Raw genomic sequence first — 72,089 nt, 5'->3', positions numbered from 1 at the left:
CGTTCCCTCTCATGAAGATGTTGGGGCTCATGTCAGCATCTGCGTGAGCAGTCCCTTGGGCTCTATGGCACCTCTGTCCTCTAGTCGGAGGTCCTCTCCAAATGGGATGGCAGCCCTGCCAGGCTAAAGTCCCTGTCTTGGCGAACTCTGTATTCCCACAGATTCTAGATTGGGCAGAGTCAAATCTTTCCCACTTATTTGCGATCCACATTCGAGGCTCCCTCAATACGATAGCGGATCGGCTGAGCCACGGTGGATTTGTCTTTACATCCGGAGATATTTAACCACTTCAGCCCCGCTAGGTGAAACCCCCTTCATGACCAGGCCACTTTTTACACTTACCACCCAAATGAATTTTACCTCCTTTTCTTCTCACTAATGGAGCTTTCATTTGGTGGTATTTTATTGCTGCTGACATTTTTACTTTTTTTGTTATTAATCAAAATGTAACGATTTTTTTGCAAAAAAATGACATTTTTCACTTTCAGCTGTGAAATTTTGCAAAAAAAACGACATCCATATATAAATTTTTCGCTAAATTTATAGTTCTACATGTCTTTGATAAAAAAAAAATGTTTGGGCAAAAAAAAAAAATGGTTTGGGTAAAAGTTATAGCATTTACAAACTATGGTACAAAAATGTGAATTTCCGCTTTTTGAAACGGCTCTGATTTTCTGAGCACCTGTCATGTTTCCTGAGGTTCTACAATGCCCAAACAGTAGAAAAACCCCACAAATGACCCCATTTCGGAAAGTAGACACCCTAAGGTATTCGCTGATGGGCATAGTGAGTTCATAGAACTTTTTATTTTTTTGTCACAAGTTAGCGGAAAATGATGATGATTTTTTTTTTTTTTCTTACAAAGTCTCATATTCCACTAACTTGCGACAAAAAATAAAAAATTCTAGGAACTCACCATGCCCCTCACAGAATACCTTGGGGTGTCTTCTTTCCAAAATGGGGTCACTTGTGGGGTAGTTATACTGCCCTGGCAATTTAGGGGCCCAAATGTGTGAGAAGAACTTTGCAATCAAAATGTGTAAGAAATGACCGGTGAAATCCGAAAGGTGCACTTTGGAATATGTGCCCCTTTGCCCACCTTGGCAGCAAAAAAGTGTCACACATCTGGTATCGCCGTACTCGGGAGAAGTTGGGGAATGTGTTTTGGGGTGTCATTTTACATATACCCATGCTGGGTGAGAGAAATATCTTGGCAAAAGACAACTTTTCCCATTTTTTTTATACAAAGTTGGCATTTGACCAAGATATTTTTCTCACCCAGCATGGGTATATGTAAAATGACACCCCAAAACACATTGCCCAACTTCTCCTGAGTACGGCGATACCAGATGTGTCACACTTTTTTGCTGCCAAGGTGGGCAAAGGGGCACATATTCCAAAGTGCACCTTTCGGATTTTGCAGGGCATTTTTTACACATTTTGATTGCAAAGTTCTTCTCACACATTTGGGCCCCTAAATTGCCAGGGCAGTATAACTACGCCACAAGTGACCCCATTTTGGAAAGAAGACACCCTAAGGTATTCCGTGAGGGGCACTGCGAGTTCCTAGAATTTTTTATTTTTTGTCACCAGTTAGCGGAAAATGATGATTTTTTTTTTTTTCTCTTTTTTCCTTACAAAGTCTCATATTCCACTAACTTGCGACAAAAAATTCTAGGAACTCGCCATGCCCCTCACGGAATACCATGGGGTGTCTTCTTTCCAAAATGGGGTCACTTTTGGCGTAGTTATACTGCCCTGGCAATTTAGGGGCCCAAATGTGTGAGAAGTACTTTGCAATCAAAATCTGTAAAAAATGACCGGTGAAATCCGAAAGGTGCACTTTGGAATATGTGCCCCTTTGCCCACCTTGGCATCAAAAAAGTGTCACACATCTGGTATCGCCGTACTCAGGAGAAGTTGGGGAATGTGTTTTGGGCTGTCATTTTACATATACCCATGCTGGGTGAGAGAAATATCTTGGCAAAAGACAACTTTTCCAATTTTTTTATACAAAGTTGGCATTTGACCAAGATATTTTTCTCACCCAGCATGGGTATATGTAAAATGACACCCCAAAACACATTGCCCAACTTCTCCTGAGTACGGCGATACCAGATGTGTCACACTTTTTTGCTGCCAAGGTGGGCAAAGGGGCACATATTCCAAAGTGCACCTTTCGGATTTTGCAGGGCATTTTTTACACATTTTGATTGCAAAGTTCTTCTCACACATTTGGGCCCCTAAATTGCCAGGGCAGTATAACTATGCCACAAGTGACCCCATTTTGGAAAGAAGACACCCCAAGGTATTCCGTGAGGGGCATGGCGAGTTCCTAGAATTTTTTATTTTTTGTCGCAAGTTAGTGGAATATGAGACTTTGTAAGGAAAAGAAAAAAAAAAGAAAAATCATCATTTTCCGCTAAATTGTGACAAAAAATAAAAAATTCTAGGAACTCGCCGTGCCCCCCACGGAATACCTTGGGGTGTCTTCTTTCCAAAATGGGGTCACTTGTGGCGTAGTTATACTGCCCTGGCAATTTAGGGGCCCAAATGTGTAAGAAGTACCTTGAAATCAAAATGTGTAAAAAATGGCCTGCGAAATCTGAAAGGTGCCCCTTTGCCCACCTTGGCTGCAAAAAAGTGTGACACATCTGGTATCGCCGTACTCAGGAGAAGTTGGGGAATGTGTTTTGGGGGGTCATTTTACATATACCCATGCTGGGTGAGAGAAATATCTTGGCAAAAGACAACTTTTCCCATTTTTTTTATACAAAGTTGGCATTTGACCAAGATATTTCTCTCACCCAGCATGGGTATATGTAAAATGACACCCCAAAACACATTGCCCAACTTCTCCTGAGTACGGCGATACCAGATGTGTGACACTTTTTTGCAGCCTAGATGCGCAAAGGGGCCCAAATTCCTTTTAGGAGGGCATTTTTAGACATTTGGATCCCAGACTTCTTCTCACACTTTCGGGCCCCTAAAAAGCCAGGGCAGTATAAATACCCCACATGTGACCCCACTTTGGAAAGAAGACACCCCGAGGTATTCAATGAGGGGCCTGGCGAGTTCCTAGAATTTTTTTTTTTTTGCATAAGTTAGCGGATATTGATTTTTTTTGTTTTTTTTCTCACAAAGTCTCACTTTCCGCTAACTTAGGACAAAAATTTCAATCTTTCATGGACTCAATATGCCCCTCACGGAATACCTTGGGGTGTCTTCTTTCCGAAATGGGGTCACATGTGGGGTATTTATACTGCCCTGGCTTTTTAGGGGCCCTAAAGCGTGAGAATATAAATGTCTAAAAATGTTTACGCATTTGGATTCCGTGAGGGGTATGGTGCGTCCATGTGAGATTTTATTTTTTGACACAAGTTAGTGGAATATGAGACTTTGTAAGAAAAAACAAACAAAAAATTTCCGCTAACTTGTGCCAAAAAAAAAGGCTGAATGGAGCCTTACCAGGGGGGGAGTGATCAATGACAGGGGGGTGATCACCCATATAGACTCCCTGATCACCCCCCTGTCATTGATCACCCCCCCTGTAAGGCTCCATTCAGACATCCGCATGATTTTTTACGGATCCATGGATACATGGATCGGATCCACAGAACGCATGCGGACGTCTGAATGGAGCCTTACAGGGGGGTTATCAATGACAGGGGGTGATCAGGGTAATCACCCCCCTGTCACTGATCACCCCCCCTGTAAGGCTCCATTCAGACGTCCGCATGATTTTTACGGATCCATGGATCGGATCCACAGAACGCATGCAGACGTCTGAATGGAGCCTTACAGGGGGGTTATCAATGACAGGGGGTGATCAGGGTAATCAGGGTGATCACCCCCCTGTCACTGATCACCCCCCCTGTAAGGCTCCATTCAGACATCCGCATGATTTTTTACGGATCCATGGATACATGGATCGGATCCACAGAACGCATGCGGACGTCTGAATGGAGCCTTACAGGGGGGTTATCAATGACAGGGGGTGATCAGGATAATCACCCCCCTGTCACTGATCACCCCCCCTGTAAGGCTCCATTCAGACATCCGCATGATTTTTACGGATCCATGGATACATGGATCGGATCCACAGAACGCATGCGGACGTCTGAATGGAGCCTTACAGGGGGGTTATCAATGACAGGGGGTGATCAGGATAATCACCCCCCTGTCACTGATCACCCCCCCTGTAAGGCTCCATTCAGACATCCGCATGATTTTTACGGATCCATGGATACATAGATCGGATCCGTAAAAATCATGCGGACGTCTGAATGGAGCCTGACAGGAGGGTGATCAATGACAGGGGGTGATCAGGGAGTGTATATGGGTGATCACCCCCCTGTAAGGCTCCATTCAGACGTCCGCATGATTTTTACGGATCCATGGATAGGATCCGTAAAAATCATGCGGACGTCTGAACGGAGCCTGACAGGGGGGTGATCAATGACAGGGCGGTGATCAATGACAGGGGGGTGATCAGGGAGTTTATATGGGGTGATCAGGGGTTTATAAGGGGTTAATAAGTGACGGGGGGGGGGGGGGGGGGTGTAGTGTGGTGTTTGGTGGGACTGTACTGACCTACCTGAGTCCTCTGGTGGTCGATCCTAACAAAAAGGGACCACCAGAGGACCAGGTAGGAGGTATATTAGACGCTGTTATGAAAACAGCGTCTAATATACCTGTTAGGGGTTAAAAAATTCGGATCTCCAGCCTGCCAGCGAGCGATCGCCGCTGGCAGGCTGGAGATCCACTCGCTTACCTTCTGTTCCTGTGAGCGCGCGCGCCTGTGTGCGCGCGTTCACAGGAAATCTCGCGTCTCGCGAGATGACGCGCCGATGCGTCCAGGAGGAATAAATCAACCACCTCCCGGACGCATCGGCGCGTTAGGCGGTCGGGAGGTGGTTAAGCAGATAGTCCTCAAGTGGAGGATCTCATGGCAACAAGGTTCAACACCAAGTTGGAGAGGTTTTGCTCCCTTTACAGGGAGGAAAACCCCCTGGCAATAGATGCTCTGTCAATATCCAGGAGGTTCACGCTAGCTTATAATCTTCCCTCTGTTTTCCATGATTCCGAAGGTATTGATGAAAATCAGTCATGATCAGGCCTTGGTGATAGCCATCATACCATTTTGGCCGAAAAGATCCTGGTTTACCCAGAACAGTCGAGGAGGATATTGGAGAATCCCCAATATCTGTGTACTTTTAGTGCATACATATGCAAATTACCCTGAGATGAGTCAGAGCTTGAAAATATGACTCTTCTCTGGTCACACAAGTAAGATGTTTTTTTTAACACAATAAACGCACACAGAGCTATGGGGACTGGGTATTACGGATGTGCTAGCGGCTATCTAGCAGCCCATGTCCTCAGCTCTATACACAAAATCCCGGTGACAGATTCCCTTTAAATTTAGTTATTATGCTTGGGCTCATTAAACATTCCGCTGGTCTGGTGGGGGGTATGTTAACCCCATCTGTGCTGCTGTTAGGACTAAGGGAAAACAAATTATCGTTAGAAATTAACAAGCTTTACCTTTACAATAAATTAGCAAAGATTTAGAACATTCTGTTTTCAATTTGTCATTATGCGTTACTGCAGAATGTTAGGGGAAATTTTTTATTTTAGCACGAGGCCACAATATAACATAAGTTCTTGTAGCAGCCTTCAGAAAATATAAACACAATATGTAGACAAATCTTTCAAGTTTATTAAAAAAATGGCAGGTATAAATACACTTAAATAAATGCAGACTCTGCATCTGTAAATCCAGGACGTACCTCACAGATACTAAAACACCCATTAACATCTGCCACATGATGCAGCAAACCAACAGCATTTATGTACTAATTACAACAGTAAGTACAAGTCTAAAAACAATTTAGATCAATGTGTCATAAAAGGGTTGAAATAAAAAAAAAAATAATTGCAGAAACATCACTCCTGTCCATGTGTCATGCCTGGTATTACAGCTCAACCACACTCAGTTACAAATGGATTTTCTGGGAGTTACATCATCAGAAACTGTTTGGTTGGGGTCCATATGCCACCAGCTCCGCCAATTTGCTGTTTGAAAAGTCCACAGGCCCTCCAATGAGTGCCACAACCTCTTCCTAGGCCAGTGATGTCAAGTTCATTGGTCACATGTCCTACGTGCAGCTCATTCCTATGCAACTGAATGGCCTGAGCTGCAATACCAAGCACAGGCACTATCCAATACACAGTGCTTGTTAAGCTGTGGCAGCCACAGTAGTCACTGGAGCCTCTTCAAACAACCGATTGGCAGGGAGTGTTGAAGATAGATCATCAATTTCGTACTCCCAGAAAAGCCAGGCAAAGGGTATGAACAGGTAATGTTTCTTTTGTTGGTTTTATTAATACTATGCAACATCTAAGTGTCACTGTGATAATGAATTCAGAGCAGACTAACATGTGACATGTATACAGTAAAAAACAATCAATTTTGCAGTATTGCTTTAGCAGCTAATACATGAGATTGTTAACATTGTTATTTGTTACACATAAAAGTATAATGTTGCATTGTTCTTACAACTGTACAATAAATATTCAATTAAACTAAAATTGCCTTTAAGAAGATTCACACAAATTACATTAAATATTTTAAAACATAAAACAGGATTTAAATCCCGGCATGTAAGACTTTCCCCATTAAAACCTTGTCCTTGAATGCATGCTCTATGTCACGTTCCTCTATCTTTAAAGACACCTGAAAATGCAAAAGCGGAAATTTTTTTAACAATTCAACCAAGTCAACATACAAACAAAAAAACACACAGCACAGAAATGAACACACAGGAACCACTTTCGGAAACACTCACCTTTGAGAGACGGGCTTCCTTTGCTTTTTTGAGACCCAAAATCCCTCTAGTCTCCAGTAGCTGGCACAGGGACAGACATTCTGACTGGCCAACCATCGCCATCTGCTGTTTTCGGCATACCTTACTGTAAGTCTCATAAAGCTGCAAGATCAAGATAGAGTCCAGATAAAGTGCAAAGTAGGAGTAGTAAAAGCATTATAATTATTATAGGCACTATATAACTGCATTGGGTGGTCTAAGATGTACTCACCTTTCCCATGGTGACCTCCTTGATTTTGCTATGTTGTGTGAGCAGCAGAAGGGAACACACTACAAGTTTCTGCTGCAGAGGAAAGGTCTCATCTTCTCCACTGCCTGCGGACATTTTGTCACCATACACATCAGAGATAACCCGGGAAATGTGTGGCAAGCTAACTTTTTTGGGCACTGGTGTAGACACTGCTTCTTTAGCTGGTGAAGCACCTAAGAAAAGACGATGTTACAAGTGTGGAAATAAATGCAATTCAATAAAGTTTTCAAGATCTACAGAAGACAAAGCGATACAATATCTTTGGAGCAGTTTATCCCAGATTCCAGCTTTTTAGCCACATTCATGCAGGTGACAAGTGTAGCACAGAAGAACAAGCAGAGGAAGAGGGCAGGATCCTGTCCAGTTACTATGCTACACACTCTACTTACATTCAGATCTTGGCTTCAGGACAGTCTGGCTCCTGACATCTGACTCCACCATTTCTACAGCTCGCCTGCAGGTGAGAAACACACTTATTAGATGTAAACACATTACAACTAATGCATTTAGGGGTCATTTATCAAACTGGTGTAAAGTGGACCATAGCAACCAATCAGGTTCCACCTTTTATTTTCCAAAGGAGCTGTCAAAAATGAAAGGTGGAATCTGATTGTTTGCTATGGGCAACTAACGCAGTTCTACTTTACACCAGTTTAATAAATGACTCCATTCATTTTTTGTATCTAATCACACAGCAAAAACACCATGTGTATCCATAATAAGAGAGGAAGCATATATTACCTGCAGATGTCCAAAGCTTTCCGAGCATCTCCAGAAACCGAAGACACTTTCCTGGCACAAAACTGAATGGCAGCATTATCCAGAACTGGCTGTGCAGAGCCCTGAAGCAGCATAAAAGGAGAATATTCAGGGTAATGACCATAACATAATATGGGCATTAAAAATGGCCCCCTTGAATTGTACAATGGTCTGAGGCATACTGCTCATAATTAAGTGAAACAGGTTTTTCATGGATCTGTTCTATATAAGTTTTTTTTTACCGTATGTGATCCTTTTTGTGGATTGGAAACAAATGGTAACTTATTAAAATCACCAAACACGAGCAATATGGGCTGGGCATAGCATCAACGTTATGGATCAGCAAGTTACGGATGTGTTCCGTGTGCGTTCTGCGTTTTGTGGACCCATTGACTTGAATAGGGCCTCAGACCGTGATTTGAAGACAATAGGACAGTCACTATTATGTGAAACAGAATTGGAATGCACACGGAGTACCTTCCGTTGTTTTTGCGGATCCAGTCAAGTGAATGGTTCCGCATATGGTCTAAAATAAATAGATATACACACACACACACACACACAAACATGGAACGGAAGTGGAAAGAAAGTACGTTTGTGTGCATGAGCCCTAACTGTGATGAAGATCCAGTTTCACCTAAATTATCGCAACTCTTTCAAGGAATCAAATAAATTAGATTTTTGCCAAAAGGCTTACCCTGGTTGAGGGTTACACAGAGCACTGTAACATAAAATAGTGCTGGAACTGTAGCATAACAATAGAATATATCATTATATTCAGAGAGACATAAGTGCCAAAGAAATGGGGAGTCTTGGTGGAATCACACAAGAACATCCATATAGGCACAGAAAGCAACACAAATTTCTTACCTGTGCAAGTCTGTCTTGTAGGATTGTGGCTATCTGGTCTTTGGTATAAGGAGAGAAATTCAGTAATTGTGGCTTGCACTTGGGCCGGGCCTGAAGTCTGGGCAAGATTCGGTCAGTCAAGTCCAAGGCATTTGCAATCCCTGGAAAGACCATACAAATTATCACACTTTAGAGTTTAAAGAGGGCAGTGCTTACAAACCATATACAACATGAAGACTAAAACCTTAAGACTCTACTTACCAATAAGCACAACTCTAGAGTTAGTCAGCCATGGCCACTCAAACACTGTGTATAATACATCATGTCCTTTGCTGTCCAGCTGATCCATCTCATCCAACACTAGAAGGCTGAAAAAGAGAGAAATTGGTAAGAAACCCATCTTGCAACACAGGTGCACTCAACAAAATAGCCTTTCTGTAACCTAAACCAAACACCCCAAAGGCATTTTTCCCCCTCAAGGCTGGGATCGCTTTAAAATGCAACAAATCCACACCTGTTTAAGTTGCCTCTGATCCCCATTTACTTCTGCACAGCAGTCATGTGCCTTCTGCTGTGGTCATTCACCGAAACAGTATGTGATCATTACCCCATAGTAAATGTAGCTTTGCAGGGACTTTAAAGGGAACCTGCCATCTGGATTTTGGGTATAGAGCTGAGGACATGGGTTGCTAGATGGCCGCTAGCACATCCGCAATACCCAGTCCTCATAGCTCTGTGTGCTTTTATTGTGTATAAAAAGCGATTTGATACACATGAAAATTACCTGAGATGAGTCAGAGCTTGAAAATACATACATGAAGACCCTGCAACAGTAGCTGGATATACGTACATCATTGGACCTTTGGAAGTGACCAGCTTTTCTAGTTGCCTGAGCACATCTTTCCCAGGAAGAGAAGACTTTCCACTCCCTGAGATCTCTTCAGCAATGGCAGGGTAGATAGCCTGGGAGCTGCGTAAGGACATGCAATTGATATAAACAGTCTTGCCGTTGCCAAGAACTTCCTGAAATACAAGTCATGAAAATAAAATATACATTACGGTACTATCCCCACTCATTCACAATTTCTCTTCTAACTGGACCCAAGTTTATATCTTCATAAATTAACTACAAATCCTCACATCTAAAACATTCTATGAAAATGCCAAAATGTGCTTGCCCAAACCTTGCTCTCCTGCAGCAGCTTGCTCAAGCAGGCAGTTTTGCCAGTTCCTGGAGCACCAGAGATGTAGAGACTGCCGGGCTTCTGCGAAGACACATGGGCCTTCAAGAAGGAAAGTATGGTCGATGTCTCCTTCTCCCGTGCCAGGAGACGTTCAGGCACAGCAGTGTTAAGGGCACACTTGACCTGCTGATAACATGAGGCTGTAAGTAGAAGAAAATAAAAAGCATTAATATCTCCATGATGTTTTCCAGCAACACAACCATAAATTCAGAACGGTCATGCAGTGTGAACAAACGAGAAAGGGGCTCGTACTGACTGGATGCTCTACTAATTAATACCAGGAGGCAGAGGGCAACATCTTTATGTATGCATGAGCTCTGGATAATCAAAGCAGTTCTGCAGGGACTAGTAGAGCACCATTGCCAAATGTTCGGGAGTAAGAGCAAAGGCAACGCCAACTGCTACTGATCTGAAATCGTAACTCACATTGGCTGAATGGGGTGATGTATTTATACCAGCACTAAACGGTTCTCACCTTCTTGTTTGAACAGACGGGTACCCACACTCTTCCTTTCATGCGGCCCACGGTGGGATGAGCTGGTTGGGGTTTCTTGACCTCTTTTCTGAGGGGATAACACAATAGAATCTTCTCGCTTCTTGACAGGGGACAAAGGAGTAGCAGCAGCTTGGTTCTCATCAAAAATAAGACGCCTCCCTTTGGCTGGACTAAGTGGACTATTGACATTACACTTTTGTTTAGGTGGGGAACATCGTAGAGACTCTGGGATGTTACACTGATTATCGTCACCTAATGAGGAGAAAATATGTAAGATGCTTGCCTGGAAAGAAACAAATTCCACCAGTGGTCCAAAACCTAAAGCTCTGCAGCCGATATAAAGCTAAAATGTTTCCCGACTGGCCATGCTGGAAGCCAAATGTTGTGGACCACTGACCCCCAGTATCAGCAGGTTCAAAGATTCTTACCAAGCCTCTTCCGTGGGCTAAGTGGCAACTCCTTGGACACAGGTGGCACCTCAGCTATAATCTCCGATTTGGAACGAACTCGCAGTCCGGCTTTGGATTGATTTTTGGCCGTTTTTGTTTTGGGGAACTGAATGGAGCTTTGAGACTTTGACCGTGTGCTTGGCATGGCTAAAAAATAAATAGATATATAAAAAAAAATTGTTTACAGTCAGTGATTATTGGGGTTAGACCAATTGAAATTCACGCAACATTGAGAGACTAATAGAAAGGGAAACCCCAGACCTATTTTAAGGAAAAGTCATAAAAAGATGTGATGTTAAAAAGAAAAACATTCTGTAAATGCTGGAAAATTTGGTTCGACAGCTGGAAAGCCGCATGTCGCCAACATACATTGTCATCAACAACGATGGCCTGTATTTAACAGCGCGATCCCCAGGCCGCACTAATGTAATGAGCCCAGTCCTCGACAGGGAGCAGTTCTAACATAATGAACGAGACAGCCGGGGCTGAAAGCAGGCAGCAAGGCTTAACCCTTCCAGCATCACAATGTAAATTTGGTTTGTAATCTAAAAGTAAAAGTTCCAAATTAAGATGTCTTAAGGGTACTTTCACACCAGCGGCAGGACAGATCCGACAGGCTGTTCACCCGGTCGGATCCGTCCTGCCACTCCGTCCCCATTGACTATAATGGGGACAGGGGCAGAGCTCCAGAGCAGCACGGCGAAAGGCCGCCGGACTAAAAGTACTGCATGTCTGACTTTTTAGTCTGGCAGCCTCTCACCGCGAACTGCGGCGGAGCGCCACCCCCATTATAGTCAGTCAATCTCTGTGATCTACATTTGTCGGGCCGCACATGGCCGGTGCTAGGATAGAAATGCCTATTCTTGTCCGTGATTGTGGACAACAGTAGGACATGCTCTTTTTTTGCGGGGCTGTGGAATGGAACAACAGATGCGGACGGTACACAGTGTGCTGACCGCATCTTTTACGGCCCCGTTGAAATGAATGGGTCTACAACCGTTCTGCAAAATTGTGAAACAGATACGGACCTGTTCACACAGTCGTGTGAATGAGCCCTAAGCCAATGGTTAGATTTATTTAAAGGGAGTCTTTCACCTAAACTGACCATTATAGAACACTAACACCATGATCTGCATTATAGTCCCCATATTGGAAGGCTACTTACTGCATAGCTGTTCGTCACTTATTTTCGCAAAAAAAAAATAAAACGCACTTATTCAATACGTTAATCAGGTTCTGAAGGTGCCCAGGGGCGGCGTTCATGCAGCCGGTGGCCTCGTCACTTTTCATATGAAACCACCCCTCTGGCCCGACCTAGGTTCCTCAGAAATCCAGCGCCATTCACAAGATTCACCATGCCTGCGCTCTTCATTCCCCATTATGGGCAGAGGCACAAGGCCAAAGTTCTATGGTCGGGCTGGTACATGCACATTAAACACTCTTATGCCTCTGCCCATAATGGGGAACAAAGTGTGCAGGCGTGGCGAATCTTGTGAACGGCGCTGGATTTCTGTCAGTTTAGGTGAAAGACTCCCTTTAAAAAAAACAGACATATACCAATGTCTGCCCACACTTCACCGATAGACTGACACATTTTTAAAAATATATATGGCACCACAATATACATTTTCCCCAGAAGGCCTGTATAAGAAATACAGCGGCAGGCTGCGCTATACCACATTGTCCTGCAATGGGGATCTCAAAAGGACATCTTGAGGCCTATATGGGGGCTCAGTGGTGAGCACTAGGGTCCTGGATGGTGGTTGTATGGGCTTCGCCCAGTATTCTCCTACACTGATAGGGAATCTAGATTGTAAGCTCGGTTGGCGACAGGGGAATATGCTGGCACTATATAAATAAAATATGCCTATGCAAACCGCAGTGTGAATGCAGATGTACACAGGCCCCATGTGTCTGGCTGGTGTGGGAGAAAAGTCTATTTGCTGAGGATCAGCTGATCACTATCAGGAAGAGGGGGAAGGGCAGAGAGGCCATCACTAGCACAGCCATGCTAAGCATATGGGACCTGCACAGTATATACAGCTAAGTGTGTTGTTGTAAAGGTATGCGGCACATTTTGTACATGCATTGGGGTCATTGATCATGCACGGTATTCATTTACACCCCCTGTATATAAACTACATTCCAATGTAATACACATTCACAAAGATAATGTATTAAATAGACTGCTGTCCAAAGGCCTAAATACACGGTAAATACATAGGATACAAAAGGCTGCTGTGCTCTATAACACAATAATGTAAAACACAGGACAGCACCGGGTTCTTCTACTACTTACTGTAAAGAAGGAGACACGAGAGTCCACACAGAGCGCCGGCTGCAGACTGAGCCCAGCGCGCCAAACTCAAGCTACTAGTTGCAGCGCGCGCTCAGAATCTGGCGCCAAGTTCTCTGATTGGCCAAACCTCTGCTCTGGTCAGAGCGTGATTGGATGTTTGAGAGCGACTTGCGTTTGCTGTTCTCCTGGCGGACCGAAGCGAGTGACGTCGACACCCCGCCTACCCCCAAACCAATGACATGGCGCCGATAAGCGAGGCTGATGACGCCTTCTACCAATAAAAGTCCTTTGCTCAAATGTCGCATCAGCAGAGAGCGACCATTATTTGGTGTCGGGGGTAGAATGAACCGAGTCTCTGTTTAGACGAGCAGCTCTTGATCTGTAAACGCCATTGCTGTAATGTGTGCACAACCGGCGGCCATTACTCGGAAGGAAATAGAAGGTTGATGTTTAGACCGTTCACTGTCCCACATCCAAGCGTTTGGGTAAAGGTGACGTGTCCACTTGGTGCCCACATCCTACAGTGTGCTCGTCTTTATCCACCTTCCCTGGAGTACTGTGCAAGCACCCATCTGGTGCCTATGGGGCATTTAGGCTACGTCTACACAACGACATTTGTTGCGCGACAATTTTCATAATGGCAGTCTATGGTGTCGCACTGCAACATACTGCGACACAACAGTCGCAGAAAATCCATTCGAGATTGTTCAGCGACTGTTGCGTCGTAGTCGCATGTTGCAGTGCGACACCATAGACTGCCATTATAAAAATTGGTGCGCAACAAATGTCGTTGTGTAGACGTAGCCTAACACATCCCTGAACCACTGCGGGGAGCCCCCCACCGGGTCCAGTATGGGCACCCTACTGTGGATCCATATGGCTCAGATCCCTATGTCCATTATATGCATCCTCTGGCCCCATTTAGATACAACTGTATGGACACCATACAGTTTGTGAGCACAAAAAACATGGGTTTCCAGCTCGATCCCTTGATAACCTCAGCATATTATTTTCACTTCTAGTAGGGCCTCATCTCCAAGAACAACAATAGACCCCAGACTTCTGCCCATCAGGGGGCAGTCTAATGTGTAGGGCTCATGCCCAGACTCACATTACAGCCCTTGGACCGCCTAATGCAGGATCACGTTCCGGAGTCGGCAGCGCTGCGCACAGTCACGAGATTTCCTGTGAACAGGCGCGCGCGTTCACAGGATCGGAAGGTAAGCGAGTGGATCTCCAGCCTGCCAGCGGCGATCGTTCGCTGGCAGGCTGGAGATGCGATTTTTTTTTTAACCCTTAACAGGCATATTAGACGCTGTTTTGATAACAGCATCTAATATACCTGCTACCTGGTCCTCTGGTGGTCCCTTTTGTTTGGATCGACCACCAGAGGACACAGGCAGCTGTGTAAAGTAGCACCAAACACCACTACACCCCCCCAGTCACGAGATTTCCTGTGAACAGGCGCGCGCGTTCACAGGATCGGAAGGTAAGCGAGTGGATCTCCAGCCTGCCAGCGGCGATCGTTCGCTGGCAGGCTGGAGATGCGATTTTTTTTTTAACCCTTAACAGGTATATTAGACGCTGTTTTGATAACAGCATCTAATATACCTGCTACCTGGTCCTCTGGTGGTCCCTTTTGTTTGGATCGACCACCAGAGGACACAGGCAGCTGTGTAAAGTAGCACCAAACACCACTACACCCCCCCCCTCCCGTCACTTATGAACCCCTGATCACCCCCCTGTAAGGCTCCATTCAGACGTCCATATGATTTTTACGGATACATGGATCGGATCCGCAAAACACATACAGACGTCTGAATGGAGCCTTACAGGGGGGGGGGGGGGTGATCAATGACAGGGGGGTGATCACCCCATATAGACTCCCTGATTACCCCCCTGTAAGGCTCAATTCAGACGTCCGTATGTGTTTTGCGGATCCGATCCATGTATACGTAAAAATCATACGGACGTCTGAATGGAGCCTTACTGATCAATGACGGGGTGATCAGGGAGTCTATGTGGGGTGATCACCCCCTTGTCATTGATCACCCCCCTGTAAGGCTCCATTCAGACGTCCGTATGTGTTTTGCGGATCCGATCCATGTATCCGTGGATCCATAAAAATCATACGGACGTCTGAATGGAGCCTTACAGGGGGGTAATCAATGACAGGGGGTGATCAGGGAGTCTATATGGGTGATCACCCCCCTGTAAGGCTCCATTCAGACATTTTTTTGGCCCAAGTTAGCAGAAATATATTTTTTTTTCTTTCTTACAAAGTCTCATATTCCACTAACTTGTGTCAAAAAATAAAATCTCACATGAACTCACCATACCCCTCACAGAATCCAAATGCGTAACATTTTTTAGACATTTATATGCCAGACTTCTTCTCACGCTTTAGGGCCCCTAAAATGCCAGGGCAGTATAAATACCCCACATGTGACCCCATTTCGGAAAGAAGACACCCCAAGGTATTCCGTGAGGGGCATATTGAGTCCATGAAAGATTGAAATTTTTGTCCCAAGTTAGCGGAAAGGGAGACTTTGTGAGAAAATACAAAAAAAAATCAATTTCCGCTAACTTGTGCCCAAAAAAATTATTTCTATGAACTCGCCATGCCCCTCATTGAATACCTTGGGGTGTCTTCTTTCCAAAATGGGGTCACATGTGGGGTATTTATACTGCCCTGGCATTTTAGGGGCCCGAAAGCGTGAGAAGAAGTCTGGGATCCAAATGTCAAAAAATGCCCTCCTAAAAGGAATTTGGGCCCCTTTGCCCACCTAGGCTGCAAAAAAGTGTCACACATGTGGTATCGCCGTACTCAGGAGAAGTTGGGCAATGTGTTTTGGGGTGTCATTTTACATATACCCATGCTGGGTGAGATAAATATCTTGGTCAAATGACAACTTTGTATAAAAAAATGGCAAAAGTTGTCTTTTGCCAAGATATTTCTCTGACCCAGCATGGGTATATGTAAAATGACACCCCAAAACACATTCCCCAACTTCTCCTGAGTACGGCAATACCAGATGTGTGACACTTTTTTGCAGCCTAGGTGGGCAAAGGGGCACACATTCCAAAGAGGACCTTTCGGATTTCACCGGTCATTTTTTACAGATTTTGATTTCAAACTACTTTGCACGCATTTGGGCCCCTAAAATGCCAGGGCAGTATAACTACCCCACAAGTGACCCCATTTTGGAAAGAAGACACCCCAAGGTATTTCGTGATGGGCATAGTGAGTTCATGGAAGTTTTTATTTTTTGTCACAAGTTAGTGGAATATGAGACTTTGTAATAAAAAAAAATACCAAATCATCATTTTCCGCTAACTTGTGACAAAAAATAAAAAGTTCTTTGAACTCACTATGCCCATCAGTGAATACCTTAGGGTGTCTACTGTCCGAAATTAGGGCATTTGTGGGGTGTTTGTACTGTTTGGGCATTGTAGAACCTCAGGAAACATGACAGGTGCTCAGAAAGTCAGAGCTGCTTCAAAAAGCGGAAATTCACATTTTTGTACCATAGTTTGTAAACGCTATAACTTTTACCCAAACCATTTTATTTATTTTTTTTATCAAAGACATGTAGAACAATAAATTTAGCGAAAAATGTATATATGGATGTCGTTTTTTTTGCAAAATTTTACAACTGAAATGAAAAATGTCATTTTTTTGGCAAAAAAATTGTTAAATTTCGATAACAATAACAAAAAAAGTAAAAATGTCAGCAGCAATGAAATACCACCAAATGAAAGCTCTATTAGTGAGAAGAAAAGGAGGTAAAATTCATTTGGGTGGTAAGTTGCATGACCGAGCAATAAACGGTGAAAGTAGTGTAGTGCAGAAGTGTAAAAAGTGGCCTGGTCATTAAGGGGGTTTCAGCTAGGGGAGCTGAGGTGGTTAAAGGGAACTTGTCATCAGCTTTATGCTGCCCATACTAAGCAGAATAAAGTAGAGACAAGTGAGTTGAGTTCAGAGTCTGTCATTTAAAAGTTAAAAGTAAGTGGTTGCCGAGAACCAACATCACAATCATTGCAGACTGGGCCTGGAAAAGAGTCCCGGCCACCTGAGAAGAGTCCTGGTTATTCATAGATTCCTGCTCTCCTGCCTACCTGCTAATGACTGACAGTCTTCTACCTAGGAATAACCATAATAGTAGATTTGACTCTTTTCAAGGCCTGGGCTGCAATGATTATGATGCTGGTTCTCAGCAGCCACTGACTTTTATCTCATGAGTGACACACTGCTGACATCAGCATTTCTGTCACTATTTTATGCTGCCCTCAGTGAGGTCAGCATAACGTTGATGACAGGTTCCCTTTAAATGGGGTGTCTGAGATTTTGCTATTGATAAAGAAGAAAATCCACAGCACTCCTCAGTTCTGGTGAACAAGCTGGTTACTTTATTGGTAACAGCAGCATAGGGATCCCTATGCTGCTGTTACCAATAAAGTAACCAGCTTGTTCACCAGAACTGAGGAGTGCTGTGGATTTTCTTCTTTATCTGTATACCTATGGGACCCTCAGCCAGGATCCTTATCCGCGAGCACCAACCTATCTAGGTTTCTATTGGCAACTGTCCCTATATTGGGACCTGGAGTGCTGCTTAACCCTCTTTTTTACTTGAGATTTTGCTATTGACAAACTATCCTCAGATTAGGTCATCAATATCAGAGTGGCGGGGTCCGATTCTCAGCACCCCTGATGGTCAGCGCATTCTCACCAGTTTTCTCCTGAGCTGGTGCCTGGAGCCTAGCTGCAATCGTGTCTCCCAGGCGCTTCACACAGAGCAGATTTCCCAGTCCCAAAAGCAGGAACAGCATGGATATCCTCAGCAGGGGTGGACTAGGAACTTAACCACCTCAGCTCCCCTAGCTTAAACACCCTTAATGACCAGACCACTTTTTACAATTCTGCACTCCACTACTTTCACCGTTTATTGCTCGGTCATGCAACTTACCACCCAAATGAATTTGACCTCCTTTTCTTCTCACTAATAGAGCTGTCATTTGGTGGTATTTCATTGCTGCTGACATTTTTACTTTTTTGTTATTAATCAACATTTGTGCAAAAAAAATGACATTTTTCACTTTCAGTTGTAAAATTTTTAAAAAAAAATCGAATATCTATATATAAATTTTTCTCTAAATTTATTGTTCTACATGTCTTTGATAAAAAAATAAAAAAATAAAAAATGGTGAGAGCACCCTTAGGAGCTGGGAAATAATAGCCCAATCTAAATGGGAGGCTCATTTATTCAGACATGGAAATAAATCTGGTAAACTACTAGCCTCCTTGGCAAAAGGGCATAGGCCAGTGACAAATATCACCACTCTCAGAGACAACTCAGGAATTCTATGTTCGGAACCCAAAGGGATTAACACCATATTGAAGGACTTTTATGAAACTTTATATAAGAGCCCAGGTCAATCAAATGGTAATCCGAGTGATTGGCTGAATAGAATTAATCTCCCCATGCTCTCTGATCTGGACAGAGACTCACTTAATGCCTGCATATCTATAGAAGAAGTCACCACTGCTATTAAAAACTTATCCTTGGGTAAGGCTCCCGGACCAGATGGGTACACTGGGGAATGCTTCAAAATTCTATCACTAGACATAGCCCCAATACTATCTCAGGTTTATACGGGATACTTACAGGGGTCCGTCATACCTTTACATACGAACACTGCTCACATAAAGGTATTACCGAAACCAGGAAAAGACCCTCTCTCAGCATCGTCTTACCGACCGATATCACTGATTAATGTAGACTTAAAATTAGTCTCCAAAATCTTGGCTGACCGATTGGCACGTATTATGCCTTCGCTGATTTCTCCAGCTCAGGTGGGTTTCGTACAGGGGAGAGCGGCAGTAACTAACCTGCGTAAGGTATTAACGGTGTTAGATGAAGTAAAAATGCGTCCCCTAGCGCACCCCTCGGCGGCTATTGTATCAATAGACGCAGAAAAAGCATTTGACAATGTGAGCTGGGGGTGGCTGGGGGCCGTGTTAGACCACATGGGGTTCCGTGGCTCATTTCGCAATTATATATCAGCGCTATATACGGACCCACAAGCTAGAATATACATGCCAGGCTTTCTTTCTTCACCATTTAAGCTACATAAAGGGACTAGGCAGGGCTGTCCGCTCTCCCCTTTACTGTTTAACCTTGCTATTGAACCCCTGTCGCGTAAAATCAGTAAGTGCCAAAATATAGAAGGTATCAAGATAGGTAACACATCCATTAAACATTCGCTTTTTGCAGACGATCTATTGATCTTCCTAGAAAAACCGGAAAGGGACTTGGTCAGAGTATTTGAGGTGTTGGAGGATTTTGGAGTAGTATCAGGTTATAAAGTGAATGCCACTAAATCGGAAATCCTCTTCTTAGGAAATAAACATTGCAAGAGAAGTCCCCAACAGCTTGGTGTACCCATTCAAGTAGCCCCAATTTCCATTAAATCATATCGGCAAACAGCCGGAGTCTTTATACCACCTAAACTATCCACCACTCTTTAAAAAAGATACTCTCAGACATTGAAAGGTGGATGAATCTCCCCCTGTCCCTGGGAGGACGGTGTCAACTTTTAAAAATGATTGCCATTCCAAAACTTTTATACCCTATGCAGACTGTTCCTCTCCTTCTTAAACATAAGGACATTAAATTACTGAAAAGAGCTTTTACCAGCTTTCTATGGGTGGGGAGGAGACCCAGAATAGCGCTATCAAAATTGCAGGTGCCTAAGTTGAAAGGAGGTATGGCGTTCCCGAATTTGCGGCTATATAACCTGGCGAGCCTCATGCGCCACTGCATCGACTGGTTGTTTGATACCAATTTTTACACTAACAGATCACTAGAATCCCAACTTGTAAAACCTTGGTGTTTGAAGGCTCTTTTACACACCAAGTATGCGGCCCAACCTTCATTGATAAGAACAAGTCTAGTAATTAGAGATACTATTGCAACGTGGAAAGAGATCCGTAAAATTTTCAAACGGCCCTTTTCCCTTTCTAAGCTTATGCCTGGGTCACCCAGAGTTTCCAGCGGGTATTCAGCTCAAACACTTCAATGCCTGGAGAACAGCAGGCATTACAAAGACATCTGACTTGTGGCATCCACAAGATCAGCGTTTTTATACATACTTTGAATTAAAAGAGAAGTTTCTCTTAAGAAGTCCACAGCATGTTTTTGCTTTTCTCCAGGTCAAAAGCTTTCTGTACACTAGGATTCAGGACCCTAAATCAGTGTTAGTCACGAGCGGTTTTGACAGTCTATTAGGACAGGGATCAGTTAAAAAAATCACTATCTGAATTGTATCAGGGAATCTGTGAAACCAGACATAAACCCCTTGTGGATACTCTCTTTTCACCCTGGAAGAAAGACTTCCCAGAAGTAGATGTACAACAGATAATACAAAAGGGCTGGGAGAAGGTTAGAAAGATAATTTTCAATGAAGGTTGGAGGGAAACGTAGTTTCGTCTATTACATAAGGCAATTTACGGTTTTCGCTTCTCTCCTCAATCTCAAAGACAAGATAGATTGACAAGCTGCCCAAAATGTCACCTACAAGGTTCAAATATGCTCCACGGGATTTGGTCATGCCCAAATTCGACTAATTTCTGGCACCTGGTGAGACAACAAATTAAAAGACATCTGAATGTCGCCATCCCTGGTACTCCCGAGTGCATCCTGTTTCATGCTCCTCCAGAACACAAGCACATACAACCATTAGTCCATATCATTATTCTGGCGGCTAAACGGTGTTTGTTAAATAACTGGCTTAGACCTCAGGTACCCTCAATGAATGAGGTTCTAGAACATGTCCAAAAATGTTTTGATATGGAGAGGATAGAAGCGAATTCCATTAGGGGCAAGGGTATTGAAAAATGTTTCAAACGATGGGAAGATTTTATGATAATAGTATATTCAGATCTGGAGTTGAAAAGCTTGATGGCACCATTTCTGTCCTCAGAATGGTATCTGAAACGAAAAATTGCTGGGACATTAGGGAGACTATTGTCTGATTAATGTACACATTGTATCATGATCCGGTACGCTGGAGGAAAAAGTTCGGGATGGGGGGGAGGTAGAGAGGGAAGGGAGGGATGAGGGGTTACCCTTGGTATGGGGTCTGTTGACTAGCTTCAAAGATCAGAACTTTGATCAAGCAGCCGTTAAATATTGGGAATAGAATGATGGCTAGGGTTTAGCTTTATTCATGGCCAAATTTGTGCAGTATGTGACAGATATATTGTATCTTTATGTCAAACCTTGTCAATTTTTCATGATTCTGTGACATGCTTCTGGATTGAAAATTGATAAAAGTTAATAAAGATTATATTTAAATAAAAAAAAATGGTTTGGGTAAAAGTTATAGTGTTTACAAACTATGGTACAAAAATGTGAATTTCCGCTTTTTGAAGCAGCTCTCACTTTCTGAGCACCTGTCATGTTTCCTGAGGTTCTACAATGCCCAGACAGTAGAAAAACCTCACAAATAACCCCATTTCAGAAAGTAGACACCCTAAGGTATTCGCTGATGGGCATAGTGAGTTCATAGAACTTTTTCTTTTTTGTCACAAGTTAGCAGAAAATGATGAATTTTTTTTTTTCTCCTTACAAAGTCTCATATTCCACTAAGGCTACTTTCACACTAGCGTTCAGAGCGGGTCCGTCTGATGTCTGCACAGACGGATCCGCTCCTATAAAGCAGACGTTTGGATCCGTTCAGAACGGATCCGTCTGCATTATAGTTTAAAAAAAATTCTAAGTGTGAAAGTAGCCTGAACGGATCCGTCCAGACTTTACATTGAAAGTCAATGGGGGACGGATCCGTGTGAAGATTGAGCCATATTGTGTCATCTTCAAACGGATCCCTCCCCGTTGACTTACATTGTAAGTCTGGACGGATCCGCTTGCCTCCGCACGGCCAGGCGGACACCCGAATGCTGCAAGCAGCATTCAGGTGTCAGCTTGCTGAGCGGAGGCTGAATGCTGCCAGACTGATGCATTCTGAGCGGATCCGCGTCCACTCAGAATGCATTAGGGCTGGACGGATGCGTTCGGGGCCGCTTGTGAGCCCCTTCAAACGGAGCTCACAAGTGGACACCCGAACGCTAGTGTGAAAGTAGCCTAACTTGTGACAAAAAATAAAAACTTCCATGAACTCACTCTGCCCATCATGAAATACCTTGGGGTGTCTTCTTTCCAAAATGGGGTCACTTGTGGGGTAGTTATACTGCCCTGGCATTTTAGGGGCCCAAATGCGTGCAAAGTAGTTTGAAATCAAAAGCTGTAAAAAATGCCCTGTGAAATCCGAAAGGTGCTCTTTGGAATGTGGGCCCATTTGCCCACCTAGGCTGCAAAAAAGTGTCACACATGTGGTATCGCCATACTCAGAAGAAGTAGGGCAATGTGTTTTGGGGTGTCATTTTACATATACCCATACTGGATGAGAGAAATATCTCAGCAAAAGACAACTTTTCCAATTTTTTATGCAAAGTTGGCATTTGACCAAGATATTTATCTCACCCAACATGGGTATATGTAAAATGACACCCCAAAACACATTGCCCAACTTCTCCTGAGTACGGCAATATCACATGTGACACTTTTTTGCAGCCTAGATGCGCAAAGGGGCTCAAATTCCTTTTAGGAGGGCATTTTTAGACATTTGGATCCCAGACTTCTCACGCTTTCGGGCCCTTAAAATGCCAGGGCAGTATAAATACCCCACATGTGACCCAATTTTGTAAAGAAGACACCCCAGGTATTCAATGAGGGGCATGGCGAGTTCATAGAAATAATTTTTTTGGGCACAAGTTAGCGGAAATTGATTTTTTTTTCTCACAAAGTCTCCCTTTCCGCTAACTTGGGACAAAAATTTCAATCTTTCATGGACTCAATATGCCCCTCACGGAATACCTTGGGGTGTCTTCTTTCCAAAATCGGGTCACATGTGGGGTATTTATACTGCCCTGGCATTTTAGGGGCCCTAAAGCGTGAGAAGAAGTCTGGAATATAAAGGTCTAAAACATTTTACGCATTTGGATTCCGTGAGGGGTATGGCGAGTTCATGTGAGATTTTATTTTTTTGACACAAGTTAGTGGAATATGAGACTTTGTAAGAAAAAAACTCAATTTCCGCTAACTTGTGTAAAAAAAATGTCTAAATGGAGCCTTACAGGGGGGTGATCAGGGAGTGTATATGGGGTGATCACCCCCCTGTCATTGATCACCCCCCTGTAAGGCTCCATTCAGACGTCCGTATGTGTTTTGCGGATCTGATCCATGGATGCGTGGATCCGTAAAACACATATGGACGTCTGAATGGAGCCCTACAGGGGGGTGATCAGGGAGTGTATATGGGGTGATCACCCCCCTGTAAGGCTCCATTCAGACGTCCGTATGTGTTTTATGGATCCACGGGGTGATCAATGACAGGGGGTGATCAGGGAGTCTATATGGGGTGATCGGGGGGGGGGGTGTAGTGTGGTGTGGTGCTACTTTACTGAGCTGCCTGTGTCCTCTGGTGGTCGATCCAAGCAAAAGGGACCACCAGAGGACCAGTTAGCAGGTATATTAGACGCTGTTATCAAAACAGCGTCGATCGCCGCTGGCAGGCTGTAGATCAGCTCGCTTACCTGCAGTTCCTGTAAGTCTCGTGAGATGACGCATATTTGCGTGACTCTGCCTGGGACAGCCGCCTCCGGACCGCGATCCTGCGTGAGGCGGTTAAAGGCTATGTACACCTTCTGAGGCAATTTTTGTTTACGATTGTATTATACTCAGTTTTGGCTAAAAGTCATATTTTCAATTAGCCTGTCATAGCATGTCCACTCTGTACAGTAAAAAGGATTCCATATTTTTAATAAAGACAAGCTGAAAAAATGATTAGCACAAAATAAGTACAATGCAATCATAAAAAAAAGATTTGCCCCCAAAAGTGTACATAGCCTTTAAAGTAGCCCTGGGAATAAAAGAAAACCTAAAGTGGCCCCAATTTGTAGTCAGAAACAAGCTGACGGAAGTCCAGGCCCACAATACCATATTGCGGCACATTAGAACACCCAAGCAGAGCCAGACACTACAGTGCATCACAAAATACCTCCCCAAACACTGCTCCTCTGTGGTGGCCAGCTGCCTCATTCTGCCCTCCTACTCCGGTTGTCTGATCATTTGTCTTGTCCCTCGTATGAATTTTAGAAGTTAATTGTGACTGAATTATTAGTGCAAGGTGATTGAGGTGGCTGGTAAGTGGAGAAAGGCATTTTTCTATCCACAATTTTTTATATTTGTGTGTACTATTGGTTTATGCAAATTTTCGTGAAATGACAGTGACCATTAGTGCAAGTTCACCCATCATGCACTTGGTCCAGAATTTTAGTTGTGCAAAGCCCAGCACAATTTTGATAAAACACTCGCAGCATAAATAAAAAAAAAGTTCATGTTTTTTTCCGCAGATTTCCTCTGCCATGCAAAGAGTGACATCCATGACTCAATTTACCGCAAAATACACAATGAACTTGGCATGTAACATTTATTATAGAGGATTATTCGGTGTGAACTGAGGGTTAAACGGGTTGTCAACTTTTTACTATTAATGACCCATCCTCAGGATAGGTCATCAATATCAGATCAGCAGGGGTCCACCCTTGTCAATCAGCTGTTTGAAGAGAAGAATCTGTCATACAAGCGTATGGAGTCCCCATTCACTTCTATGGGACGGCTAGTATTCACTTGACCAGACAGAGCAGTCCCATAGAAGTGAATGGGGACTCCATACTTTTAATTACACTTGCTCACCACTGCGGCAAGCAGAGAAGGCAGCGCTCATGAGCGCTGGCTTCTCTTCCAACAGCTGATCAGCAGGGGTTGTCAGAGCCCTACTGATCTGATATTAATGACCTATACCCTGAGGATAGGTCATCAATGGTAAAAAGCGGACAACCCCTTTAAGGGGGCCCAATGGGAATTTTAGATGAACAGCCTTTAATTTGGGAGCAGCACTGCAATCACCAGCTGTCAACGACACCGCCACTAGAGCTACTGCAGAACATCTGCAGGGGGTGGCAGAAGCCGGACCTCCTCCAATCGGATATTGATGACCTATCCTAAGGAGAGATTATCAATAAAAATGTTAAATGTTAATTTAACGTTTTCTACATCTGAATGTTCTCCAAATACATCAGTGCAGCTTCTTAAAGTGTCATTGAGTTTTCACAAAACTTTTGATGCGTCATAGAGACCAGTAATGGCGAACACTGCGAACTGGCCAACGAACACATGCGGGCTGCCATCTTGACTCACAAGTCTGGCAATACACAGGTAAGCCCTTACCTGTGCCTGTGCCTCGAGCCGGTCTGAAATCAAAAGCGGTCACCGGGAGCAGGTAGTTCCGAGAACAGCCGCCGGGGGCCTTCATCGGGCTGTTCTCGGAACTGCCTGCTCCCAGTGACCACATTTGATTTCAGACCGGTTCGTGGCACAGGCACAGGTAAGGGCTTACCTGTGCATCGCCGGACTTGTGAGTCAAGATGGCAGCCCACATGTGTTCGTTGGCGAACACTGCGAACTGGCCATCACTGATAGAGACATATCAAAGGTTTTGATTGATGTGGGTCCAAGTGCCAAGTCTGATCCATAGAATCAGGAGAGAGAAGCGCCCACATAGTACATGCTGTCTCCTCGGTGAAGGAGACTGAATTGAAACAAGCCATAGACTTTCCACTGAGCCCATCTTAATATCAAACGGTTTGTGAAAACTCAGTAACCCTTTAAGGCTACTTTCACACTAGCGGTTTTTGCGGCTCCGTCTTGGATCTGCAAAAACGCATCTGTTACAATAATACAACTGCATGCATCCAGCATGAATGTATCCGATTGTATTATGTCTTCTATAGCCATGACGGATCCGTCAAGAACACCATTGAAAGTCAATAGGGGACAGATCCGTTTTCTATTGTGTCAGAGAAAATGGATACGTCCCCATAGACTTACATTGTGTGCCAGGATGGATCCATCTTGCTCCGCACCACATCGCAGACAGAAAAATGCTGCTTGCAGCGTTATTCTGTTCGCGATGGGAGCGCAACTAAACGGAACAGAATGCATTTTGCAGCAGTTTTGTTCAGTTCAGTTTTGTCCCCAAATGGGGACAAAACTGAAACGTTTTCTTCCGCTATTGAGATCCTAGGACGGAACTCTAATACCGGAAAGGGAAACAGCTAGTATAAAAGTAGCCTAAGTAGTAGATGCAATATAAAAAACTAATTATAGAGTTGAAAAATCCAAAATGTAAAAACATCAATTCTGGTAAAAACATGTGTACTACACATCCATATTGTAACCTTTTTCAATACCAGTTGTGAAGGCCTTCAGCCACTTCCGATAACTGTTGTCCAAGCGCCCATTGAGCTGTCAACCATTTTTCCTAACCCTCCCAATAGGAATGAACACTGGGCTCATTCAAACAATGGGGAGAGGAGAGTCAAGACGCTATCAGACACCTCTGGTTTATGTCCCCTTAGAAAAATCGGTGGTTTAGACTACTTTAATGGTCCAGGCTTAGTGAAGGCACGTTACTGAGACAGGTAAGGCTGGGTTCACATCTGCATTGCGAACTCCGGCACTCTGTTCTGGTTACTGTATTGGGCATATATGCCAGCTTTTGGGCAGACAAAAAGCAGCATTTATGTGTCAGACCAAAAGCCGGCATATATGCTGGAAAGCAGACGGATCCCATTATAGTGAATGCCGATGCACGGTGGTATCTGGTTATGCCATATACATAGAACTCCAGCTGTCTGTTCCGCCGCCTGAATTCACTGTAAAAATACCATATTTCAATTAATCAGACATTGTCTACAGCAGGCATGCTCAACCTGCGACCCTCCAGCTGTAGCAAAACTACAACTCCCATCATTCCTGGACAGCCTACAGCTATCAGCCTACAAAAGGGCATGGTGGGAGTTGTAGTTTTACAACAGCTGGAGGGCCGCAGGTTGAGCATCCCTGGTCTACAGGATAAGTGGTGTACTAGACGCAGATCATAGAATACATCACTCCTGAGTATCGGTTCACCCTAAGCTACATGGATCACATAATGGTAGCCCCAGAGAGTAGTTAAAGCACTAAAACACTTTTTATATAAACAGATATGGTGCCATACCAGGACATAGGAGTGTATGTATTAAAAAATAAATAAAAAATAAAAAAATACAGTTATGACCATAAGTAATCATCAATGGAGGACCTAGAACCAAACCATGGGAATCATGTCATACGTTTCCAGCAGGTTCCTACGAGTTTCCCCCAATACTATTGGTTCATTGGGGGCCAATTCTTTATGAAAATACCAAATCGTTTGCATAAGTATTAAATTGTCCTGTTACAGTGCTGTCAATGTCCATATGAAGCAGAGGAAGACAAGTGATAGTTCATATTCTCTTTAGGATTAAGCCTCATTCACAGTGTCAGTGTTTGGTCAGTGAATGTGAGCCAAAACCAGCTCTAAACAGAACAGGAGCAGATCTTTCCATAATACCTTATGTCTGCGGAGGCTCCGTTCCTGGTTTTGGCTCACAATCACTGATATGTCAATGAGACTTTAAACTTCGGTCCAATATGCTTCCTATGTAGTGTTATATATTGAGGACAATAGCACTACAGTCATCCAATAATCATCGGGCTGTTTTATAGAAGGTTCTCCACAGATAAAGAATAGTGTTGAGCGAACGCTTCATCCAAAGCTTTGGAATAATACTGTAGAGATCTGTCTCCGTACAGTATTAGAATGTATGGGCTCCGATGAGCCGAAGTAAGTTATTCGTAAAGTCGCGCGTGACTTCGTTGGCTAACCTCAGTAGTTGATTTAACTTCGCTCAACACTAAATCAAGAAGAATACATACGGTAAATGCACAAATTGTAGTTCCTAAAAATGGATGTAATCTCATTAGAGCAAACCAGCTCAATACAGATAACATGGAGTCAGCTAGACACATGACACCAGAGAAAAGGCATTCATGTCCCACACCCGGTAAATGTGTGGGACGGAATCCTTGGTAAGTAAAAGCATGTGGTGGGAGGATACAGAGTTTGGTCACCTTTTTGGTGCTTCTAACTGCTATGGTGCCTTTATGTAATCCATGTTCTAAAGGGTGAACCCATACACATGAATGATGATGTGTGCTATGATCCAGTACACCTCTTATAGCCCTATAGGCAATAGCTCTGATCAGGCTTAGTGAATAGGCTAGGGAAATGTGAGGTTGCACATGACCTCATGTGGCAGTGTATGCCTAGAATTATGTAGGGCACAGATACTGTCGCATAAATCTCAGTAAGACCCATGCTAAATTAAGCTTCGACTTAAGTCTCACTGTGACAGTATCTAATATCCACAAGGAAAAAGCTTCCCTCCAAATTTCCAAGAAAATCCGTTTTTATTCAAGCATTAAACAGCAATGTTTCAGTTCCTTTATGGAACCAATTTCAAGCATTTATCGAAGGTGCTAGTTCAAGTTCTGCATATGTACCAGACCCATGTATTATAAGCTGTCAATCATATCATTTTTCACGAAATAAAGCGATACAGTGCATACAAGAAATGCCATGTGCATCAACACGCAAGAACCTTAGGGTCCCCCCTGGACATATTCATGCTTGAGGACACAAACAGGAGGACCACAAGGTTGATAGGTGCTGGTGCACAAGGCACTTGTTGTATGCAGTGCATCATTTTAGTGATAAATGATGTAACTGATTGACAATTTATAATGCATTGGCATAGTACATGTACAAGGACTGGCAACTCAGATATTTGCTGGAAAATGGTTCCATAGAGGAACTGAAACGTTGTTCAATGGATTTTCTTGGAGTGCCGCCTTTTCTTGGAGGATATTCCTGTTGGAAGGACTTGAGTGTAACCTTCTAAGGCTTGTACTCATTTGAGTTGCAGCTAAGAGGCCCCTCTCACATATTCTTCTCCGCGATAACATTCGTGACCAGATGGTCAATGGTTCATCCATGAAGATGTCCGTGAGTAGCGTTGAGCGAACTTGTGTTTTAAGTTCGGCGTCTAAAGTTTGGGTTATCGAAGAATCGCATTATGGATTCCGAAACCACGGACCATAAGGGAATTTAGAATCCATAACGCGATTCTTCGATAAACCGAACTTTAGACACCGAACTTAAAACACAAGTTCGCTCAACACTATCCGTGAGGAATCTGTGTTTGGTCCGTGTGTCATTTGTATTCCATAGACATGTCCCAGAAACCATCTGTGAAAGCCACAGACCATACACAGATGCCATTTGTGTTGTGTTCATGGTTTCCACAGACCCGTGGACTGTAATCATAGACAAAAATGGGGCATACCTCTGTGGTGTCTACACAGACACACTGTCCACGGAGAACCACTGATGTGTGCACGCCCACATTAAACTCAATGGATACACGAACGGTGTGTGGAGGCCGCAGACAGCACACGTCCGCAATTCAGACGCTCCTCACCTACTGAGATGTGTTATATAAGGCATACTTTTTGTTATCCATTTGCCCCATTATAAATTGTATTTGCTGAATCCATTAGCCAGCATTTCTAGACACATCTACTTTACACAGACACCAAGGAAAGGTTAGCGTTCCATTAAGAGATAATACATTATTTTATATAGATATATTTATATTTTAGTATTTTTCAACCATTTTCTCATAGTCCTATTTTACAACATACAAAATAGACTTCAGTTTCTATAAGTTCAGATTATTTCAGAGTAAAATATACATTAGAAAAGAATAAGTACCAAATTTGCTCAATGTTTACCCTTTTCTTGCCAATAAGGAAGCAAGGCATTGTGGGCCAGAGTAGTGCACCCTGGGCGATGTATGCAGACCACTCTAGGCTTCACAGTAGTGGAGTGTGCATACTATTGATGCTCTGCAGACCACCGCTTTGTGTCCTATTAGCAGCCTAAAAAGGTGGAGTAGTGTTTAAGCAAGGGGTTACAGCTTGTGCTCCAATTGCAGCTCACAGACCTGGCTCTTTGGAAAGTCTTCACATTAGACTGAAGCAGATAAGTTTCAAATGGTTTTCCGGAGTTTTTACATGAATGGTCTGTCATTAGGCTATCAAGGTGTAATTAAAGCAGGTAGAACATTTGGAACCTCCACCAATCAGAAGGACAGCAGTGTTACCTTCACTCTTATGGGGGCAATCCTCTTTCAGTTATATATTGATGACCCACCCCAAAAGGCTCCATTCACACGTCCGTAATAATGGGCCCCCATCCGTTCCACCCATTTATTATCTATGGGGACGGAATGGATGCAGACAGCACACAGTGTGCTCTCCGCATACGCATTTCCGGAAGCGCTGCCGATCTGCTGGTCCACGGCTCCGGAAAAAAAAATAGAACATGTCCTATTCTTGTCCACAACTGCGGACAAGAATAGACATTTCTATGGGGGTGCCAGCTGGGTGTATTGCGGATCCGCAATGCACTACGGACATGTGAATAGACCCTTAAGGCGGCCATACCCATTCAATAGCTGTCAGCTGAACGGTCAGCTATCTCTCTCGACTCTCGGGAAAAACGTCTGTGTTTTCTATGTGGAGAGCAGAGAAAGCCACTGCCAGACACTTCTGGCAGCAGTTTACCTGCTCGGAGAACAAGAGGATCCCATTCCTCGTCTCCCCCAGCATCATCTGTCGGGGGAGAGTTAGGAGCTCCCAACACATATTAGTGTCAGCCAAACCAGATGGTTTTTGGGGGGGTTCGGCTGATGAACGTATAATGTGTATGGCCAACTTAAGACTAGGTCATGAATGCTTAGACCTGGAAAACACCTTCAGGCTGAGATCACACTATTTATTCTGCAGGTAAATCCAGGTGAATATCTGTACCAAAATCCACCTGTGTTACATACGGCTTTGATTGTGGATTTTACTCATTGCTTTGCAATAAATGTAACCTGCGATGAAACTCTGACATTTCTGCTATAGAGAAGACATGCCGTGGGTCTGGAAATCCGCAGAATACCGTGAATCCTTGGCGGAACTGTTATGCTATGACTAAGTTGTGATAAACGCCATCCACTAACATTTTAACGCACTCAGTTGCATAATTTCAGTGCAGATTCTGCAATCAAATTTCCAGGACAAACACGTGATGTGTGAACTCACCCTTACGCTGGGTTCACACCTGAGCGTTTTACAGCGCGTTCCTACAAGCTGTAAAACGCACAACAGGCAAGAACCAATGATTCCCTATGGGAAGGGTTCACACCTGGGCGTTTTACAGCGCGTACGATCGCGCTGTAAAACGCCCGATGCTCAAACAAGTACAGGAGCTTTTTTGGGCGCGTTTGGGCCATAGACTCTTTGGACAACACTGCTGTCAATCACCCAAACGCGCGTTCACTATTTAAAAAAACGCGCATAAAACGCGCATAGAAACGCGCGTTTGAGAAACGCCTAGGTGTGAACCCAGCGTTAGGCAACATGCACACGACCATTGTTCTGGTCCACATCAGAGCCGCAATTCTTGTGGCTTGGATGCAGACCCATTCACTTCAATGTGTGCTGTCCGCAACGTTGCTCCGTTCCGTGGTCCTCAAAAAAAAAAAAATATAACCTGTCCTATCCTTGTCCTTTTTTGCGGACAAGAATAGGCAGCTATACCAATGGCAAATTGCGGACCACACACGGACGCCATCCGTGTTTTGCGGACCGCAAAACACACAACAGTCATGTGCATGAGGCCTTAAAGGTCATTACACTTTGGCCACGTCAACCCATCTTGTCTTAAGTCCATGCTCTGTGCCTTCATAGTGAATATAATGATTGTATATATCTATGTAGGGTGGACTGGCCATTTATCATGGCCAGGCAATAGCCAATGTTGTCACTGGATGAAATGATTATAAATCAAGGCCATGCAAGGCTCAGGCCAAACAATGCCAAGGGATGCAGGCAGTTGGGCAATGCCTGCCATGTATAGCCGACCAGACCATTTCACCTTACCACAAAGGCCTTAAAATAGAATACATTTAGGAAAGGGACAGCCTGTTATTTATCCAAGTGCATGATATTCCTGCAGTTACTTCAACATCAGCAACCTGATTTCACTAAAGCGCAATTCCTTTTATTCTAGGGTTTCTCAAAGAAGAAAGTTTCATTGCGACGGGCGTGAAAAGAACGGACACCTTGACGCTAAAGCTTTCCTCCATACAACTGCAGGTAGTGAAAAGACCAAGAGGAAACCTGCAGCTGTAGACCTGGTGAAGATATTCCATGAGCCTAACCCATGTGAAACAACTGGCACAAAATGTGAACCCTTGATATAAGGCAAATGAATCCCCATAAACCCAAGCAGCATTGGGGGTTGGCAGTCACATACATGCTGCAGCTCTATACACAGATGACCAACATGCTGCAACAGCAAATGACAGTGAATGTCTCTACATGGTGCACTGTATAACAATGCAGAGTCTCTGCACTGGTGCTATATGTGCTTTTCTAACTACACGCTAAAAACGTCCAATACCCCGAGTGTGGTCCATTACAAACCTTAGTATTGTCATAGCTCGTCTACACATAACCAGAGAGGAAACGGGTAACCACAGCGCGTTCCTGATACATACGGGTGGCAAGGGATTAATAGTACAGTCATGGTTATTTCAGTTTTGGGAAGCAAAAAGAAAAGACAGGTGGGGTATTAGGATTACAGTCATGAACCATACGGTAAGACCAAAAACTAAGGTTGGGGGGATTCCAGTGACCTAAAAACGAAAAACACCACTTATGAATAACCCTCCTCTCATCATCTGCATAGACAGCGAAGTGCATAACCACCAAAAAATAAAAATCGTCCCCATCACCGTATTAAACACAAACATCCTCCATTAAAACAAGTCACGCTTCTGAGACTCTTTGTAATCCGGCAATTCCGATACGTCCCTTGGTCTCTTGTGCCAGTGTCTTCTCCAGCCATGTCGCACAATTAGTGTTGCTGAAGATGCAATAGGCATTAATCACGCTCCCAGTTTCAACCAGTTGAGGTCCACATTCCGAGTCCAAACTCCAGTGTCCTGACCCAACTGCAGCCTGGAAATGGTTGTGCCAGGTCTCGCTGGGTAAGTTAAAAAGTGCATTCTGTGGAGTATGAGGCCTGGAAGCGCTGGGCAGCTTCCGGGGAATCCTTATTCAACAGGTTATGTAATCCTATGGTATAACTGCTCTCCCTTATAGTGTCTACACTGTGGAGTTTTACTTACCGCTCAAAACCTCTTCCTACAGATGTATTAAACTATTCAGTTTCTCATGGCATTAGCAAAATTAATCATCTTATAAGTCTGACAAATATAGAATGGAAGGGGCAGGATCGTAAGCTCCTTGACCAGACCCAGGAGTTGGAACCGTACAATGCCCCCTCCCGTGCAAGGTGTGGAGAGGGCGGTGTCGGTGGCAAGGATATGGAATGCATAGACAGGCAGCAGGGGGCACCCAGCTCCTTTATGTTCACAAATGTTGTCATGCGGGAGCAACCCCACCCTGTAAGAGGCGGATGGAGAGGAGAAGGGCTGGGGTGAAGAGTCCAGGCAGCAGAGACTGGCAATCTCGTCTCACCTTGGAATGGGCGGCAGCGGAGGAGCTCCACGGGTTACTAAAAAGACAAAGGTATACTTGTCAAAGGAAATTTACCAAAATAAACTTGACCTTAGAGGCTGGGAAACACAGTCGGTGTTTTAGCTGCATGTCCTGGGCCAACCGGTTTCCCTGACCCAAACTGACTGCATCATACTAATTTATAATACAGTCAGTCTGTATCTGATCAAAGGGCTACTGCCATGTAGTCATATGATGTGAATACACTGCAGCAGCTCCACAATCAGAGAGAGAGATTGGCTGCATCATAAATTACAATCATACAGTCAGTTCAGGTGAGGGAAGTCGCTGTAAGCCCGGGAGATGTGGTTGAGATGAAATCTGTAGCCATGATCATGGCAAAACAATATATGTATTAACATGCCATTTTGCAGTTTGATTTTCTTTTTGCTATGCTTTTTGCCCTGAGGAGCTGTAAGGTTTTTGCTGCATAATAAAGTCTGAACCTCACCATTTAGTTGCTCCTGATTTTACATAATTCCTCTCCCCCTTAGGCTACTTTCACACTTGCGTTCGGTGCAGATCCGTCTGGTATCTGAACAGACGGATCCGCACCTATAATGCACCATGGGAACGCCTCTGTGTTAGAATATACCGTCGGATCTGAGTTTTCACGATGTAACTCAAATTCGATGGTATATTCTAACATAGAGGCGTTCCCATGGTGATGGGGACGCTTCAAGTTAAAATATACCATCGGATTGGAGAAAAATCAGATCCGATGGTATATTAATAGGGACTCCTGACTTTACATTGAAAGTCAATGGGGGACGGATCCATTAGCAATTGCACCATATTGTGTCAACGTCAAACAGATCCGTTCCCATTGACTTGCATTGTAAGTCTGGACGGATCCGTTTGGCTCCGAACGGCCAGGCGGACACGAAATCGCTGCAAGCTGCATTCGGGTGTCCGCCTGCTGAGCGGAACGGAGCCATACTGATGCATTCTGAGCGGATCCGCATCCACTCAGAATGCATTGGGGCTGGACGGATGCGTTCGGGGCCGCTTGTGAGAGCCTTCAAACGGAACTCACAAGCGGAACCCCGAATGCAAGTGTGAAAGTAGCCTTAAAGTGAACATTTTACTCTTTTCAGCAACAGTAAAAGCAACTCTTTAGTCCAAACCTAAAATCTGACTCTACACAACATCTGTATAGTTAACATATCTGGTGCCCTGCGTTCTTCCCATGTTGCATCATCAGCCCTGGCCCATACAAGGGCAGTTGGGGGGTGTCTTGGGGTACTTTCACACTAGTGTTTCACTTTTCAGGTATTGAGTTCCGTCATAGGGGCTCAATACCGGAAAAAAAATGATCAGTTTTATCCTAATGCATTCTGAATAGAGAGCAATCCATTCAGGATGCATCAGTTCAGTCCCTCTTACGTTTTTTGGCCAGAGAAAATACCGCAGCATGCTGCAGTTTTCTCTCTGGCCAAAAATCCTGAACACTTGCCGGCATGAATTTCCAGTGAAATGCATTAATGCTGGATCCAGCCGAAAGTGTTCCGGCAAAACGGATCGAGTTTTGCGGTCTGCGCATGTGCAGACATTTAAAAATGAGAAATTAGATACCAGATCTGTTTTTCCAGATGACAATCTGGACAATCTGGTATTGCAATGCATTTGTGAGACGGATCCGCATCTGGATCCATCTCACAAATGCATCCGGATTGCCAGATCCGGCAGGCAGTTCCGGCGACTGAACTCCCTGCCGGAATCCTCTGCTGCCGCAAGTGTGAATGTACCCTTAGTCTTTCCTACAGGGCCCTGCATGGGAAAGTCAGAGATAGTGGCAGCCATCGTGAAAGGAAGAATTTGGGGGTAACAGAATGAAATAAATGGATGTAGCATGGGAGGACACAGATATTTTGACTATACACGAGTGTGTATAAGGCATGCATAGTCAAACTTCAGGTTTATATTGTAGGATTGCATTTAAAGAAGTTCTTTAAAAATCGATGATCTGATCCACCAGATCAAGCATGCACCCCGAACTGCAGCTCCATTCATTCTCTATGGGACTCCTGGAGATATCCAGACGCCATCTCTGACAGTCCTATAGAGAATGAATGGAACTGCAGGGCGCATGCTCAACTTGCTCATCCATAAGGATGGGGAACGGAACCCCCATTCTCAATTCGGCAAACCTCTAATGTGCAATATAAAGCGATCGAGACCCCTAGCTTCTTGATAAAATCCACAGGCTTTATTGAAAAGATAAAATGACACCATATAGCATAACACCGCATGCCTGGCCTACATGTTTCAAACCCTGCAGTTCTTAATCATGGCCCCCAGGCAGGGTTTGAAATGTGTAGGCCAGGCATGTGGTGGTGTGCTACATGGTGTCATTTTATCTTTTCAATAAAGCCTGTAGAAGCTGGCCTGCTGGATCGCTTGCATGTTAACCTGGCGCCTCTCCGGGTCTTCCATGCACCAAGTGGTCTGGGTGAAGTAACAGTCTTACTCTCTTTGTAGGATAAACTTCACGCCTAAAGTTGACTATCCAAACTCTGCTCCCATCCAGGCCTTACCTCTGATTGATTTACTGGGGTAGATTTTTTGGAAGGGTCTGTAGTCCTCGGGAGCAGGAAACTCATCCACTGAATGGAAGGAATATTTTGATTCAAAGTCATCTGCAATACAAAGTTACAAGTGCATTACACACCAGACCAGATATAATATGGAAGCGGCCGCTCAGCTGTTTTGAATATATTTAAAGGCAACCTGTCATGTTGAATATGGTATCTAAACTATAGACATCATACCATAGAGCAGGAGGAGCTGAGCAGACTAATAAATGGTTTTATGGGGAAATATTCAGTATAACTTGTATTTTATTCATTTAAATTCCTTCTCACTCTGGGCTTCGAAGTCGTGGAGGCTATATGTGTATGAAGTCATGGAGGGCAGGCTGTCAAAGCTCACTAATCCGGGTGGAATAACAGGGGAAACAGTATTAACAAGGTTGTCCAGCTAGAAAAAAAAAAAATGAGTGGTAGCAGGCCCACAGTTAGTGTGCCCCTCATAGCCCCTGGCCTCCGCTCGGGGTCACAGCTATAGCGGTCTCCTGATTGGATGCTGCACCCGTCACTCAGGGCAGAAGGGCAGAGCTGTGAAGCAGCTCTATGCAGAGCACTTCAGAGAAGCTCCGCCTTCTGGGCATTTTGAAAGAGCAAAATTTGCAGAATAAAATGTAACTACTGATGAGAACATCTCCACAAAAGGTATGTTTGTACTGATCTTCCCGGCTTTACCTAGTTACCAGCAGTTTAACATGGCGAAAAGCGCTGTCAAAAATATGAAGACTGCCATGGCAGTGAAAGGGTTAGAGGACATGTACTGCATGGCATCCTATTATTAAACACTTGGACATGTGCTTGTATGCAGTGTAATAGTCCTTATACCATGAGTCAGTGCTATGGCTATGATCGATCATTCATTCTAAACACTCCTCCTTCCAGCTCCGCAGAATCCAATCCAGTGACATCTACTGCATTTCCCTCACTACTAAATTTTTCCGCATACTCTTACAGTGCCCTCTGCTGGCTGCTGGGTTCCTAGGCAAACACCATTTAGGCCAAGCCCGTCCTGCTTAGGAGCTCCACCATGCACTCCCCATGTCCATAGGCAACAACAAGGGCGGCTGCGGCAACCTATACACGGACACTTTACTAGTGAGTCTAGCAATTCATCCTCACAGTCCATGTAGGTAACAAACACCTTCATATATTTTTTATCTTCCTGTATGACAATGTATCCAAACACCGTCCTTTCCGTAGGCTACATGGAGAATGCAGTTTCCTATACCTCTGCACTCCGCGGTTCGGAAACTCGCGTTATCCGTATAAAGGTGTTTGTTACCTGCTTGGACTGAGGATGCGTTGACAGACTCGCTGTTAAAATGACCGTATATAGTTTGCCGCATCCACGTTTGTTGTGGCATATGCCGTGTTCCTAGCCCAACCACAAGTCAAATCAGCAGCATATACAGTACAAGTTACAATAAAGTACAGTGACTGCAGATCGTGTCTCGTAGCTGCAATACAATCATGTTACCACTTAGTCTACTTGGCTCTATGAGAACAGTGTGTTGATGTTCTATGTACTGTACTGCCATCACTTTATGACACCGCAAAAACTGAGAAAGAAGGGGCTGCAGTGCTACATGAGTGCTGTGTGCCTTCAAAGCTTTCCTACACAGCAGCACCTGGCCCCAGTCATTTACAGTAAAGGTTAGCAGTGCTACAGCAATGTTTCTTCCGTTCATTCTGAAAATTGAGTGGGGGGGGGCTGAGCTATGGGACCTTAAATGGGGTTCTCCGGGAATTAAGAAAATGAAAATACTTAAATATTACTTCATTATATACCTTTCATTAGTTATAATGCCTCATTTTGTCTAGGAAGCAATGATTAGTAGAACCAAAATGGCTGCCGTCCTATTAGTACACACAAAACCTGTCCTAATCACACAGGAGGGCAAGTTACATTACAACGCTGAGGTAAACAGCCGCCTCATCTGCTTTGTTTGTCAGGGATTATGATCCTTACTACAGTTAAATATGATCTTCAGCTGAATCTCTGTAGTAATGAAGTTCATAAGGAGACATGAAGTACAGAGCGGACGGGAAGGACAGACTGTGGTAATGTGGGGCTGTGGTAATGGAGGCTGCACACAAGAGCTGCTGCTCATTAGCCACATCTGCTCATGAACTCCATTCCTACAGAGATTCAGCTAAAGTTCAGCTGTATTCAGGATCATAATCCCTGATAAGCAGAGCAGAGAGGAGGATGAGGCGGCTGTTTACCTCAGTGTTGTAATGTAACTTGCCCTCCTGTGTGATTAGGACAGGTTTTGTGTGTACTAATAGGACGGCAGCCATTTTGGTTCTACTAATCATTGCTCCCTAGACAAAATGAGGCATTATAACTAATGAAAGGTATTTGGGAATATATTTATAATGAAGTAATTTTTAAGTATTTTCATTTTCTTAATTCCCGGAGAACCCCATTTAAGGTCCCATAGCTCAGCCTCTTTTTTTCTCAGTCTCTTTTCTTAATGCTTTCTAAATGATGTTAAGAACATCTCAGGCAAGATGGCTGCCCCCATAATCATGTTCAGGAAATAGAATAAAAAAAAACTCCATAATCTAAAAATAAAAACTGATTAGAAAAAAGGAGATGTGCCTCTATCTTGTTTCAACTGGCAGAAAACATTTTTGGTGACACATTTCCTTTAATCTCAGCATGGGGGTTGAAAGTAAGAAACAAGGAGGACAAGACTGGATGCTACTAGTCAGGGAGAGACAAGCAGTTTACATCACAATATAGAGGTGTGAGAATATATACAAACCAACACTACATGGAGATCTCATGTATTCAATATTCTTCCAACACTGCAGGAGGGGAATGCAATCTGCCATTAGAGCAGATCTTACCTGCAAATGACCTCCCAACAGAGATAGAGTCTCTGTGTCCATTCCTCACAGGAGGTGGTGGTGGCGGAGGTCCAGAAGGAGTTCGAGAGGGAGGAGGGGGTGGCTTTGCCCGGTTCTGTGTTGTATCCGTTGTGCCATGCATTCGGTAAGGAGGGGGAGGAGGAGGAGGTGCATCACGACCTCCATTACGTATTATGGGAGGTGGTGGAGGTGGAGCTGCAAAACATGGCAGTAATGCAAAACCGTAACATTAAGACAATTATCAATAAAAGTAAGCAGAAGCCAAGGGTCAGCTGTCATGGCCAGGCACACGGACTCTGGCATCTTCAATCACAGAGGAAGACCAGCGCCATGTTAAAACTTCACGTATGTATTAAAGCTTCTATTCACCATAGATAATCAACAAAAACAGATCAGTAAACCGGGTGCGGTTTTTCAGTAAGTGCCGTTATATGCTGGTCTGTTCTTGTTGCTTATCTATAGTGAATGGATTTCAATACATTTGGAATAAAGAATAAATATGAAGTTTAACGTGGTGCTAGTCTTCCTCTGTGAATCACACAAAAAGGACACTGCAGTACAGTAACAATACTAGTCCAGTAATGCCCGCCGTGTCTCACCTGCTCCCCTAGAAGGAGGGTCCCTGGCCGGGGGTGGTGGTCTGTTACCACCCGGAGATAGATTTGCGGAAGGTGGAGGAGGAGCCAGTCCTCGCACTGGTGCAGGTTGCTTACGATGGAGAGAGTTGTGCCGTTGTGGTAGATCTGGGGGTGGCTCATTTATGGGGCTTGGTGGTCCATTCACAGAAGTAGGGGGTTGTCTGTAAGGTGGCGGAGGAGGAGGCTGTCCCTGAGAATTAGGGGTCCGCATGTTGACTGGAGAGGGAGGGGGCTTCACTGGAGGTGCAGCAGGGGCCCGATGTCCTGGGGTTGGCGGCAAGGGTTTATCCCTACTGTAGGGTTTGGCGCTTTGAGCAGGAGAAGGTGTTGAACTAGCATGGCGTCGCCCAGGAGGAGGTGGAGGAGGGGCTGAGGAACTGTGCTTCATTCCAGGACTAGTGGTATTAGGGGGGCGCGTAAGATCTGGCAAGGACGGCCTGTGAGCTCGTCCAATTTCCGGAGGGGAAGAACGGTTGCTGCTGCTATCAGTATCATCCTGGGGTCTCCCTCCTGAAACTGGGGGACGGGGAGCAGCTGGTCTTGTAGATGAACCCTGAAGAGGAGACCGACCAGATGGGCTTTCTGAAGATAAAAATTACAAAATTCAGAAAATGCTTTACAGAAATCAGGGTGAAAGGATAGCAAGTAGCACTGAAGACTTTTGCTGCCTGTCAGACCATCCCAGAACCAATTTGACATTAATGGATCAGCAATAAGAACTTTCAAATATATCATCAATAGAAAGAAAAGAAGATCATCATGTACCTGAGATATCTTTGGTCCCCACTGGCCTCAGTTTGGGAACTCCTCCTTGGAAGAGACCTCCTTTCGGCTGCAGTGCTCCTCCACCAGTTGGTCCAAACCCAGAACCACCACTTGAACCTTTAGGTTCTGCAAAACATTACAGCAGTTATGGTACAGAAAATGGGCAGACATTTATTTCAGATTCAATAATACCATGGCACGGCAACTGTATAAACATCCCCACAACACCTCCTTTAGGCTACTTTCACACTAGCGTTCGATCGGATCCGTTCTGAACGGATCCGATCATAATAATGCAGACGGAGGCTCCGTTCAGAACGGATCCATTTGCATTATTTTAGCATATAAAAGCTAAGTGTGAAAATAGCCTCGTACGGATCCGTCCAGACTTTCAATGTAAAGTCAATGGGGGACGGATCCGCCTGAAGATTGAGCCATATTGTGGCATCTTCAAACGGATCCGTCCCCATTGACTTACATTGTAAGTCTGGACGGATCCGCACGGCCAGGCGGACACCCGAACGCTGCAAGCAGCGTTCAGCTGTGCGCCTGTCCGTGTGGAGGCGAGCGGAGCGGAGGCTGAACGCCGCCAGACTGATGCAGTCTGAGCGGATCCGCTCCATTCAGACTGCATCAGGGCTGGACGGCTGCGTTCGGGTCCGCTCGTGAGCCCCTTCAAACGGAGCTCACGAGCGGACTGACGAACGCTAGTGTGAAAGTAGCCTTACTTAACCTCTAACCTCATAATAAGGCAATAAACACGCACACTTGGCTAATCCATGTGTATGGCGTAAACTGATGTTCACCTGATGTAAGCCCACACACGGCAGATTTTGTTGCAGAAATTTCAATGACTGAAAATCATCTTTATTCATCTGAATGGGGTTGTTTCCGCAGCAAGCACTCCAATATCTGCAAGACCCATTTGGCTGAATGGGACAGTGGCAGAGAATGTTGCAACAAATCTGCTATGTGTGAATATACCTTTAGGTGTATGGCCACTTTTAGACCTATGATTCTCGAAAGTTTCAGAAAGACACCCCTGCTGACTTTACTCGTGCCCATGGATTCTTATCATTTTAGCAACTTTAGATTTCAATTAATTAAAGAGGACCTGTCACCTGTTGATAATTCTAATTCATGCGCTTCTTATCTGCACCCCTACCCTCATTCCAGAGATATTGCACTCTGTTTACTATTGAGGCAGTCATTTCCCAAGAGGGTGTGATCTTCACTGCTTTGACAATGTCTAATCAGACCAGATATCGTCTGCAGTGTCATCTCACAAGCTTGGCGCTGGGACTAACTGTGGCCACTACATCCGTAAGGGTCTGACAGTCGGGACCACCCCCCTTCCCTAACACGAGAATATGGTTCTTATGTCCACCTGCATGAATAGAGCAGTGGTCACGTATGTTCATCGCCACTCTATCCATCTCAATGGGACAAATGGAGACACCCGAGTACAGCTCTCTCCAGCAGTCCCATAGGGTCTGACTGAAGCAGAAGTGCACGTTTGACCGCTGCTCTATTCAAACAAGGGACCCCCATTCTGGAGACGACCCTCGGGGGTATATGCTTAGAGATAAATAATAACTCCCCTCTCTTCTGTTCTCCTATGGTTCTTTTCTGTAACGTACACTGTGCTGACATCTAGTTACTAGGGTTAGCCGACTACTGCTTCTCCATACTGCCGCTGTGGGGAAGGACAGTGACAATGACATTTTTCACAATGACTTCCTATAAGGAAAGGATGCCAGGGGTGAATCTAACTGAATGTGAGGGTCACACCGGCAGGCTGGACTATACCTCCTACAGCTGCATGAGGAAAGTACAGAGTTCAGTAAACTGTACGGCTTCAAACACAGACATTTCACATCAGTCAATATTGATGTAGAAAGGGAGTGCCTAGATATTACATGAATATTTCCTGGTCTTCGCATACAGCAGTACATACTTTCCAACACTGGGGCACTCCGGTCATTCACCACAGTGGTCTTCTTTAGCTGAGCTCCTTTACAGATGTCGTTCAGAAGAGCCCCTCGGCCTCTCTGCTCGCCACGGGAAAGCCGAGGGGGCTCAGTGTTCGCCTGTTGACAAAGAACAAGGACAGATTAATGTATAGAGAGAGCAGCAAAACAAATCTACTAATATTCTGCCCTTACACAGCGTGGCACACACACAGAGCTCCAGCTCACTCAATACCTACGTGGCACAATCCATCTCATGACAACCCTATGATTTCTAATGAGATGCAAGCCACATCTAGAAATAAAAACAGACCTAATGGTGGATAAATCTCTTTGTCTGCGTGGTCTGTTTTTTTTTTTCATTTCTTTTTTTAATAAATGATATCTTCATAAAAGAAGGCTGGTTACACACTGCCAATATCTATCCCTCCCAACTCCTAGGACATATCAGTCCAATCCTTCTATTCCCCAACAAGTCCTCATCCACATCCGATGGTTGGCCAATCCCAGAAAAATCAGTCAGCGTATAGTCAGCTTAAAGGAACTGTCCACTCCTTTACTAGTCAGGACAGACCCTCAATATCCGATCAGTGGGGTCCTGCTAATCAGTACTTTCCTTGTAGCTCCGTCCACTGTATAGTAGGTCAGGCTGATTACAATGGACAGAAAGTGTAGCCCCGGCAGTGACTTCCAGCACCAGAGCTACTCTGAAAAAGCTGACCGATGTCTGATAACCGGATACGGCATATACTGAGAATAGATCGGGAAGAAGTGGACATCCTCTATGAAGGAGTTTTCAGAGAATTTTATACTGATGACCTATCCTCTGGATAGGTCATCAGTATCTGATCGGTGGGAGTCTGACACCCAGGACCTTCTGCAGATAAGCTGTTTGAGAAGGCACCGGCGCTCCAGTGAACGCCATGCCCTTCTCTCCGCTTTTCCTAGGCCAGTGACAACATGTTCATGTGTCACATGGCCTAGGAGCAGCTCAGCCAAGTGAATGGGGTGGAGCACAATAGCAATGCACAGCAGTGTGCCTAGTGAGCTTGGAGAAGGCTGCAGTGATCACAGGAGCTCCAGTGCCTGCTCAAAACAGCCGATCGGTCCCAGGTGTCAGACCTCCACCGATCGATTGACACGGGTTTTATGATGGGAGTAGTACAGAGGATAACAGACTTCGCTAGTATTACCAGTCCTAGATATTGAACTTGGTTGTTTGCACTTACCTGGGAGAAGGTCGGAGGTGGGGGAGGTCCCGGTGGTGGTGGGGGGGCAATAGGCATCTTTCTTGAGAATATTAAGCACTCACGATTAACTCCTGTAACCAGCCCCTATATGGGGTGGGGACCACACGAATCCTGTAATCAAAAGATGTATAGTCACATCAGAAAAGGACCAGTTTACAGGAGAAGGTGGGATATACGGGGATTACAGCGGTCTGTACTCCGTAAAAGAACTGTTCACAGCAATGCGTTTCACATTCATCAAATCTGGTACACCAGGTTATTGGCATGGAAATGTCATCATTCCTGTTGCACGCGGGGACTGAAGCACACAAAACACGTACTTGCATTTTGCGGACTACAAAATGGATACGGTTGTGTGCACACTTTCACTGAAACAGACGCATCTACATTGCGCCAACCTTATTAATACTGCGGCGTCCTATTCATGAATATGGCACAGGTAACATAGCCACTCCAATCTGAGTACTAACCTCAAATCCATCTGTAGCCATAAATGTATAAGCATATCAGACCTGCAGGTTCCTAAAGGCCACAACTTGGTAAGGGTCCAGTCACACGCCCGTAGTGTATTGCGTATCCGCAATACACCTGGCCGGCACCCCCATAGAAATGCCATGTTCTATTTTTTCGCGGACCGGAAGATCTGCGGCGCTCTCCTGAAATGCGGATGTGGACAACACACTGTGTGCTGTCCGCATCCATTCCATCCCCATAGAGAATGAATGGGTCTGCACAATTGCAGAATGGATGCAGACCACAATTGCGGAAGGGTGAATGGAGCCCAAGAATATACTTATCCTTCATATTCTAAGTTGTTTGTTAGGCAAATAAAGGCAAAATAAGAAAAACCTGTAGAAAATCACTAACGCTGCCGGAGTACTTGCCCGAGGTTTAATAGAACTGTAAACAGGAAACGGAGTACAAATTGAAGATGCAGATTCCTTCTCGACAAGCTCCTTGAACTTTAGCATACGTAATATCACATGCTACCTTTGCTGCCGTAATTAAAATGCTTATAGGAAACGCATCAGCGAAATCAAGTAAAGCACTATATACGCATGCATCATACAGCACCATTACATGGGAATGCGGCGCTTGCACTGGAGGGTCATCCACTTGGGACCACCTCTATTAGCAAAACATCAAGTGGAGATTTGTCATCTAGTGCTGCTTTTTTGGAGGAAAAAAAACCTTGTGTTTTTTTAAATACCACTTATCACATGTGGCATTTCTGTGGCGACCTTGCCATTTTCAGAAAAGGGGTGAGGGCAGCAGGTCCGCCACATGTCTTACTTTGTTTCTTTTAGGGCTGCAACGATTAATCGATGTAATCGATTATATTCGATAACTGGATTCGTTGTCGACGAATCCAGTTATCGAATAATCGCCGATTCGTTGCTATTCGGGCGGGCGGGCGCTGCATCTTTATTTTACCTTTTTACAATGACGCTCCCGCTCCTGTAACAGCCAGGCAGAGCGGACGGCGGCGTAACGTCACTCAATCACGTGACGCGCCTGCTCCGCCTCCTTCATTCATGAAGTGGGCGGAGCAGGCGCGTCACGTGATTGAGTGACGTTACGCCGCCGTCCGCTCTGCCTGGCTGTAAGGCTGGTTTCACACGGGCGTTGCGGAAAAATGTGCGGGTGCGTTGCGGAAACACCCGCGATTTTTCCGCGCGAGTGCAAAACATTGTAATGCGTTTTGCACTCGCGTGAGAAAAATCGCGCATGTTTGGTACCCAAACCCGAACTTCTTCACAGAAGTTCGGGCTTGGGATTGATGTTCTGAAGATTCTATTATTTTCCCTTATAACATGGTTATAAGGGAAAATAATAGCATTCTGACTACAGAATGCATAGTATAATAGTGCTGGAAGGGTTAAAAAAAAATAAAAACGTTAACTCACCTTATCCCCATTATCGTGTAGTTCCCGGTCGGTCTCTTCTTTAGCTGTGGGCTTGGGCTGAATGACCTTTGGTGATGTCAGATCACATGCTCCAATCACATGGTCCATCACCGTGGTGATGGAGCATGTGATCTGCCGACACCACTGGTCCTTTAGTCACTGCTAAAGAAGAGACCGACCGGGAACTAGGCGATCATGGGGATAAGGTGAGTTAACTTTTTTATTTTTTTTAACCCTCCCAGCCCTATTATACTCTGCATTCTGTAGTCAGAATGCTATTATTTTCCCTTATAACCATGTTATAAGGGAAAATAATACAGTGAATAGACTGTCACCTAGAACCCATGCGTGAAAATAGCACCGCATCCGCCCTTGCTTGCGGATGCTTGCGATTTTCACGCAACCCCATTCATTTCTATGGGGCCTGCGTTACGTGAAAAACGCAGAATATAGAACATGCTGCGATTTTCACGCAACGCATAAGTGTTGCGTGAAAATCACCGCTCATGTGAACAGCCCCATAGAAATGAATGGGTCAGGATTCAGTGCGGGTGCAATGCGTTCAACTCACGCATCGCACCCGCACGGAAATCTCGCCCGTGTGAAAGGGGCCTTACAGGAGCGGGAGCGTCATTGTAAAAAGGTAAAATAAAGATGCAAGCGCCGGGGCTGTTAGGGGGAAGGGGGGTCTGTGTATAGCACTGCTATGGGGAGGGGGGAGGATCTGTGTATAGCACTGCTATGGGGAGGAGGGGGGGTCTGTGTATGGCACTGCTATGGGAAGGGGGGTCTGTGCACTGTTATGAGGAAAGGGATCTGTGCACTGTTATGCCCATAACAGTGCACATATCCCCCTCTCCATAACTACGCCGTCCACAGATCCCCCATAATAGTGTCGTCCACAGATCCCCCATAAGTGTCGTCCACAGATCCCCCATAAACGCCGTCCACAGATCCCCCATAAACGCCGTCCACAGATCCCCCATAAACGCCGTCCACAGATCCCCCATAAACGCCGTCCACAGATCCCCCATAAACGCCGTCCACAGATCCCCCATAAACGCCGTCCACAGATCCCCCATAATAGTGTCGTCCACAGATCCCCCATAATAGTGTCGTCCACAGATCCCCCCATAAACGTCGTCCACAGATCCCCCCATAAGTGTCGTCCACAGATCCCCCCATAAGTGTCGTCCACAGATCCCCCCATAAGTGTCGTCCACAGATCCCCCATAAGTGTCGTCCACAGATCCCCCATAAGTGTCGTCCACAGATCCCCCATAAGTGTCGTCCACAGATCCCCCCATAAGTGTCGTCCACAGATCCCCCCCATAAGTGTCGTCCACAGATCCCCCCATAAGTGTCGTCCACAGATCCCCCCATAAGTGTCGTCCACAGATCCCCCCATAAGTGTCGTCCACAGATCCCCCATAAGTGTCGTCCACAGATCCCCCCATAAGTGTCGTCCACAGATCCCCCCATAAGTGTCGTCCACAGATCCCCCCATAAGTGTCGTCCACAGATCCCCCCATAAGTGTCGTCCACAGATCCCCCCATAAATGTCGTCCACAGATCCCCCATAAGTGTCGTCCACAGATCCCCCATAAGTGTCGTCCACAGATCCCCCATAAGTGTCGTCCACAGATCCCCCATAATAGTGTCGTCCACAGATCCCCCATAAGTGTCGTCCACAGATCCCCCCATAAGTGTCGTCCACAGATCCCCCATAAGTGTCGTCCACAGATCCCCCATAAGTGTCGTCCACAGATCCCCCATAAGTGTCGTCCACAGATCCCCCATAAGTGTCGTCCACAGATCCCCCATAAGTGTCGTCCACAGATCCCCCATAAGTGTCGTCCACAGATCCCCCATAAGTGTCGTCCACAATTTGTTTTAATATGGCCTTTGAACATAATTTTTCAAGTAAGATCATATAAACCTCTGTTTTGTAATTTTGTCGTTTTTCCCGATTAATCGATTAATCGTAGAAATTAATCGGCAACTAATCGATTATTCAAATAATCGTTAGCTGCAGCCCTAGTTTCTTTGTTCTTTTCCTTATTTCTCCCTCCACCTTAGTACCATCGCTGAGGGTATATACACCTATGCTCAGTTCCATCCTTGCAGCAGAAAGGACCTGCCCCACTGAGCTGCAAGCTTGATATAAAACTAGCAGAGCAATAACTGAAGAAATCTCTGGGTCCATGTGAGGTACAGGGCAGTTCTAGCTTTGTTAGAAAGAAGTGGTCATGTTCTATAGGACGTTTTTTACATTAATCATGGGATAACCCCTTTAACAGGTTAAAGGGGTTGTCCGGACTTTTTCTATTGATGACCTATCCTCAGGAGACATCTTGCCCCGAGCCTGCGCTGCTGCTCCAAGTAGCAGCACGAGCGCAGAGACTCTGCCTCCGATACTGGAGTAGTCACTGCACATGCGCCTCTACTAGGGATGAGCGAATGTCATATTTTAAAGTTCGTGTGCGGGTATGTGCCGAATTGCATTATGGATTCCGTTACCACGGACCATAACGGAATTCCTTTGGAGGCATTCAGTTATTCATTCTGTCATAATAGAAGTCTACGGGCTGCATAATGGAAACGGATCTGTTATGCAGCCCATAGACTTCTATTATGACAGAATGAATAACGGAATGCCTCTAAAGGAATTCTGTTCGAAATTCCGTCATGAAGCTGCGTTATGGTCCGTGGTAACGGAATCCATAACACAAGTCGGCATATACCCGCTCACGAACTGCAAAATATGAAATTGGCTCATCCCTAGCCTCTACACTCCAAGTCACAACTTCTATGAAATACGTGATAAATCCAGCAGTATTGTTACACTGTGCGGCTATTTTTAATAAAGTATATAATCCAGGAGGAGAACGTGCAAATAACTTCACAGACTATAAAAAGGGGGCGGATTAAGGGCCTCACCTTAAACACACAGCCACTAGATCTGGAACATGGCCTGAAAGCAGAGTATAAATGGAAGGGCCAAGTGAATAGCTTACAGGGCAAGATAAATCTAAAGACATTTCCTGGACCGACGGCGGCCCATTTCACCCTAACTAAGCGCCTGGGCCATGTGACCGATGAATGTGATGTCACTGGCCTAGACAGAGCCTCTTCGTACAGCTCATCAGCGGGGGTCCCAGGGGTCGGACCCCTGACGTTCTCATGCATAATGATGACCTATCCTAAGGATAGGTCATCATTAGGCATATCTCAGAGAACCTCCTTTAAACTAGACACAATGGCTAATCCAAATGTAACCATATCTTTTATTTGGCGTTCCAATGCTTCATGGACAAGAAACGAGTCTTTTTGTTCATACATAAGTGCACTGTGGGTGGGTCCGAACCCCTTAGTGCACCCTAGCTCTGCTGCTGTCCCCCACCAGCTTCTCCATCTCCTTCTTGATTGACAGGCCAGGCTTAATGCATCACGGAGCTTTCAAACATTTTTTGATCTGTCACAGCAACATGCAAAAGGCTTTGATCCGTGGGGGTCTGAGTGCCAAGACCCCCGCTGATCATTAGAAAGAGGAGAGAGAAGTGCACACATAGTGCACCTACTCTGCAGGAGACAGGCTCAAGAGAAAGTCCATCTTGATTTTGCCTCCTCCTACACTTCTCTCTCCTCGTTCTAGTGATCAGGGGGATCTCGGTTCAGACCCCCCACCCATCAAAACTTCTCATATGTTATGACATACCAAATGCTTTCTGAAAGCTCAGCGACGCTGTAGTAATGATACAGAAGCCTGGCCGTGTTATTCAAGAAGACAAGGGAGGGGCTGCCAGAAGAAAGAGGCGGGGTTAAGGTGCACCGAGCGGCTCGGCGACCCCATGGTGCATTTAACAACTCCTTTAGACATGAATAAGACTGCCTTTTTCTTGGTAAAGCATCAAATCTCCAAATAAAAAGGTATGATTACAGTAGTCTGAGCCAATCCTACCAGGCATTGTGCCTGGTTTGAAGGCGAGATTGCCAATGACAGATGCCCTTTAAAATCTCATCCACAGGCTGCAAAAAAATCTGCATCATCATCGGACCTGCGGTGCACATTGTAAAGGTCAGTTTATGCTGTGGATATACACTAAGGCATAGGGTGAAAATCCAGCCCCATGTGGCCATACCCTAAAGGCGAGCCCCCTACACCACTATGAGCCTACCCGAGAACAGACGCTTTACCGCAGCCTGTGAAGGTAGAAGTGCCCACGGGTAATAAGCGCTAAGTGCACCTGCTTTACAGACCAGTAACAAGGGGAAATACTGGAAGTACAAGTAAAACAGGACGTTCTCAAGTGTGCATCCAAAGAAAACCTGACTGACCCAAGACCCTATACTGTACTCAACGCCTCCCAGCTACATCCAATTCAACAAGCCCAAACCTGCAGCCACCCATACGAGGCTTCAGCAATGACAATCCGTGAGAGATGACCATTGTGTGGTCGTCTTCCTGGAGATGGCAGCTACCCATAATTGGGCCACTCTTACTTTACCATCACACATCCCGTTGCAATCTGGCTGCTCGGTGCACATATTATCCTAGGTACGGGCCCCTATATACAGGTAATACCACCATGCCAGTCATTGCTGTCATACTTCAGATACCAGAATGTGACCTCCATCTCTCCGCTGTCACCTCCCCATTCAGGAAGTGATCAAAATAAATTCCACACATCTGTATCACACCTTCTCAACGAAGGCAGAGATCTTATAATCCCCTGTAAGGCCTCGTTCACATTTCCGTTTTCCATGGACAGCACTCGTACCCACTGATTTTAGTGTCTGTTCACACATCAGAGGTTTTCCACTGACCCCCAAGAGACATGCACTACTTGGGTAGTCTATGGGTTGGTGAAAAACCACTGACACAACACACATGGCATCTGAGTTCTGTCAGTGCTTCTTCACACACCATTTGTAGGACATGCTGTGGAAATTCATTTTCAGCCTAGCAGTGTCCATGGAAAACGGATGACACGCGGGGGGCAAAAATAACGATTCTTCATGGATGAAACATAGGCGGATTTTCCACAGACCTCAAACGGACACAAAAATGTGAACGAGGCCTAAAGCCCTTGTCTGTCAGGTTGTCCTTTAAGTCAACCATATATTTTTTTTATATTTATATCCATTTCTGGAAAAGCTGGATGACAACGTGACCCACTAAAAAACCCACCTCATGTCTGACAATAAAAGTGAATCGCATATGAAGGAGTCCGGGAGATATAATACATGTTTAGGACTTGAGAACGGCTGGGTGACAAATTGTGGGAGTCGTAGAGGAAGCCATATTGTAACCAAGCCTTCCCTAAGGGTACATGCACAGCAAGGAAACACAAAAAGCTAATAAATGGATTGCATGGAGGCCACTATTTGAGGTGGACCATAATACAGTATTGCCACAGGGTGTCCAGTTTTTACAGATATAGCATTACTAGAAGTGTATTCATACAGGTGAATAAAGCAGCATTAAGAGTAACAGGTATTTAAAGGGAAGCGGTCATCGAGATACTCCACCTCATTTAGAGCAGGGGTGCACAACCTGCGGCCCTCCATACCACTCTGTGCGGCCCCCCCCCCCCAACCATCTGGTAGCAGACATTTATGTCTACGTCTTGTGGCTGCTCACATGTATCTTTCATGTATTACCCCATTAGATGGGAGTCCTGGAAGTGTAACTAGACATTTATGATATATACTGTGTGTTCACTATGCCATATAGTATTTTAGTTTCCCTCACTTCAGCAAGTGGCATTTATCATGTAAAGAAAGTTAATACAAGCTACTTACTAATAATTGTCCATATTGCCTCCTTTGCTGGCTGGATTCATTTTTCCCCATCACATTATACACTGCTCGTTTCCATGGTTACGATCACCCTGCAATACATCAGTGGTGGTCGTGCTTGCACACTATAGGAAAAAGCATCAGCCTCTCTGGTGGCCAGGACCATGGAAGCGCACATAGGCTAGTGCTTTTTCCTTTAGTGTGCAAGCACGACCACCACTGATGGATTGCTGGGTGGTCATAGCCATGGAAACGAGCAGTGTATAATGTGATGGAAAACATGAATCCAGCAAGCGAAGGAGGCAATATGGACAATAACAATACATTAGTAAGTGCCTTGTATTCATTTTCTCTACATGATGAATGCCACTTGCTGAAGTGAGAGAACCCGTTTAGGTTTTGGAATTGGTTCAGACTGACAATGTGGCCCCCAACCTGAAAAGGCTTTGCACTCCTGATTTAGAGCATGTTTTCCCCCATGGTGCCTTTGCCCTGGAGGAGACAGAGTGTACCTGCTCAAGACATGTGCGAGATGTGGAGAGGCGAGGGGATGATGTTGCCACCGCTCTACAAGTCAATCAAGGGGCGGGAGCCCGGATTTGGGCACCACAACCATGACTTGGAGGATGAAAGAGCCAGGCTCCTTGACTTGAAAGCAAACATTAGCATACCACAGGAGAGGGAAATAAAGCTTATTTCCTCTGCAAACATGAAACCAGAACGGCACCATGGGGGACAACATGCTTGAATCGATGAGCTAGCTCAATGCGCATTGAGCCGCTGAAACCCGGCTAACAGCGGCAGCAGGAGATGGGATAGCGCATTACTAAAAATCGCTCTGCGCATGCGCGAGACTTGGAGAATCGCGGCCGCACTGCAGGCTGTCACTCTCAGGCAAGAGGGGACGGTTAGGCGGCTTGTTTACCTTGACTTGAAGCTGACCGGCACTATAGCGCTGATGGAGAATAAAACCGCGTTTCTTGATCTTATGCAGCATCAGTCAACAGGATGAAACATAAGATTATTATCAGGCTGCGGGCTACTATGAGGTACTGCTGGCGGGTGAAGATGCATTTTCGAGGTGACAGGTTCCCTTTAATCTGGTCTTTTTGTTGTTGGCATTATTGGTTTTCCTTGTATTAGCATCTGTTTTAATGGTTAAATACCTTTTTCTAAACACAGCCAGAACCAGCCCTGTACCTCACATGGATCCACAGATCTCCCCATTCATTGCTCCAATTATTCTGCTGGATTTATTTCTAGCTGCCCGCTTATGGGGCGTGCCCTTTCTACTGCATCAAGTGGCAGTTAAAGGATGGAACAGAGCACGTGCTTCAGTGAGGAGGACAGAGAAATTAGAAAAAGAGTAGGTGACGCTAATACAGATTTAACGGAGTAACTCAGTAGCTATAATAAAAGTATTTAGATCCAGGTGCTGGTTTCAAAACTGTAGAATATTATTTAATCGGACATCCCCTTTAAGTTTTACTGCAGGAAACACTCCTTGTGGGATCATGATTTCCTGTCCTCTACTGTTATAACCGGACCTCCCACATTATAATGATTTATAATGCTGTGTGTCCCTGCCAGACCTCAGCTCTACTGAACTGTACTGACAGCATTAGGTCAGTACAATCCATTACAGCTGATGTCAGGCGGCGACACGCAGAATTATAAATCATTATAATGCTGTAGGGCAGGCATCCTCTAACTGCAGCCCTCCAGCTGTTGTAAAACTACAACTCCCACAATGCCCTGCTGTAGGCTGATAGCTGTAGGCTGTTCGGGCATGCTGGGAGTTGTAGTTTGCAACAGCTGGAGGGCCGCAGTTTGAGGATGCCTGCTGTAGGGTCTTGTTACAAGAGTAGAGTCAACTTGCTCTCCTCAAACTGAAAAAAAATAATAAATGTTGGCACACAGACCGTATCCGTATTTTGCGGCTCTGCGATTTGCACACCATAAAACAGATGGTTGCGTGCTTGAGTTCTTAGATGAACGTTTGCTGAACCCCTAATTTTGGGGATGTCTTGATCCGCCATCTGCAGATGTTGGGGAGAGAAGGGTTTCAACATGTCCAACCCTTTATACTCACAGGAGATGAGCTACCACCAGAGATGACTGGCAGCAGATCATTCTGCATCCCTCATTGAGAACACATACATACTTGGCCGAGTGGGGTGTGCATGTGTATGGCAGGGCTGTCAAGAACTTCTGTCAGCCCACAGCTAATGGGGGGTTCACATCATGTTTTGTGCCTCTGTTTGACGTATACATTAGAAAAAAAAAAAAAAAAAAAAAAGATACAAAAACGCAGCACACCATGTGCAAGGTGTAATGGAAAGATCCGCTTCTGTTCTGTCTTTAGACCCGCACCAGGTTTGGGCTCACAATAACAGATTGAAATCACTGACCAAACACTGAAGTGTGAACTTGGCCTAAGCTGTATGGCCAGCCTTACCTTTAGGGTACATGCACATGGCCGTTGCCCCGCCGTGGCCGTATCGGGTCCGCCAACCCCGAGATGCGGTGCGGGAGCATGGATCGGAACCCCATGAAAGCACTACAGAGTGCTTCCGTGGCGTTTCTGGCCGTGGCTCTGAACCGCAAAAAAGTAGTGCATGCACTACTTTTTTGCGGTGCAGACTGTCGGATGCAAATCGCGAACCCCATTCAGGTAAACGGGTCCGCGATCTGCATGCGGCTGCCCCGCGGTCAGTGCCCGTGTATTGAGGACCACAATTTGCGGTCCGCAGCACACTTACTGAGGTCTTTTATGCTCTTACGAAATACATGTTTGTCCCCGCACTCGGCGGCAGATCCAGACACACAGCAGCAGCTCGTTTTTTTTTCTGGACAACCCACATTTTTAAAGGTTTTGTACTTGCCTTCTAGTAAGGTATGCAGCAAAGCTATGCGGTCACACCCGGGGCTCCCCCATCATACCTTACTAGAAGGCTGGAAGCGGGAACAAACATGAGCTGTAATGCAACAACAACTCCCAGCAGGTTACAATGCAATTTGTACAATGCAGTTAACGGAAAACCATGCGGCATTTCCGCCGATGAGTTATGACCACCACATCCGGTAAAAGATGCCGCCAGCTGCACATTTTCCATTTTCCTCTGGTCACCTGATGTCACAAGTGTGATGTCACCATGTAGCCTGTGACTAAGGCAGCGTGTACATGTGTATGATGCACTGGTAACTATGTCACTTGGTCACAATCTCCAGCACACTAACTACTGCTGACAACTCAGTGCTGGATTTTCAGTGACAGGCTGTCTCCCGGGATCTTTAAAGGGGAAGTCCATCTTTAGTCACCTTCTGACACGTCTGCTATGAGACAGGTGTGCGGTAGCAAAATCTGCCCAAAACAGTGAGACTTTGTGCACAAATGATTACCAAGTACTTTGCCATCTGCCCATTGAATTCACTCCTGGTTTTGGCTTGTAAAACTGAAGGAAGAAACCCGACCACGTGGCCATACCCTAAGGCCTCCTGCACACAACTGTGTGTCCCCCCCCGTGGCCATACCCCAAGGCCTCCTGCACTGCACACGACTGCGTGTCCCCCGTGGCCGTACCCCCAGACCACCTGCACACGACCGCGTGTCCCCCCGTGGCCGTACCCTAAGGGTCATACACTCAGTTTTTTTTAAATGGAGGGGGATCAAGTGTACCGCTGCAGCAATGACGTGCCCCCCCCCCCCCCCCCCAAGCGACACTTGACCCAGTGACGTGCTGCCTGGGGGATAAGTCACTGCTGGGGCCAGTCATTGGCTGCACCACCACATGTAACCCCCCCCCCCCTCCTGTCCATACCGGAAGCCAATTAGTGCCGAGACCCCCATCGACCATTAGAATGAAGGAGACTGCGCTCTCTCTCCTCGCTGCAGAGACAGTCTCCTGCCGCCAGGAGAAAGAGCGCCATGTGAGCACTTCTCTCTCCGCATTCTAGAGATCACTGGGGGGGGGGGGGGGTCTCAGTACTCAGACCCCCACTTTTCATGTGTCTCTATAACATATCAAAAGTTTTTTGAAAACTCAGTGCCCCTTTACGCTTCACTTATATGAAATGTGAGAGGCTCCTCAAAAGTCAGTCATGCAGGTAGTCACACATTAATGCACCAAGTGACCAGACGGTCGTCAGCTCAGGGGACGAGTCGTGGCGCCCACACTGGGCAAAGCAAAGCTTTCACGGTATGGATTTCTGTAACAATCAGATTATTGCGCCATGGCAATGTCATGCGCACCGGCTGGGTCTCATAACTGGGTACGTCTCATCATCACGTATGTTAAAGGCTACTTTCACACTTTCGGCAGAGGATTCCGGCAGGCAGTTCCGTCGCCGGATCTGGCAATCCGGACGCAAACTGATGGTATTTGTCAGACGGATCAGGATCCTGATCCCTATGACAAATGCATTGAAATGCCGGATCCGTCTCTCCGGGGTCATCCAGAAAAACGGATCCGGCATTTATTTTTTTCAGTCTCAGCATGCGCAGACCGCAATGCCGGATCCGTTTTGCCGGATCACTCTGCCGCAAGTGTGAAAGTACCTTAATCTCTGTCCTAAAAAGTCAAAAAGACTGAACTGAAGACATCCTGAACAGATTGCTCTCCATTCAGAATGCATGGGGATAAAACTGATCCGTTATTTTCCGGTATAGAGCCCCTAGGACGGAACTCAGCGCCGGAAAAGAAAAACGCTAGTGTGAAAGTAGCCATGACGACTAGATCTATAGTCAACGCACGGATACAATCCGCCTTGGTCGTCACACCCAGGTATGGAAACGTCCTGGAGAAACGTCCAATAATAACACCACTGGAAATGAGGAGAGCGCCACTACAACTCCCATCATGCCCATGTTGCTGATTTCTGACATAAATCACAGGCTGCAACTCTCACTGAAGCCCTATCATTTCCTGGAGAAGAGGAGGGTAACTACAAGTCTCAGCACGCCCCCTTCTGTCTGCAGCTGACAGGAGACGATGGGAGTTGTAGTTCCCCCGCCTAGCACCCAGCTGCCGTGATTTCCATCCGCAATGTGCCTGCACACGTCCCACACTCCAAGCCCCTGCACTGCTGCCTCAGCCACCTCCTCCCTCCCACAGGGCGCCCGACAGCAGCGCTGCCCATCTCTGAAGAGCGCTCACCCTCTCTCCGCTGCTCCCTTCGGTTTCCGGTCTGCCCGGTCTCCGACAACCCGGAAATACAACCAGCAGCTCCTTCCACTAGCACAAAATGGAGTCACCGCAAGGGGCGTGGCGCTCGGCCGGGTGACGTCATCACGCTTGCGGAAAACGAGGGCGGCCATGTTTAGGAGGTCAGAGTTATGATGCCTGAAAGCTGCCATGTTGGGAAGGTCAACTGTGCTGTTATGGTGGGGAGGAGGACACAACATCAGTGTAGATGTTTGGGGGTACTGATAAATAATAGCAATTACAAATAATGTATTTATCTTTTTAGTTTCTTTAGTGTTCACACTAAAAAATATGTTCAAATTCAAAGAATGGTTTCAAAAGGCTGTTCATATTTCTCTCTCCAAAATTTGGACTTGTGTGGACGCCCGAGTGCTTTATTTTTTATTTCTGGACTCCGGCAAAAATCGTGCCTGCGTTTTTAGCTGAACGGAGAAAGGACTGCGGCTATGGGAAATCTCTTTCTTGTATGTCCTAAAACAGGCGTAAAAGAGACGTAAAAACCGCTGTAGTCAGGGGCCGGGGTCGTGTTACAGCAGGTGCACCCACTGCTTTTTTAGTGGCAGTTTATGCACCAGCTTTTTGGTGAATTTTTAGCTATGCTGGACACACTTTCTTTCTTGCTACTGCTGTTTTTGTTACTTAGGTGGTATTTTTTGTCGCCATAAAAATCACATGCAGTATAAAAAAAAAGGCAAGCGGTTTCTGAGGCTTTTTTTTTATTTTAACCACCTCAGCCCCCCTAGCTTAAAGGGAACCTGTCACCAGGATTTTGGCCATAGAGCTGGGGACATGGGCTGCTAGATGGCCGCTAGCACATCTGCAATACCCAATCCCTATAGCTCTGTGTGCTTTTATTGTGTTAAAAAACTGTTTTGATCCATATGCAAATGACCTGATATGAGTCCTGTATCCGGAGATGAGTCAAGCGGAAAGGAGCCCAGCACCGCCCCGCGTCCTCCGAATCTCCTCCTTGCTGGCTGACGTCACAGAGCTGGAGCGCCGAAATCTCGCGATGCGCAAGCTAGCGCATGCGCAGTGTCGGCATCATGTTCATTCCCTGTACTGGCATCAGCACAGGGAACGAACTACGCATGTGCTAGCTCGCGCATCGCGAGATTTCGGCGCTCCAGCTCTGTGACGTCAGCCAGCAAGGAGGAGATTCGGAGGACGCGGGGCGGTGCTGGGCTCCTTTCCGCTTGACTCATCTCCGGATACAGGACTCATATCAGGTCATTTGCATATGGATCAAAACAGTTTTTTAACACAATAAAAGCACACAGAGCTATAGGGATTGGGTATTGCAGATGTGCTAGCGGCCATCTAGCAGCCCATGTCCCCAGCTCTATGGCCAAAATCCTGGTGACAGGTTCCCTTTAAACCCCCTTAATGACCAGACCACTTTTTACAATTCTGCACTCCACTACTTTCACGGTTTATTGCTCGGTCATACAACTTACCACCCAAATGAATTTTACCTCCTTTTCTTCTCACTAATAGAGCTTTCATTTGGTGGTATTTCATTGCTGCTGACATTTTTACTTTTTTTTATATTAATCGAAATTGACCGAAATTTTTGCAATAAAATGAAATTTTTCACTTTCGGTTGTAAAAATTTTCAAATAAAACTACATTTCTATATACATTTTTCTCTAAATGTATTGTTCTACATGTCTTTGATTTTTTAAAAATGCAATAAGTGTATATTTATTGGTTTGGGTAAAAGTTATAGCATTTACAAACTATGGTACATTCATAGAAGATTTATTTTTGGGCACAAGTTAGCGGAAAATTATTATATTTTTTTGTTTTTTCTCACAAAGTCTCCCTTTCCGGTAACTTGTGACAAAAAGTTAAATCTTTCATGGACTCAATATGCCCCTCAGCAAATACCTTGGGGTGTCTACTTTCCGAAATTTCCGCTAACTTGTGCCAAAAAAATAAATCTTCTATGAACTCGCCATGTCCCTCAAAAGTGATCTTTATAGCGCCGCAGCGATTTTACGGTGTTTTTGCAGTGATCAAAAAAAATATATATTCTGTCACTGCGGTGGGGCGGACTGAATGCAAGTGTGCGCACAAGATCAGGCCTGATCGGGCGAACACTGCGTTTTTTGTAGAGCCTATAGAACATGTCCTATTCTTGTCCGCAATTGCGGACAAGAAAAGGCATTTTCTATATAGTTCTGGCAATGTGCGGATCCGCAAAATGCGGAAAGCACATTGCCGGTGTCCGTGTTTTGCGGATCCGCGGATCCGTAAAACACATATGGACGTCTGAATGGAGCCTTACAGGGGGGTGATCAATGACAGGGGGTGATCAGGGAGTGTATATGGGGTGATCACCCCCCTGTAAGGCTCCATTCAGACGTCCGTATGTGTTTTGCGGATCCGTGGATCTGGAAAACACATACGGATGTCTGAATGGAGCCTTACAGGGGGGTGATCAGGGAGTCTATATGGGGTGATTAGGGGTTAATAAGGGGTTAATAAGTGACAGAGGGGCGGGTGTAGTGTAGTGGTGCTTGGTGTTACTTACAGAGCTGCCTGTGTCCTCTGGTGGTCGATCCAAGCAAAAGGGACCAGGTAGCAGGTATATTAGACGCTGTTATCAAAACAGCGTCTAATATACCGTTTTGGGGTTAAAAAAAGTGATCGCCGCTGGCAGGCTGTAGATGCACTCGTTTACCTCTGGATCCTGGGAATGCGTGCTCCTGTGTGCGCGCGTTCACAGGAAATCTTGCCTCTTGCGAGATGTCGCGTCCAAGAGGAATAACAGGGCGGCCGCCAGGACGCAAACCTGCGTGCGGCGGTCCTGAGACGGTTAAATTCGGTTTATTAAAACAATAGTCATGTGTTACAATGACAAGGCAACAAGTGTAAGCATGGGTTCACACGGGCGAGATTTCCGCGCGGGTGCAATGCGTGAGGTGAACGCATTACACCCGCACTGAATCCGGACCCATTCACTTCTATGGGGCTATGCACATGAGCAGTGATTTTCACGCTTCACTTGTGCATTGCGTGAAAGCATGTTATATATTCAAAAACGATATGTTAGTTGGATGCACAGGGTGGCTGATACACCAAAAAGGGTGCTCTCAATCTTGCAGCGTCACCCCGCTGCTAGAAAAGACAGAAATGCAAGGGAATGATTGGGCACACCTAAGGTATTTGGTAACTAGTATTTATTAGAATGATTAAGATGGTTTAAATCATAAAACAGCCGTGTAATTTAGCAGTATAATTTAGCAGTATGAATTAAAGTGACTGCTACGTAATTAAGCAGCATTTAGATAAAAATTATGCGTATTGGTGACCGAAATGAGGCTCAGGTTGGTCATTTACAGATGGTATTGTTTGACTAGCAGCCTCATTGCGACCATAATTCAAAACAGACAAGTGGAATGTACGATAAAATCCAATAGTAATGAATCAAGTAAATACTTATAAGTTTTAAAATACAATGTAGGTAGTGAAAATATCAATGTATGGATACAACAGGTTGGAATCCCTCGGGTGTTATCGCCAACTTAGGGCGGCACGATAATATTAAAGAGTGATTGCAATATTCAAAAGTCAAGGTAGCTCCGTCACTGACCCAGCGGCGTCCCGCTTTCAGTCAGAGATCGATCCAGCAGTAAAGCGACAGTAAGTTCAGGAACACTCTTACCAATGTTGGAGGGTTCTCCTGATTTAGGAGAAACCTCAGCCGTCTGTCGAAACCCTCTCTCGGTTTTTCTCTTTGCGGTTAGATGAATCCAGCAGTTGTTAGTGTGTCACTTGTTAGCAGTGCGGTTGCTGCACGTGGTCCCGCTTGTTTGGATCCAAATATACCAATTTTCCGGGCTAGGTTTCAGATCGGCTCCGTTGGATACACTGGTATAGAGTAGTCCTTAAATGAATTAGATGCGGTGCACTCGCATGAAGTTGGGGGGTCAGACCAGACGCGTTTCGGGGCTATAGTGTCCCCTTCCTCAGTGGCTATCCGACCTCCCCAAACGATCGTCCTTTTATACCCTATAGCAGGATTTTACAAGACCCGATACGGATTCTAATTCCGGAAGTCTTATGTAAGCCATTAACCCATCATGGGAAAGTTCACTCTTTAATATAATGTAACGGCTTTTCTTGTTTCACTTTGGTTTAAACGCAATCGATCTGTGCCGTGCGTTTTTAATTTTTACCACAAGCCGCCATAACGACTGCATATTGAATACTATTTCAAACGATAATAAAATTGCAACATATATAGCACATTGTGAACAAATTTATATATATGTATATATCTAGAATCGACAAGTATATGTTATAAAATAGGGAATCTAAAAGGAAAAGATAAAAAGAGGGAAGGAGGAGGGAAAGAGAGAAATATTTCCCAAATCCTACATAATTAATATGACATATGTATTTTGGCATCAAAGTGTTTTTTTTATATATATTTGTCCATATATTTGAGAAATTCTTGCTTTATACTCATAAAAATAATTTATATATCAATGAATATATTAATTCATATTGGGTCTTCTCTAGAGTTCTGGAAACACTATGTATCCGATCAATACATGTATTCATTAGTGACCAAAAATTCACACAAATGAATAAAAAATGAATAAAAAATGTAAAAAATATATAAGAATGAATAAAAATAGATAAAAATGTATTATAAAGTTTTTTTTTATAAAAATGATAGTAATAATATAGACTGTTGTTTTTAATGGTAAAATACACTAGAAATTTTAAATAAGGTATATACCCTATCATGATGGATCCTATAAAAATTCCGCAAAATTAATAAGTCATAAAAATTTAAAAAGTACAAAAAATCAGTAATATTAACCCCAAACAAGAAAGAAAGAGATTTTCTTGCTTGACTCATATTACATGGGGGAATTGAAGTAATGCCATACGCAGTCGGTCGATATTCTATGTTGTGGGACTGCCGTCGAGGGGGAACCAGCCGGGGCATAAAAGCTACTCGGCATAGTTCACCCTCAAAGGCAGTCCCCAACCTGTGTTTATAGAAAGCCGAAGAGTTCATATTCTGCAATTAAGCCATCTGGGATCATAGTCTCCATTTCAAAAATTCTTTGTGTCTCTAATCTTGACATTTTACTAATGTGATTCCCTTTTCTCCAACTTTTTGGCACTTTATCTATTGCCGCAAATTTTAAATTAGATGGGTCACTGTTGTGCGCAATTTTAAAATGTTTCGAAAGTGAATGAGTTTCCACGCCCTTTTTAATGTTGGATATGTGCTCAGAAAGGCGTTTTTTAAGGGTTCTTTTGGTCCTGCCTATGTACTGGCGTTTACAAGGGCACTCTATTATGTAGATGACATTTTCTGTGCTGCAGGTCAAAAATTCTTTTATAATGTGTTTGTATCCATTTGTGGTTGCAATTATTTCTTTTGTTTGTTTGGTAAATGATGTTAGTTTGCAGTTGCCACATTGGCCACACCTAAAGAAACCCTTAAGGTCTATCCATTTCTGTAATATTTGGGTATTTTGTCGTTGATCATCTTCTTTGACTGTGGGGGCTATCTTGTTTCCCAGAGTTGGTGCTTTGGTAAAGACAATCAAGGGTTTTAATGGGATTATCGTCCCTATAATTTTTTCTTTTTTGATGATGTCCCAATGTTTTTGTATAATATTCCTTATCTTACCATATTCACTGCTATAAGGTAATATTATCTTTAAAAAAGTGTAAATTGGGGGTCACTCAAATATTGGGCAAACACACGATATGAGTATCCACATAAGTTTTATAGGTTTGAATATAACCACATTACAATATTACAATATTACAAATAAAACATCTCATAAAAAACAATCAATATAAAACACAATATGAAACCGCATATGTCTGTAATAGCACTAAAAGTCTCTGAAGAGTCGTTTGCAGAAACACTGGTATATTTCCAGGGGTAATTAATAAAGCCTGTTGGCTGCACGTGCTATAATCCAGAATGAATCAATATGATAAGTCACAAAATTGGTGAGTCACAAATATACACGGTACATTACCGTTCCTGTAGTTCAGTCACTTGTACGCCAAGTTTTTCAAATGCTTCACTGTGAGCTGCAAGGACCTGTGAATCGGCTCTATAATGAAGTTCCCCGGATGTAGCGATACTGCTTGTATTACCGCTTTGGCCTTCCAGGACCTGAGTGGCGTCCCACGTGGTTCACTGGGCGGTCAGATGATCTTTGTTTCCAAGCGGGGTTCTTTTGAATAACTTCTTAGGCGTAAATGACTTGTTCCTCGTGTAGATAGAGGTTCTTCTTCCTAATGGTCCCTCACTGTCTTTCACCAAACGCGTTTCGGGGTACAGAAACCCCTTCCTCAGTGGCTTAACAGTGGAGGTGTAATGTCCCATTTTATATAGTATCCTTAATTGACCAAAAGTGGGTTGGGACATGAATTAGACCATGGGTTGGACTAGTGAGGGACATCATGAAAACTAGGAGATTGGATCCAAGTATTGAAACCAATTCTCTGCTCATAAATACTCTTAATTCAAAACGTTTCCAATTCAAATGTCTCAATATTGATGAAATTTATCCTTATATTTAACTTTTCATGCGGTATTTTACACTTTAACATTTTTAAATACATAAAATCCGGAAAAACGCATGTGCGGTTTTTATGCGTTTTTGATGCGTTTTTTCCGGAAAGCAGCTAAGATGGATCCTTACATAAAATTGGATACTGAGATAAATTTAAAAATACATTATACCATATATACATTACTAAAAAGTAAAATAGGGCTCTTATACCAATATACATATCAAACTGGCAATGTTGAATGGGGTGTCAGTATTATTCTCAAATTCGATCACTTAATTTCGATGGCTTATTTCAATATGTCGATGTGGAGGGGCGTTGAATTGACAGGAGAGAGAGATCTGGGTGCTGATAAACAGCCTGACACAGATGTCTCTGTCCCACCAAGCCAACGAACCTTTTATAAAAATGCAAATAGTTCCATGTCTGCATTTAGACCTTTGGGCAACAAGGTGTTGAACTCAAATATCCTCTTAGATTCAATCCTAGACATCTGGAGGATATGATTGCCTCCTCTCCATGTATATTTAACTTTTTCTAATGCCGTGTATTTGAGGCTAGATGGATCACTATCATGGCAATCTTTATAATGTTTTGATAGTGAGTGTAGTTCATATCCCTTTTTGATGTTTGCCACATGTTCCGACACTCTCTTTTTCAACGTTCGTTTTGTCCTGCCGATATATTGCTTGCGGCACGGACATTCAATTAGATATATGACACTCATTGAATCACATGTCAAACCTTCTTTAATATCCATAAAAAATGTATTTTGTGTCGACTGAACTTTAGAAGTTTTTTTAGGAAAATTGGTAATTTTACAGTTGGAACATCGTCCACATCTATAAAAACCATTAAAGGACAACCAATTTTGTTTTTCTACTACAGTACAATTCTTCTTTTTTACCGATGGGGCAACCCTAAGACCCAAGTTAGGGACCCTAGTGTACGTTATTTGGGGTATAGTATTTAGTAGGGGCCCAACAATCTTGTCCTCAAGCAGATGATGCCAATATTTCTTAATCACTCTCTCCATGCCTTTATATTGGGCATTAAAAGGTAGAATGATTCTCATTGTGTCATCTACTGCATCACTCTGCCTGGGGACAAAAAAATCCTCTCTCCTCATTACTCTAACTTCCCCCAATGATCCCTCTAAAAGGGGGATAGGGTATTGTTTCTCCATAAATTGTTGTTTAAGCCCTTCTGCTTCCAACTCAAATTGTGATTCCTGGGTACAGTTGCGTTTTATTCTCCTAAACTGGCTTTTTGGCACATTTAGCAACCATCTCGGTAAATGACAACTCGTATATAATATGTAACTATTTTTAGTTACGGGTTTATAATATGTATTACATATGAGTTTATTGTCTTGTACTGTAATATTAAGGTCCAGGAATTGTATATTTCCCATACTAATGGTGGAGGTAAATTTGAGGTTCCAATTATTTACATTTATCTCTTCCAAAAATGACGATAGTGACGCAACTGTATCTTGCCATATAAATATCACGTCATCTATGTATCTACGCCATAGTACCAGACCCGCCCCCAGCATTGGCCTGATAGTAGTCGCCTCCCACTGGGCCATAAATAAATTGGCGTAACTGGGGGCGAATCTGGTACCCATGGCGGTTCCTTTTCTTTGCACATAGAATTCGTCATTAAATGAGAAATAATTGTGTGTCAATATATATTGAACCCCCTCAATCGTGTATGCAATTTGTTCCTCCCTCATAGTGCTATGGGAAATAAGTTGCTCATGTAGGGCCCTCACGCCTAATTCATGATCAATAATTGTATAGAGCGAATTAACATCCAAGGTACCCAGAATCCACCCATTTTTGAAGTCCACTTCCTCCAATGTTTTAATAATATCAGTGGTATCCTTTATATAGGAAGGTATGTTTTTGACCGCAGGCTGTAATAATCGGTCTATATATCCTGATAAATTTGAGGAAATGGAATTAATCCCAGATATTATGGGTCTACCCGGAGGATTCTTTGAATCCTTGTGGATTTTTGGAATGCAATATAGAATTGGTAGCCTTTTTTCAGTATTTGTAATATATTTGGCTTCTCGTTCTAATAAAATCCCAGATTCAGTGCCCTTTTTACAATATTGTAATAATAATCTAAAATATTCTTCCGTGGGGTCTCGTTTAAGTTTCATATAAGTGGTTTCATCCTGTAATTGTCTCAAACATTCCTGGTTATAATCCTCTGTATTTAAGACCACTATAGCGCCCCCTTTATCCGCTGGTCTGATAGTTATATTATTAGCGGATTGTAGTTGTTTAATGGCCTCAAACTCTTTCTGGGTGAGGTTATTTTTTATATTGTATCCCTTCAATTTTCTCAAGTCATTTTCGACACATTTTTTAAAAGTTGCCATTTGATGACTAATCTCCTGTTTTGGATATTGTTTGGAGCCTGTTTTTAAATCCGTATGTATATATTTTTTATTATTAAAATCCCCATTCATTTCTTTTGTTATGGGGTTCTTTATAAAATATTTTTTCAAACAAAGTTTTCGAATAAATTTTTCCACCCCTATATAGGTGGAAAATTTATCTAGCTTAGTGGTTGGAGCATATTTCAAACCTTTATTGAGCAAGTTTTTTTGTGCCTCTGTAAGTTCAGTATTGCTCAAATTAACTATGCTCGATATGGGTTCTGTTTCTCGTATCTGCTTCGTCTTACAATGTCTTCCCCTTCTGATCTTTCGTCTCCTCTGTGTGGTTGTGTCTTCCTGTATGTCCTCGATTCGTAATCCTGTACTGGGTAGTGAGTCTGTGAGGAGTAGTGGTGATTGTGATTCCGTCTGTATGGTAATTCCTTTACTGGTGTTTGTCGGTGTCGTAGGTTGTAATGATGTGTCTGTCTCTGATCCCTCCCTACTTTCCTTTTTGGTGATGGGGTCCGGACTTTTTTCATTTTGGTTTTGTGATGTGGGGGTGTGTAATCTAAAAAAAGGGGTGATGAAAGTGATTCATATCTGTTGTTAGTAGGGACATTATATGTATTTATATGGTCCTTCTTATTAGTCTCCTGTTGTGTTTGTGATTGTGTACATTGATTATAATAATCATTATTAGTGTCTTCTACTATACTAATATTCTGGGCATCATTAAGATTGGACTTTTTCAATTTTTTAGATTTTTTGTATATGATATCTTTCTCTAGGGCATCTAAATTCCTACATATTCTTTGTTGCCATCTTTGTACTTGTTCATTATTAGGGAGTTGGTCTATCACCTTCCTCAAATCAGTTATCTGTTCTGAAATATCAGCCAGAATCTGTGTTCGCCTGTTAACAATCATATGAATTAAATTGATTGACTGTGTTTTGAGGAAGGTGTCCCATTCTCTTTTGAAAGTATCATTCATTAGATCTGAAGCTGGAGTTTTGGTTAATGTTAACCCCTTGGGAACAAGGCCACCAAAAATCCACAAGGATTCAAAGAATCCTCCGGGTAGACCCATAATATCTGGGATTAATTCCATTTCCTCAAATTTATCAGGATATATAGACCGATTATTACAGCCTGCGGTCAAAAACATACCTTCCTATATAAAGGATACCACTGATATTATTAAAACATTGGAGGAAGTGGACTTCAAAAATGGGTGGATTCTGGGTACCTTGGATGTTAATTCGCTCTATACAATTATTGATCATGAATTAGGCGTGAGGGCCCTACATGAGCAACTTATTTCCCATAGCACTATGAGGGAGGAACAAATTGCATACACGATTGAGGGGGTTCAATATATATTGACACACAATTATTTCTCATTTAATGACGAATTCTATGTGCAAAGAAAAGGAACCGCCATGGGTACCAGATTCGCCCCCAGTTACGCCAATTTATTTATGGCCCAGTGGGAGGCGACTACTATCAGGCCAATGCTGGGGGCGGGTCTGGTACTATGGCGTAGATACATAGATGACGTGATATTTATATGGCAAGATACAGTTGCGTCACTATCGTCATTTTTGGAAGAGATAAATGTAAATAATTGGAACCTCAAATTTACCTCCACCATTAGTATGGGAAATATACAATTCCTGGACCTTAATATTACAGTACAAGACAATAAACTCATATGTAATACATATTATAAACCCGTAACTAAAAATAGTTACATATTATATACGAGTTGTCATTTACCGAGATGGTTGCTAAATGTGCCAAAAAGCCAGTTTAGGAGAATAAAACGCAACTGTACCCAGGAATCACAATTTGAGTTGGAAGCAGAAGGGCTTAAACAACAATTTATGGAGAAACAATACCCTATCCCCCTTTTAGAGGGATCATTGGGGGAAGTTAGAGTAATGAGGAGAGAGGATTTTTTTGTCCCCAGGCAGAGTGATGCAGTAGATGACACAATGAGAATCATTCTACCTTTTAATGCCCAATATAAAGGCATGGAGAGAGTGATTAAGAAATATTGGCATCATCTGCTTGAGGACAAGATTGTTGGGCCCCTACTAAATACTATACCCCAAATAACGTACACTAGGGTCCCTAACTTGGGTCTTAGGGTTGCCCCATCGGTAAAAAAGAAGAATTGTACTGTAGTAGAAAAACAAAATTGGTTGTCCTTTAATGGTTTTTATAGATGTGGACGATGTTCCAACTGTAAAATTACCAATTTTCCTAAAAAAACTTCTAAAGTTCAGTCGACACAAAATACATTTTTTATGGATATTAAAGAAGGTTTGACATGTGATTCAATGAGTGTCATATATCTAATTGAATGTCCGTGCCGCAAGCAATATATCGGCAGGACAAAACGAACGTTGAAAAAGAGAGTGTCGGAACATGTGGCAAACATCAAAAAGGGATATGAACTACACTCACTATCAAAACATTATAAAGATTGCCATGATAGTGATCCATCTAGCCTCAAATACACGGCATTAGAAAAAGTTAAATATACATGGAGAGGAGGCAATCATATCCTCCAGATGTCTAGGATTGAATCTAAGAGGATATTTGAGTTCAACACCTTGTTGCCCAAAGGTCTAAATGCAGACATGGAACTATTTGCATTTTTATAAAAGGTTCGTTGGCTTGGTGGGACAGAGACATCTGTGTCAGGCTGTTTATCAGCACCCAGATCTCTCTCTCCTGTCAATTCAACGCCCCTCCACATCGACATATTGAAATAAGCCATCGAAATTAAGTGATCGAATTTGAGAATAATACTGACACCCCATTCAACATTGCCAGTTTGATATGTATATTGGTATAAGAGCCCTATTTTACTTTTTAGTAATGTATATATGGTATAATGTATTTTTAAATTTATCTCAGTATCCAATTTTATGTAAGGATCCATCTTAGCTGCTTTCCGGAAAAAACGCATCAAAAACGCATAAAAACCGCACATGCGTTTTTCCGGATTTTATGTATTTAAAAATGTTAAAGTGTAAAATACCGCATGAAAAGTTAAATATAAGGATAAATTTCATCAATATTGAGACATTTGAATTGGAAACGTTTTGAATTAAGAGTATTTATGAGCAGAGAATTGGTTTCAATACTTGGATCCAATCTCCTAGTTTTCATGATGTCCCTCACTAGTCCAACCCATGGTCTAATTCATGTCCCAACCCACTTTTGGTCAATTAAGGATACTATATAAAATGGGACATTACACCTCCACTGTTAAGCCACTGAGGAAGGGGTTTCTGTACCCCGAAACGCGTTTGGTGAAAGACAGTGAGGGACCATTAGGAAGAAGAACCTCTATCTACACGAGGAACAAGTCATTTACGCCTAAGAAGTTATTCAAAAGAACCCCGCTTGGAAACAAAGATCATCTGACCGCCCAGTGAACCACGTGGGACGCCACTCAGGTCCTGGAAGGCCAAAGCGGTAATACAAGCAGTATCGCTACATCCGGGGAACTTCATTATAGAGCCGATTCACAGGTCCTTGCAGCTCACAGTGAAGCATTTGAAAAACTTGGCGTACAAGTGACTGAACTACAGGAACGGTAATGTACCGTGTATATTTGTGACTCACCAATTTTGTGACTTATCATATTGATTCATTCTGGATTATAGCACGTGCAGCCAACAGGCTTTATTAATTACCCCTGGAAATATACCAGTGTTTCTGCAAACGACTCTTCAGAGACTTTTAGTGCTATTACAGACATATGCGGTTTCATATTGTGTTTTATATTGATTGTTTTTTATGAGATGTTTTATTTGTAATATTGTAATATTGTAATGTGGTTATATTCAAACCTATAAAACTTATGTGGATACTCATATCGTGTGTTTGCCCAATATTTGAGTGACCCCCAATTTACACTTTTTTAAAGATAATATTACCTTATAGCAGTGAATATGGTAAGATAAGGAATATTATACAAAAACATTGGGACATCATCAAAAAAGAAAAAATTATAGGGACGATAATCCCATTAAAACCCTTGATTGTCTTTACCAAAGCACCAACTCTGGGAAACAAGATAGCCCCCACAGTCAAAGAAGATGATCAACGACAAAATACCCAAATATTACAGAAATGGATAGACCTTAAGGGTTTCTTTAGGTGTGGCCAATGTGGCAACTGCAAACTAACATCATTTACCAAACAAACAAAAGAAATAATTGCAACCACAAATGGATACAAACACATTATAAAAGAATTTTTGACCTGCAGCACAGAAAATGTCATCTACATAATAGAGTGCCCTTGTAAACGCCAGTACATAGGCAGGACCAAAAGAACCCTTAAAAAACGCCTTTCTGAGCACATATCCAACATTAAAAAGGGCGTGGAAACTCATTCACTTTCGAAACATTTTAAAATTGCGCACAACAGTGACCCATCTAATTTAAAATTTGCGGCAATAGATAAAGTGCCAAAAAGTTGGAGAAAAGGGAATCACATTAGTAAAATGTCAAGATTAGAGACACAAAGAATTTTTGAAATGGAGACTATGATCCCAGATGGCTTAATTGCAGAATATGAACTCTTCGGCTTTCTATAAACACAGGTTGGGGACTGCCTTTGAGGGTGAACTATGCCGAGTAGCTTTTATGCCCCGGCTGGTTCCCCCTCGACGGCAGTCCCACAACATAGAATATCGACCGACTGCGTATGGCATTACTTCAATTCCCCCATGTAATATGAGTCAAGCAAGAAAATCTCTTTCTTTCTTGTTTGGGGTTAATATTACTGATTTTTTGTACTTTTTACATTTTTATGACTTATTAATTTTGCGGAATTTTTATAGGATCCATCATGATAGGGTATATACCTTATTTAAAATTTCTAGTGTATTTTACCATTAAAAACAACAGTCTATATTATTACTATCATTTTTATAAAAAAAAAACTTTATAATACATTTTTATCTATTTTTATTCATTCTTATATATTTTTTACATTTTTTATTCATTTTTTATTCATTTGTGTGAATTTTTGGTCACTAATGAATACATGTATTGATCGGATACATAGTGTTTCCAGAACTCTAGAGAAGACCCAATATGAATTAATATATTCATTGATATATAAATTATTTTTATGAGTATAAAGCAAGAATTTCTCAAATATATGGACAAATATATATAAAAAAAACACTTTGATGCCAAAATACATATGTCATATTAATTATGTAGGATTTGGGAAATATTTCTCTCTTTCCCTCCTCCTTCCCTCTTTTTATCTTTTCCTTTTAGATTCCCTATTTTATAACATATACTTGTCGATTCTAGATATATACATATATATAAATTTGTTCACAATGTGCTATATATGTTGCAATTTTATTATCGTTTGAAATAGTATTCAATATGCAGTCGTTATGGCGGCTTGTGGTAAAAATTAAAAACGCACGGCACAGATCGATTGCGTTTAAACCAAAGTGAAACAAGAAAAGCCGTTACATTATATTAAAGAGTGAACTTTCCCATGATGGGTTAATGGCTTACATAAGACTTCCGGAATTAGAATCCGTATCGGGTCTTGTAAAATCCTGCTATAGGGTATAAAAGGACGATCGTTTGGGGAGGTCGGATAGCCACTGAGGAAGGGGACACTATAGCCCCGAAACGCGTCTGGTCTGACCCCCCAACTTCATGCGAGTGCACCGCATCTAATTCATTTAAGGACTACTCTATACCAGTGTATCCAACGGAGCCGATCTGAAACCTAGCCCGGAAAATTGGTATATTTGGATCCAAACAAGCGGGACCACGTGCAGCAACCGCACTGCTAACAAGTGACACACTAACAACTGCTGGATTCATCTAACCGTAAAGAGAAAAACCGAGAGAGGGTTTCGACAGACGGCTGAGGTTTCTCCTAAATCAGGAGAACCCTCCAACATTGGTAAGAGTGTTCCTGAACTTACTGTCGCTTTACTGCTGGATCGATCTCTGACTGAAAGCGGGACGCCGCTGGGTCAGTGACGGAGCTACCTTGACTTTTGAATATTGCAATCACTCTTTAATATTATCGTGCCGCCCTAAGTTGGCGATAACACCCGAGGGATTCCAACCTGTTGTATCCATACATTGATATTTTCACTACCTATATTGTATTTTAAAACTTATAAGTATTTACTTGATTCATTACT

General features: G+C 43.8%; 2 protein-coding genes across 2 annotated transcripts; both read right to left on the bottom strand.

Annotated features, from left to right (window-relative positions):
- Positions 1-5,704: 5,704 nt before the first annotated feature.
- Positions 5,705-13,374, bottom strand: CDC6 (cell division cycle 6). The gene is made up of 12 exons (XM_044298021.1): positions 13,237-13,374; positions 10,917-11,084; positions 10,468-10,740; positions 9,933-10,132; positions 9,599-9,771; positions 9,010-9,116; positions 8,770-8,909; positions 7,882-7,982; positions 7,530-7,594; positions 7,102-7,313; positions 6,852-6,992; positions 5,705-6,739 (listed from the first exon to the last, which is right to left on the bottom strand). The coding sequence occupies exons 2-12, from the start codon at positions 11,080-11,082 to the stop codon at positions 6,653-6,655; spliced, it is 1,665 nt and encodes a 554-aa protein (XP_044153956.1). The 5' UTR covers positions 11,083-11,084; positions 13,237-13,374; the 3' UTR covers positions 5,705-6,652.
- An 18,274-nt stretch (positions 13,375-31,648) lies between these two features.
- On the bottom strand, positions 31,649-56,981 carry WIPF2 (WAS/WASL interacting protein family member 2). The gene is made up of 8 exons (XM_044296913.1): positions 56,868-56,981; positions 43,982-44,113; positions 42,740-42,872; positions 40,783-40,908; positions 39,979-40,599; positions 39,359-39,574; positions 36,455-36,556; positions 31,649-33,915 (listed from the first exon to the last, which is right to left on the bottom strand). Exons 2-8 carry the CDS (start codon positions 44,036-44,038, stop codon positions 33,875-33,877), a joined length of 1,296 nt encoding a protein of 431 aa, XP_044152848.1. The 5' UTR covers positions 44,039-44,113; positions 56,868-56,981; the 3' UTR covers positions 31,649-33,874.
- Between the last annotated feature and the right edge of the window lie 15,108 nt (positions 56,982-72,089).

The sequence above is a fragment of the Bufo gargarizans genome, chromosome 6, assembly GCF_014858855.1.
Source record: "Bufo gargarizans isolate SCDJY-AF-19 chromosome 6, ASM1485885v1, whole genome shotgun sequence".
NCBI classification, from domain to species: domain Eukaryota; kingdom Metazoa; phylum Chordata; class Amphibia; order Anura; family Bufonidae; genus Bufo; species Bufo gargarizans.
The sequence above is the reverse complement of the archived record's forward strand: the minus strand, read 5'-3'. Positions and strand labels throughout refer to the sequence as shown.

What these genes read in the sequence shown, in the direction of transcription:
- CDC6 (XM_044298021.1), bottom strand. Translation starts at nt 11,082, where the DNA reads ATGCCAAGCACACGGTCAAAGTCTCAAAGCTCCATTCAGTTCCCCAAA. An exon ending in CTCTAGAGTTGTGCTTATTG is followed by an intron (nt 8,910 to 9,009) that starts GTAAGTAGAGTC and finishes TGGTCTTTCCAG; the next exon opens with GGATTGCAAATGCCTTGGAC. An exon ending in CCTGAAGCCAAGATCTGAAT is followed by an intron (nt 7,314 to 7,529) that starts GTAAGTAGAGTG and finishes GTCTTTTCTTAG; the next exon opens with GTGCTTCACCAGCTAAAGAA.
- WIPF2 (XM_044296913.1), bottom strand. Translation starts at nt 44,038, where the DNA reads ATGCCTATTGCCCCCCCACCACCACCGGGACCTCCCCCACCTCCGACC. An exon ending in GAGTGCCCCAGTGTTGGAAA is followed by an intron (nt 40,909 to 42,739) that starts GTATGTACTGCT and finishes AATGTTTTGCAG; the next exon opens with AACCTAAAGGTTCAAGTGGT. An exon ending in CCCCAGTAAATCAATCAGAG is followed by an intron (nt 33,916 to 36,454) that starts GTAAGGCCTGGA and finishes TTGTCTTTTTAG; the next exon opens with TAACCCGTGGAGCTCCTCCG.